The sequence below is a fragment of the Solanum stenotomum genome, chromosome 9 (genome assembly GCF_019186545.1).
Source record: "Solanum stenotomum isolate F172 chromosome 9, ASM1918654v1, whole genome shotgun sequence".
Classification (NCBI taxonomy): domain Eukaryota; kingdom Viridiplantae; phylum Streptophyta; class Magnoliopsida; order Solanales; family Solanaceae; genus Solanum; species Solanum stenotomum.
In genome coordinates, this window is record NC_064290.1 from 28,260,688 (window position 1) to 28,319,974 (window position 59,287).

At 36.8% G+C, this 59,287-nt stretch overlaps 2 protein-coding genes and 3 pseudogenes across 3 annotated transcripts; 2 read left to right on the forward strand and 3 right to left on the reverse strand.

Annotated features, from left to right (window-relative positions):
- Positions 1-10,055: 10,055 nt before the first annotated feature.
- Positions 10,056-10,530, reverse strand: LOC125875552 (uncharacterized; annotated as a pseudogene).
- A 9,165-nt stretch (positions 10,531-19,695) lies between these two features.
- Positions 19,696-25,044, forward strand: LOC125875909 (pentatricopeptide repeat-containing protein At2g18940, chloroplastic). Of its 2 annotated transcripts, XR_007447467.1 has the most exons (4): positions 19,696-20,827; positions 21,124-22,197; positions 24,354-24,543; positions 24,807-25,044. XR_007447467.1 is itself a non-coding variant. In XM_049556974.1 (3 exons), the coding sequence occupies exons 1-2, from the start codon at positions 19,754-19,756 to the stop codon at positions 22,174-22,176; spliced, it is 2,127 nt and encodes a 708-aa protein (XP_049412931.1). In that variant the 5' UTR covers positions 19,696-19,753; the 3' UTR covers positions 22,177-22,197; positions 24,807-25,044. The 2 variants fall into 2 exon arrangements, 1 of the variants encoding a protein (XP_049412931.1); XM_049556974.1 differs by lacking the exon at positions 24,354-24,543.
- On the reverse strand, positions 22,808-24,528 carry LOC125877424 (pentatricopeptide repeat-containing protein At2g25580-like; annotated as a pseudogene).
- A 4,597-nt stretch (positions 25,045-29,641) lies between the features above and the next one.
- On the forward strand, positions 29,642-31,346 carry LOC125877425 (cell wall protein DAN4-like). The gene has a single exon (XM_049558721.1). The coding sequence runs from the start codon at positions 29,642-29,644 to the stop codon at positions 31,121-31,123; it is 1,482 nt and encodes a 493-aa protein (XP_049414678.1). The 3' UTR covers positions 31,124-31,346.
- Positions 31,347-44,299: 12,953 nt separating this feature from the next.
- On the reverse strand, positions 44,300-45,606 carry LOC125877427 (uncharacterized; annotated as a pseudogene).
- Between the last annotated feature and the right edge of the window lie 13,681 nt (positions 45,607-59,287).

Here is a 59,287-nt window from a genome sequence, read left to right on the forward strand (position 1 = left end):
ATGAAATATATGCCATTAGAGTATCTCCCTCACACTGGAGTATATACCCTCTAGGCCCTCAATGGATAGAAGTTTCTCCTCTAAAATTGTCTGCAACCCATCGGCTTTCAATCTATTAAGCAGTCGGGGAGGAGGAACCACAAGTGGTACTAGAGCCACATGAGGTGATGGAGTTGGCATTGTATCTGCTGGAGAGGAGGCTACAAGGGCTCTAGCTGAGTCAGGATGAGATCTAGTACGGATCTCTGCTCTCCGGGACTGTAATGGCTAGTCATCCTCCGGCTCAGATACTACAGTTTGGGAGTTAAAGGCCTCTCCCTCGCTGCCAGAGTTGTTCACCGAAACCTCAGATGCTAGCCTCTTGCCTTTTCCCTTGCCTCTCTTTGAAGGCTCTGTTCTTCCCTTTTTAGGAGGGTTGGATCCTCTTTCTTTTATAACCACTCCCCGTGTTCGTTTACGATGTGGAATGTCAAGGTTGGTTCTAGCCGTATCTACAAAAATATCAAAAAGAGTTAGAAATGGTTCAAATAATTTTGCAGAAACTAGTTGCAGACAAACTCACCGAACCGGTCGGCGAGTCGTCGAATCACTTTGGCGAGTCAGATCGGGTTGGCCGAAAGGATTGGCTCAAAAACTTCCAACAAAACTAGCATGTCAGCAATGGGATGGGCCTTTCGGCAAATCGCTGACCGCATTCGGCGAGCAAGGACTGGCCCGCCGAAAGTTACAGTGCATTTTAGGGGTTAGGGGAGCAGAAAGAGAGATCAAGAAGGACTTTTGGCGAGTCGGCGTGTGCACTCGGCAAACTTAGGCTTCTTGCCAAAACATACAAAACCAAAACTCACATTTAGCATGAAAATAAAGGCGATAAAGGGGGATTCGACGAACCGCCGAGTGGTTCGACGAGCTCGACCCAACTAGCCAAACGACCCACCGTGCCTACTTTCAACCCAACTTCCAAAATTCAACCTCGCAGCCCCCGAAAACAAAATCAAAAAATGCAGTCCTTCAATTTGTACTTCTCCCGATTTGGCCAAATTTGGACATTTGACGACTTTTGCCCTTAAGAATGACGTCAACCGCTCCATGATTGGTAAAATTACGTCATTTGGCACAAATGCAGGTTACTTAGACTTCACCCGACTAGACCCAACAACAAATTAGCACAACCCAACAATTTTAATCAATTTTAAGGCACAAAATATTGAGAAATCAACAATATAGACAATATAGGCAAAATATTCGAATTAAAACAGGAAGTCAAGCATACAATTACGATCAGAGAGGCCCACCACACATCACTAAGATAAGAACAACTGTAAATGAGTAAAAATTACTAATTACAAGTTCAGGGTTCGGAAAACCAACCTTTAATACCAAATAGAAAAGTTGTAAAGCTAGGCGGCAACGATATCCAACTCCAAACACACAATCGACGACTAATACACGATAAAAACACAAAAATATTGGAAAAACTATTTCGGGTGTGAGTTTGGAAAATTGAAAAGTGAGGGACTGTGAAAGATTTTGAACTTTTGAATTTTTGGCCTTTAAAAATCGTCCAGTTCTCGCCCATTCGATGACATTAGTCTTGATTACCGACCCACTCGGTGACACGCCGAGTGGGTACTTACCTCGCTGAGTTTTACAGGACCTCCAGTTAAATTGGGGTCCAAACGGCGGACAAAGTCGTGATCGCCAATCTGTTCGGTGACACGCCAATTTGCTCCTGGGCTCGCCGAGTTTTACAGACTCCAACCCTAGAATTTCTAGAGTCCAACGGTGGTCCAAGTCAGGCTCACAAACCTACTCGGTGAGTCGTGGACTCGACATTTAACTCGCCAATCTGCACTTTTCAAACACATCCTACACTTCAACCTGAAAAATCAACACACGCTTATTTCTAAAACAAAACAAAAGCAATAAAACTTGGGTTGCCTCCCAAGAAGTGCCTTAGTTAACATCGTGGCACGACACAATTCCACACTCAATCTTGATTTGTGGGGTAGAGACGAGATAAAACATAACCCATTTGGGTCTCCAGCAACTCAATAGATATTGAATGGGAAGCAGTCATCTGATTTAGCAGTGATAGATTCTCTTTTATCTCATTGAACATTTTGTCGTGTTCTTCAACTTTGTGGAGAATGAGTGAGAGTGTATCTTCTATTTGTCCACCCTCGTGCTCTTTGGACTTCATCCGCTCGTGAGGGGGAATGTACCAGTCTTTCTTTTTGTCCGGTACTTCCAATTTCATAATCTTTTTGTCTACGAGATTCAGCTGAGTTAGTAGTGTGGCCAAAATTTGGTCCTTCTTAGTCTCTTTGTTGGTCTTAACCATATGACCAAGGAGTTGGGCTGTTATTGCATAGGGCAGTCGTGTGAGACCACCTAGAGAAATTTGGTTTGCCACTTTTCTGTTCACCTGACCAAGACCTCTATAGAAGCAGTTCAGTAGCATGTTATATGAGATTCCATGAGTTAGGAATTGTAGCAATAGTGACTTAAATCTCATCCACAACTATGGATTGACTCACCCTCCATTTGCCTGAAACTTAGGATATTATCCCTATGAATCATCATTTTCAAAGGAGAGTGGTCCATTTGGTCACCATTGCTACAAGACATGCTCTTTTATTCTTCTCTAAACAAGCAACATGAAAACCAAAATTGAAAGTAAGTAGATTCAACTATAACTAACGAGAACAAAATTCTACTTAACCAAAGAACCTTAACCAACACCACTCCCCGACAGCGGCGCCATTTTGATCGAATAACGCTATCAAAGACACTTAATACAGTTTTAAGAGTCAACGATCGTTAGTCAGTATATCACCCAACTAAATGAGTTGAGGTCGAATCCCACAGGGAGTGGTACATGTTTAAGTTTCAATAGAAAAGTATGAATATGCTCAAGTCAATCATAGGAATAGACATTTACGAATAAAAGCATAATACAAATTAAGGGGGTGACATGAATGTCAAATAAGAGGGTTTTGGTTTTAACTTACAGCTACAACAACAACAAAACAATATGAATAAGACAATAATGAGACGGGTTTTTGGGATGTTATTGTATTACATGCTAAGGTAGACAAATAGGTAATTGTAACTATTAGTAAATAGCTGTAAATTAGTTATAAGCTAGACTTTAGAGGGGATAAACTTTCTCTCAAACAATTTACCCCGAATCAAGTTGGTTTCTCTCGAACACCAACAAACATGCAAATAAGAACATCCTATGCTTTAGTCCATTCACTCTCTCAAGCTAAATGTGAAAAAGGGTTTAGGATTAACTCTCTCGAGCTGAACCCATGACAACCCAATACCCATAGACTATCAATTCAGTAATCTTGGTTTTAAAACCTCTATTTCAAGCAAGCCAAAAACACAAAGGTAGAACTGCATTTGCAACTACAATTCTTTAAATTGAACCACAATTACTGATTGAAATCACTTCTAAACAACATTTAAACTAACAATTAGCAATACACATAAGCTAAATCAGCCCATAATCACACCCCAAGAATTGGGGTTTTAGCTAGACATCATAAAAAGATAAAAATCGTTACCAAATTGTGTTTCCATCAATTGGGTAAGATTAATTTCGTCTTTACAAATGTCCAAATTGAAGAATCTCAAAGACCCACTTCCAATTTCTCAAAAATAGAAATCTTCAAAGCTAAGGAAAAATGTCTCCACAACTCAGAGTTCAAAAATAAGATACTTGATAATGATAAAAACTGAGAAAAAGATACTGAAAGATAGATACTAAACTTAATGTTCAAAATCGTATCTATAGTTGCCAAAAATATGTTGCGAAGGACCATTCGGCGCAGTAAGTCGGGCTCGGCAATCCACACTTTGACCCACTTCATCGTCTTCTTGCTTTGGTCTTCAGTATCCTCAAGGTTTGAAACTTTGGTCGATCTAACACTGCATCGCGGAACCTCTCGGGGATCCGCCGACTACTTCTTTCTCTCGCCAACTTGATTTTCTCCTTTAGGGCTTGGCACACTGGTATTTTAGGCGAGGTAATGGCCATTCGGTGACTCGCCAAATGGACTTGGCAATCACCAAGCTCTCTTTTCTTCTAACAAAGCTCGCTTCATTCCTTTTTACAAGTTAGTGTCCATGCTTTGTTCCTCAATCCAAATACCTGGAAATCAAGTGTTTTACATTAGTTATTGGCACAAAATAAGCATTTGAGGACACTAAACCTATCCAAATAAAGCCCTAAATGAGTCCAAATCTTGGACTCATCAAAAATACTTCAAGTTATTGGTTTAGTACAAAGACGTTTTTGCTTGGTCGTACAGAGAAATGTCGGGCATTAGTCCCAGGATAGCTATTCATTATTTAGGGATAAAAAATGGAACACGTCCTATAAAGCAGTCACAACGAGTGTTTCGTCCTGAGTTGGTAACACAAATTGAAGTGGAGGTCAACAAGCTCATCGAAGCTGGATTTATTCGAGAAGTGAGGTACCCATTATGGATCTCAAATATTGTACCTGTTAAAAAGAAAAATGGTCAAATACATGTCTGCGTTGATTTTCAAGTATTGAACAAGGCATGTCAAAAAGATGACTTCCCTTTGCCAATCATTGAGCTCATGGTTGATGCTACAACTGGGAATGAAGCTATGTCATTTATGGATTTGTCTTCTGGATTTAATCAAATCATAATGTCTCTAAAAGATGAAGAATACACTGTCTTCTGAACTCCAAAAAGGATTTATTGTTACAAAATGATGCCCTTTGGTATAAATAATGTCGGTGCCACCTATCAACGTGCAATATAAAACATATTTAATGACATGCTTCATAAGAGGATGGACTGTTACGTTGATGACTTAGTGGTAAAGATGAAGCAAAGGGAACACCATCTTGAAGACCTTCGATTTGTTTTTTAAAGGTTAAGGAAATTTGATGTATCCACTCAAATGTGCATTTGGGGTTACCTCAAGAAAGTTTTTTGGCTTCATTGTGCGTCACCGTGGAGTTGAAGTTTATCCCGCAAAGATTGATGTCATTCAAAAAATGCCTAGTCAAAGAACTTGAGAGACCTTCGTAGTCTACAAGGAAATTTGCCAGTCATTCGGAGATTCATTTCTAACCTGGCTAAACGATGTCAACCCTTTAACCATTTAATGAAGAAAGATGCTCCTTTTCGGTGGGACCAATCATGTCAAGATGATTTTGAAAGCATCAAAAGATACTTCTTGAATTCACCTGTATTAGGGGCACCAACTCCTGGAAAGCCATTGATACTATACATTGCATCACAATAGCGATCACTTGGGGAACTTCTTGCTCAAAAGAATAAAGCGAAGAAGGAACAAGCACTGTACTATCTGAGTTGGACCTTGATCGGAGCTGAGTTGAATTATACGCCCATTGAGAAGATGTGCTTAGCATTGCTTTATGCGATAAAAAAATTGAGGCATTATTTTGAAGTGTACACTATCAAGCTAATTTCTCGGGTTGATCTCATGTAGTTTGTAATGACTCAACCAGTTTTCTCAGGACGTCTAGCAAAATGGTCGATATTGTTTAATCAATATGAAATCATATACACACCTCAAAAGGTTGTGAAGGGGCAAGCACTTGTTAATGTCCTTGTTGATCACCCTCTTCTAGGAAAATGGGAAACTTCAGATGAGTTTCTTGATGAAGATGCATGTTTACTGAAGAAATGTCAGCATGGACAATATTGTTTGATGGATCTGCACGTCGAGATGGTGTAGGGGCAGGAGTCGTGTCGATATCTCCGGAACGACTAATCTTACCATTTTCATTTGTTCTAGGTGAAACATGTTCCAACAACGCCGTACAGTACCAAACTTTGATTGTGGGACTTGAAATGGCATCAGATATGAAGATCTCTCAATTGGATATCTACAGTGACTCTCAATTGATCATCAATCACCTCTTGGGGAATTAAGAGGTAAAGAAGGAAGATCTTTTTTCATATAACCAATATGCTACTTTCTTACTTGAAATGTTTGATCAAGTGTTCTTGAATCACGTCCCAAGAGAAGAAAATCGCATGGCGGATGTTTTGGCTAACTTGGCCACAACAATGGCACTCAGATAAAATGAGACAACAAAGATGCGCATATGTCATTGATGGGTTATTCCTGGTTGTCTCGATCTTCAAATCAATGAAAGCCACCATATAACTGTTTGAGTGGTTGAAAAAGAAGATTGGAGAAAATCACTGATTGAGTATCTTGAACATGGAAGGTTGCCTGAGGATCCACGAGTAAGAGCAGACATTAAGAGAAGGGCACCACGATTCATCTTTCACGGGGGAATACTATTTTGTCGTTCTTATGAGGGACTATTCTTGCAGTGTCTTGACAAAGAAGTAGCTCAACAAACAATGGAGGAGGCACATTCTGGCACATGTGAAGCACATCAATCAGGGCCTAAACTTCATTTTCTCATCAAGAGGATGTGCTACTATTGGCCAACAATGGTAATGGATTGCTTAGAGCATGCCAAAAGTGTCAAGCATGTCAATTCCATGCTAATTACATTCATCAATCTCCAAAGGCTCTGAATCCAACTATAGCCTCATGGCCTTTCAATTCATGGGGACTTGATGTTGTTGGACCTCTTCCAAAGTCGTCAAAAGGACAAATGTATATATTGGCTGCCTTTGACTATTTCTCTAGATGGGCGGAAGTTGTGCCATTAAAAGAGGTGAAGAAGGAAAATGTTGTTGATTTTATCAATCAAACATAATTTTTAGATATGGCATACCAAGATGTATAGTTACTGATAATGGAATACCCTTCAACAATAAACTCATGAGTAGTTTGTGCGAGAAGTTCAGTTTTAAGCAACATAATTCTTCAATGTACAATGCGCTTGCCAATGGTCTTGCTAAAGCTTTTAACAAGACACTTGGTAACCTATTGAAGAAAGTAGTTTCAAAGAATAAAAGGGACTGGCATGAGAGAATTGGTGAAGCTTTGTGGGCATATCATACAACCTGTATAACGGCTACGCAAGAGACTCCGTTTTCATTGGTGTATGGTGTGGAAGCAATCCTTCCATTGGAGAAGAAAATTCCATCATTGCGAATAGCAATCCAAGAGGGACTTACAACTGAAAGTAATGCTCAACTTCGTCTAACAGAGTTGGAAGCATTGGATGAGAAGAGATTGGAAGCACAACAAAGTTTGGAGTGTTATCAAGCTCGACTTGCGAGAGCATTTAACAAGAAGGTCGACCTCGATCATTTCAAGTGGGAGACTTTATCTTAGCAGTTCGGAGACCCATAATCCTCAACAAACACATCGGTGACAAGTTTACATCAAAATGGGATAAGTCGTATGTTGTGAAGGAAGCATCTTTAAGTGGCGCTTATAAAATTATAGACCAAGACGGTGTAAGAATTGGTCTAATCAATGCCAAGTTTCTGAAGCAATACTTCCCATGAAGGTTGCCTATGCTCTTTAAGGTATGAGCATAAACAACATGTTACTCCTGGCCCGTAAAAGTATAAATTGTGTACGGCCCAAAAATATAATAATAAAACTCATCATCTTGAACTACGCTATGACTTGATCCTCTTCACCGAGGTACGTAGGTTCTTGGAGTAATCACTCTAAGCTCAATTACATGAGTAAAAAAAGGGAGGGTTTGGTGGCATTGTGTGATCATCACACTAGCTCTTTAAAATTATGTAGCTAGCACGTGAATTCAAATGCGTATGAGCAAAGAAGAAGTTAAGCAAGGCATCTTAGCTGACTCAAATATGCATTTGTGAAAATTTGCAAAGATTTTGACCATGATTTTCACATATATTGCAGTTCTTGGAGTCTACTTCGCAACGGAAAACTAGAGTCGTGATTTAGAGGTTTCTATGCTAAGTTAAGAATTTTCTGTCACGGCCTCTCAAAGATAAAAAAAATCATCATATTTTGGAGTTGATCTGAGCATTTCAAAGGCCTATTTGCGAAAATTCATAAAGATATTGATCATCATTGTTACACACATTGAAGTTCTTGGATCCCTCTCCGCAACAAAAGAAGAAGCTCGTAATAATGAGACTCATACATCGAGCTGATGAATTACATTGGTATTGGATCAAGTGACTTGCGATTCAACTTGAGTTTTTTGTTTGCGGTAGAGATAATTTTTTGTAATTCACTGATGCTTCAGTAAGTTACTCAAAATTAGGGGCATCTTTACCTACAACATCAAATCGGAATACCCTTCTGATCAAAGCCCTACTTATGTTGGAATGGTGTACCCGCAAAGATCATGATGTGAACACTACAAGCGCAAGAGACAAGTTACTTTTGTCAAAAGCGCACAAAGTTGAGGAATTGGCATTCTGGGCGTATGGTCAACTTGAAAATTTTATTCTCATCAATTTGGAATGAATTTAATTGTAACTTCTACAAATAGTATTGTTCTTAATGCACTCATCACAATGAAATAATAAGCTCATAGTTTCATCACTCTTATGTCGAATTTTGGATTTCACACCAAAGACGCGCTCCTCACAATGAAACAAGAATCTCATAGTTTCATGATTTTGAACTAACTTTGAAAATATATATGTACTAATTTGGAAAGCTTTTAGCCGTGATTTTTTAAAATGTTGTAAGTCTATGAGTTATTATTCCAATGGAACAAGAATCGTATCATTTTGAGGCTCCTACGTCGAGTTATTGGTTTTCTCCCACATTTGCTCAAAGCTGAAGAGTTGAGTGAGGCAGAATTTGAGCTAACTGTGAAAATATATTTGTACTAATCTGGAAAGATTTTGGCCGTGATTTTACATATCTTGTACGTATGTGAGTTATGCTTCCAATGGAGCAAGAATTGCATCATTTTGAGGCTCATACGCCGAGTTATTGATTTTTTCCCAAAGTTGCTCAAAGCTGAAGGGTCGATCAAGGCAGCATTCGAGCTAACTTTGGAATAATAGTCGTAGTAACCTGGAAATCTTTCGTTCATGAGTTTCACATATATTGTATTTGTGTGAGTTATCTTCCCAATAAAATGACACACTCGTTATTTGAATGTTCCTACTACGAGTTACTGAATTTCAAACATAAGAGCTCAGAGCTGAAATCTTGGGAAAAGTTGTTCGGCATGTAGAGTAAGTTACAAATTACACGACAAGCATTTGAAATAGAGAATTAAAAGAAAATATTTGAGAAGAAGATAAACCAACACTTTTATTCATTCAAGAAGGATTGTCACTACATCAGAACAATGTTCCAGAAAAAAAAAGACAAAAAAGACACAATAGAACAAGAAAATTAAAGAGAATGTCCTTATGCATGATAAAAAAACTAAGAAAAAAGCTTATGGCTAAGGATTTGGTGACGACTTTTCTCAACATTCTTCTTTAGCTTAACTAGTCCTTTTATTTCCTTTTTCGACAAGGGAATGATTTTCTCGATGGCATGAACTTCATCTTCACGATTAGTGATAGTCTCTTGATTTTCAGAAAGCCTTTTTTGATGATCCTCAATAAGTGAGATGGTTTTCTTCTTCTTTGAAGTCCACACTTTTAGCTCTTTTTCAGGTCTTGTAAGGACTTTTTGAAGCTCTTCCAACTATTTTTCCATATTGATTCTCTCCTCATTTGTGGTATCAAGACATTGTTGTGCAGCATAAAGCTACTCTTGATGAGAATCCCGTGTTATATTTTTAGAAGTGGACAGCCTCACGACATCGTAATCTTTATGTTTCTTAAAAAAAATCTTCAAGCAGAACCTCCAAAGGAGAAAGGTTGATGATGTTAACTTTTCGAAGCCCTTTAAGAATCAAGGCAACAGCTGCCTCAAACTATTTGAGGTTTTCCAAAGATTCAACAGAGAATCGAGTAATACACTCACATAAGGTACACCACATTCCAGAAATGTAAGATAATTTGAAGTTTGAAATAGTCTTTTGTGGTTCAAAATTCGAGGCAATCCCCGGCAAAGGGCGGATCATATCCTTGATGACATCTGAACATCTAATTTGATGTGCTCCAACCCCTATATTAGTAGTTATAATATTTTGAGAAGTTTCAACCTTTTCAGAAAAAAGGGACCGTTAACTTTGTTTGTTGAATCTCATTTGCAACTTGACTATTAACTTCAGCAAGTGGGAGGTGAGAACTTTTCACCACATTGAGGGAGTTCAAACTTGTGATACAATTTTCAAATACATCTACATCACTAGGGATGTCCCCAAGACCCTACTGGATAATTAAAAAATAGAATTAATATCCAATGAGAAAAAAAGAGGTAAGTTTAGAGAAATATTTGGGAGGTGACTTTTACCTGATGTGCCAATTCTGTCAAGGGCATTGTAAAACAAACAGCACCGTCTTCAAAGATTGCAGTATCAATACTAATGGAATCCAATTCAGTGAACTCGCATTGTTGATTCCTCAAATTCTTAGGCTTTTTCTTCAAACGCTTCCAATGTAGCTCTTGGCAAACATTGCTCTCATTGGAGCTAGAGGCTGCACTAGTACTGATGCCAATCTCATGGAGTGAAATAGACATTTTTGACGTGTTGCTACAAGATGGTACAATGCCAAGTGACTTTTCAACACTTTTGTTCGATGAGCTGGAAGGTTTCTTCCTCTTGAGAGTTAAGTCGATCACCTCATTATCAGTGATGTTGGCTGCCTTGGGAGTCTGTAAAGGACTCTTAACTCCATTATTCCCTTCGAATTTATAGACTTGGAAACAACTTTGACAGATTACGGAGGGATATTCGATGTCACCTTGGACTTGAAAGAGTGAGGAAGCTTTTCTTGAAGTTGTTCTCCTTTGGTTGGTAAAGAAGCATCATCCCTTTTTCAGACCTCTCAAAATTATATGGGTACTTCGTCTCAGCAGAATCTCTCACTTGGATGGCCACCAATCTGAATACTCACGAGTCATTAAAGACCCCTTATTGGATGGACGCATTGGTATGATGATCTTCGAAGAGCTTCCAAGGTGAACACATGAATCCCATAGTTGCACCAAAGCTTGCAGCGAACCATCATAATGGTGCTCTACGGGTGCACCAGGAACATCTTGACAATACCCAAATTGTCGACTAAATCAATGAGGACTATAAGGTTCCACAATCAGTTCATCATCCAGCCTCAGAGTTACAAAACTTGAACGAAGGCCTATAAGGAAATTGCTCCAGGAAGTGGAAAATTTTCCACTATCATCAATATGCAGCTCTTTTCCTTGTAGCATGGCCAGATTGTGGAGGTTATGCACATTTCACTTGCTGATATAACTTGCGAGCGTCAACGAGGTTAAAATATTTTGCCATCTTTATCCAGAAATCACCCACATTCGCACACCTCGTTGGGGTGGGTAGCACGGTAGTAGGTCTCAAAATACTCACATATCCATCCATATACAAAATATATGGGAAGTAGTATGTCGAAAGCACCCAAGTTTGAAGAAGTGGATATTGTCACGCCCCGAGCTACCCCCGAGACGCGGACACGGGAGCTAGGACCACAATTGATCCCAAGCTAACCTTGTTGGCATGATCATGAGCATACTAAAGATAATAAACTGATGCGGAAGCTAAATGATAAATAAAATGAAAAGATGGGGAATACCCATATACTATAACTGAGATAAATGAAAACTGATGAGTTTAATACAAAGAAGATATTAACTCAATACTAAGCTGAATCTAACTATGTCTGAACTAAGCCTCTAAACTGACTAGAAGTGCTGGGACATTCCCCAACCAGGTCTAGCAAAACTAAAACTAAAGACTAAAAGCGATAAAGATAAACATGTCACTAGTCCTCGAATAATGAGGACTCACCACTGATGCTACTGAACTGAAGATCGGGAATCGATCTAAGCGTGATCTGGATGCTAAGAACCTGAACCTACATCACGAGAAGATGTAGCGCACGTATGCATCAGTACTTGAAAGGTACTAAGCATGCAGGATAGAGTAAAGTTGAAATAACACATAATTGAACAAAGCAATAAAGCAATGAAATAATCTAAACATGATATCGATACTGAAAATGTTGAATATTGAGCTAACTGATGCAATGACCAAATTTATAACATGCTGAGACTGAATACTGACTGTACTGAAATATGGTCAATGCAATAGAGTCTGACTGAACTGTGGGAGCTACTAATAACCGACATAAAACCACATGAGCTAAATGTGGAGTCCGATGTATACGCCCCATCGAGAGAACCCAATATACCCTGCCAGAGGTATAGAGGCATGCTGGCGTGATCACTAAACTGATGTTGCCCACGGAGGGGACTTACACCTACGTGGCTCGTAGTTCTGGGACTATATGGGTAAGCTGAACCCTAGTCCAACTCAGTATTATGCTACTCCCAACGAATTAAGTAGTTAACTGGTAATGATTGAATTTCTGTAAATACTGGATAGCTCGAACTGAACATGCAAACTGAGAATGCAACAATTAAACTGATAATGATGCATTCATAAACTGAGGCATGTATAACTGAATACTGAAATATCTGACCTAGCATGTGTAATTCAAGAACTAAAGAAATACATAGCTAGGGTTCTGGAATTCATGCAATAAACTAAGAAATAACATGATAATCTGATTTGGAACATTTAAATAACTAATTCATGATGATCTTTTGAAATTATAGAAACCCTAGGTCTGTTCATAATCATGTAATCAAGAATCTGACTGAATTCTAGGGACCTAATGGGCGAAAAGAACCACTAATGAAATCCCACATACCTGGTGACGAATTCCACAGAGAAATCTTTCGATTTTGGGGTTGGAACTGATGGAACCTTGCTGCGTTCTTGAACTAGGGTTCTTGACTTCTCTTCTCTTGTTACGCTCTAATTTTCTATGTTTTGATTAATGATTTTTACTAAGGTAAGTTCTAGTTATGTTTCTAGGCTTAAACTGACTAAAACCTCATGATTTAGGGTTTAAACGACGTATCTTAGGGGTCCAACGAAATAGGAAAAGACCAAAAGACCCCTGACTTAACTGCTGTTGGAGTGACTGACGGACGGGACTAACGGGCCGTAGGTAAATCGACAATCCGTTGATTGGAGTCGTCGATCGAGTCTGCCCGACAGGGCATCACTAAAATGAGCATAACTTTTTACTCGGAAGTCGGATTTTAGCAAACTTGGTGGCATTGGAAAGAGGATTCAATTATCTATCATATTATAGGTCATGGGACACATAATTCCTTTTATGCTAAAAGTTATGACCATCTGAAGTTGATCCATCAACAATTTTCAGCTAACTGGTTGTTGACCCTCATCTACGGTCAGACCTACGGACCGTGCATCGAATAACGGTCTGTGCTAGTCGACCGTAGTTTGTGTCAGAGGCTGGGTAAGGGAAGTCTCGATCCACGAACACAGACCACGGACCGTGGTCTGATCTACGAACCGTGGGTCTGTCCGTGAGTCGGGACTTAGCCAATTTTCTGAGCTGGTTTGGGGAGGGGTTGCAGTGGTGAACCATGGACCACTAGCACGGGTCATGGTTTGACCTACGGTCCGTGGGTTGCACTTGCAACTTCTCAAAATTTGCATTTTTAGTCTGTTTTGGATTCAGGGTGTTACAGATATATCCCTGAGGCCGCGATAGATTCTTGCAAGGACCGTAACCGCCAAAGAAAATATTTCCTCATAAGCCATCAAGTCTGTAACTTTGAAGACACTAGCACGAATACAATCAACTTTCTTGTTAGGAAGCACAAACTTGCAAATCCAACATGCAAGAAAAGTCCCCAGAATTCACGACCCAGGGGTACACCCTAGATGTAACATGGCGTACAAGACCCTGAGAGGCCTCATACAGGCCACTTAGCTTTCATAACATCAGATAATAAAAAAATGGTACGGAAATTTAAAACATTTTTCCATTACAATCAAAGTTCATAAAACAAAAACGAAAGTCTTTAACATTGTCTCAAACCATCTAATACAAAAAAGTCTTAGGACACAGCCCATACAATAGCTCTAAACAATAAAAGAAAACATAAAGTAAAGGTGGTCAAATCCTCGATGCTATGAGGACTCACCAAATCTTCACTTGCTTGCTCTACGAAGATCCTAGCCTCGAGGATGGAAGTCAATATCGCCGGACCCTACATTTGATAAGAATGTAGACAAGAGTATGTGTTAGTACAATAATGTACTAAATATAATGGCTAGCATCAATCATCAACATATAAGCAAAAAGTAGGCATTAGTGAACATAAGACATATACCAATATCATAAGAAATACAACATAAGACATAGGATACAAGAATAATAGATAACAACATAGTCATAGGCATAATCAATGCATCTAGATTATCACAACCTAAGAAGAACACTTCATGAGTAACCTCAAAGCATACTTGTGCAATGCATGTATAAGACCCCATAAACCTCACCCATACTAAGTAAACCACTTGAGGCCATCATTAATATTCATCATCTTTTGATCTCATCCTTAGCTTATTTCTCATAGACAATGGAACATTCACCTTTAGTCAAACTTATCAAGGAAGGTAACTATAGCAACAATCCAAGCTAAGCATACATCATATAAGCAAATCTCATATTAGAACATACTTACAATACTTTCTTAAAGTAATCTTATTTCATCATAAACATGCTACTTGATTAGGGACTTGTCCCTCATATTCATACCAATCATGGAAGAGTATTTCTCTACTAGTCCATAACGCATCATTACTCATGAATGGTTAATCAAGGCTATAAAGGAAAAGCACCTTACCCTGCTAGACCAAGCTATCATGGAAAACATACTCTCATGCAAGTCCAAGCTACTCAAGGAAGGGTACTATAGCTCAATCCAAGCTATCATGAAATGATGTTGCCTCACCAAGTCAAGCTCTCATGCAACCATCTTCTCATGCTAGTTCAAGCTACATTGGAAGGGTACGATTTCTCAATCCAAGACTATTCATGAGTTCTACTATCTCAAGCTACCATGCATGGTCTTGTCTTACAAATCAAGCTATTCATGAAGGGATATCGCATCTCTACTTCAAGCTAACATAGTTCATACATGCTTTGATTAATTTTAGGTGAGAAAACCTTTCAACCTAGAATCATTCTATGTGAGAAAATCTTTCACATCATGTCCATCATGTGTTCATGAGAATAACCTTTCAAGCAACACAACATTAATATAAATTAAGATAATTCTATAGATATGGAGATTGTTGCTAGAAACCCAGACTCAACTAGTGTAAAAGGTCTCCATCTCATGAGATATACTTGGGAACCCGGACTCAACTATTGTAAAAGGATCCCATTTGGAAGCAGGACTCAACTTACGTAAAAGCTTCCATCTCATATTCAATATCATAATCATGGACACTTTACTCTCAAAGTGTTCTTAAAGCATTTACATAGATTCTATGAGAACATTCATAATTTCATACATTCATAATATAGGTCATGTGGGTAAAGTCCTTCCACAACAACTCTATCTATAATTCATCACTCATATAAGCTTCATTCTCAAAGCCTTAACATTCATAGTTCATCATATTAGTTTCACCCTCAAAGCCCTAGAAATCAACATTCATAACTACAAGCCTTACTCTCAAAGCAATACATCTCATGATCATCATATATGCCTAATTCTCAAGACATTCTAACCACATGTTTCATTCTTAAGCAATTCTAGTCATATATCATCACATAGCTCAATCTCAACCACTACTATTCATGATTCATCATATAAGCCTTAATCTAATCAATTCATGTCTATATGATTTACGTCTTAGCAATTCACATCTAACTACTTCAATCTCAAGCAATCTGTCATGTAATTCATCAATCCTAGAAGGTCACATCTAAGCCCTCAATTTCCCCTTTCATGGAAGAAAACTCAACTATATCAAATTCACTTTAAAATCTTAGGTTAATCATGAATACATGTATAATCATACTAAAAACATGCAATTCCATCATAAACAAAGATAATCAATCATAATCCACTTTATTGGATCATAACCCATAACATTAGAACAAACCCTAGATTTGACTTAGGGGATTCTTCTTCTAAATTGAGGAAAATCTGGGAGCTTCATGGATGAAAGGGATCCATGAATAAATAAACCAGCATACCTTGATTATAATGCCCACAAAGCTTGGAATAATGTAGACTTGACTTGAACTAGCTTGATCTTCTTCTTCTTCTTCTTCTTCACTTTCTAGAGAGCAAATATTTGAGAGGGAATTGGGTTTCTTTTGGGGTCTTGAAATAATGACGTAGAATTACTTAATTTAGGGGTCTAAAGTCTTTATATAGGTGGTCTAGATTAGAGTAAAACGACACCACTTAATCCTAATTAAAACTGGAAAGTTCCATTAAGTCCTCACTAACCACCTCACTGCCCTATCCATGTGACCCCGACCACGGGGCGTAGGTTGACCTACAGACCATACTAGTTGGGCGTGGTTTGGGGTCTGAGACACTGGAAATTGGCCCTTGACCTACGGAGCCCACCTATGGGACGTGGACCCATCCATGAGGTGTGGGTCATGCCGTAGGTCACTACCTCGGGGAGTTTTCTCTTGGTGTCCACCCACACTGCCCACCTACAGAGGATGGGTCCAACCACATGGTGTGGGTGGCCTTGTGGGTGATACTTGGAACCTCAAAACATGATAAACTTCCCTCTTAAGGCTACAGGGTGTTACAATATCTCCTCCTTGGGATCATTCGTCCTCAAATGACGTTCTAGGCACTTCTTAAAGTCACGACTCTAGCCTATCAACCCATCATGCATGCAACTTGTCTAAATTGTAACGACCCGAGAGCACCTCCTAGTCGTTACCGGCGTATTCGACCTCGAAGAGGTCTTATACAAGCCTTTAGCATTCATCATAGCATGTATCATAGAATAAAAACACAGAAAAATTTAAAACTTTTACTTTGGAAGTTCAACTTCACTTCATATATAGTATCATAGTTTTTCCAAAATTAATGAACTGTTTGGAGGCGATTCTTTTCACTGGAATTCAAATAGACTATTTTCATATATTTTTATCTGTTATCATCAAAGTTCAGAAATACTTTTGAGGAAGATGGTTGGTAAGAAAGGGATGTACTAAGCTCAGATAAGTTCACTATCAGCAAATTCTTCAGCTAAAAAGAGCTTACCAGAAGGTTGATTGGACAAGGCTGATTTGCAACAAAATAGGCCCTCTTAAATGGTCAACTTATCTTAGATCTCACTGTTTGTAGCAGGTTGTTACAAATAGGGGTGTGCACTATTCGGATTAAACCGAATAACCAAATCAAATCAAACCGAAATTTTATTTGGATTGATTTTTTGGTTTTTCGGATTGGTTTTGGATTAATAAATTACTTTGTTTGGTTTTTTGGTTTGGTTTTGGATTTTAAAAGATAAAAACCAAAAAATCGAAAAAAACCGAATTATATATATATATACTGCGTGGAGTCGCGTGGTGTGCCACATAAGTCAAAAGGTGTACAAAATTACAAAAAAAAATGAGTGCAAGGGGGTAATAGGACCTTAATTTAGTTAAGGTGTGTCTCTGGGATTTCGGTCATAGTCTAGGGGGTACTTGTGTCTTCTCCCTTTTATGTTTGAATTACATCTACAATAGGTATACTTATAAGTATTGTGTACTTATGATTTATATTAGAAAGTATATTTATGGTATTAAATATTATTACTTTGGTTATACATGTTATTAATTATTGACATAACCGAATAACCAAATCAAAAAAAGCCAAACCGGATAGGAAAAAACCAAACCAAACCAAATTTATTTTGGATCGGATTGGGTTACACTTTTACAAAACCAAAAACCGAAAATCCAAACCGAATAGTGTAAAATCAAACCAAAAAATCGAATGCACACCCCTAGTTACGAAGGAAAGGTTAGCCAAATGATGACGTTTGGAGGATGAGAAGTGTGCACTATGCAGCAAAGATAATGAGTATGTTGCACATCTCTTCTTTATGTCCCCTTATTTAGCACAAATCTGGAATACCATACTAATATAGATGCAGATTCATAGACAAGCTCAAGGATGGATCTGGGATGAATTAGGCAATTATAAACTTCAAAGATCGAAGTTTACATGCTGAAGTTTTTAGAATGACATTAGCTGCGGGAGTTCATATTGCGAAAAAGGAATTAGAGGATCTTCCAAACAGAGAACAGAAGGCCAGAAGTCCTCATTATGTTGTTAATTCAAGATCCTCATACTAGAGGAGTTAGTGAAAGCAACATTATTTAGAATGTTATTGGTTATTTGGTCATGTTTCATTGTTAAATTTGAAAAAAAAAAAAAAAATTTGATTTCAAAGTGAAAAATGATATATGAAAATTGGAATTGTGTTTGATCATGAATATAAATTGGAGTTTATTCATAAATTAAAGTTATTTTTGACTTTTTGTGAGTAATTGGAGCGCAAGTATATAGACAAGTTTAGCATAAAAATTGATCCATTTTCATCTCTTTTTATCTGTGACCTTCAATGATCGAAAGTGAAGTGAAAAAAATTTAATGGTTGGATGACAGATCTAAATGCTATTATAGCTCCAATAGATATCAGTTATACAAGAATCGCAGTGATCACAACTGTTGAGGAGGAAGACTTCTGTGGAGCTTATTCACATCAAGACTAGAAAATCATTCATATGAATACTCATGTCAGATATTTACATAGTTACTGCAACTTCTTTCTCATTTTGAGGGAACAACGGAGTTACTATGCCATTACAATCTCTAATAACACGCTTGAGTCCTGGAGTACGGTTAATATTACTTAAATAATATTGGACCCGTGCGTGCACGTGACAAATTATCTAGTTATATATAAAAAACAAATTATAATTGACATATGTATCAACTAAATATTAGAACTTTCTTATACTTTTACTAAATCTTTTACCTTTTGACTGGAATTTCTAACGATTCTTCCATATGGACTAAAAATTTAACTTTTTTTATTTCTACTAAAATTATTTTATCTTCTCAATTAGAATTTTTAAGTTTCTTTTACTTCTACATTTTTTTTTAATTTTGATTTTGATTAAGTCGTCTTCAAGCATTTATTATAATCATTATTTCTGTCTTTCTTTATTTTCTTTATTTAAGTTAATAGCTTGAAAGATCTATAGACTACATACATATAAATGAAAATACATAAATAAGGTGATGCAACACTTGTTTATATCCCATTTGCATTTTTATTTTATTTTTGATATTTCTCTCTCCATTTCACTATATGATAATAACACAATAATTTACTTTAAAATATTTTTTATTTTTATCTAAAAAGTGATTAACATAACTCACAACATGCTTCGTATTAATAAAATCTTGTGATTTTTGGGTTGTAAAAAGGAGTAATTATTCAATTACTTTTCTGTTTGTTTCTATATATACCCCTAACCATTAATTCCGACTAGTATTTAATTTTAGGGGAAATAGAAATTTGAAAGAGGACATGATGGTGAACAGAGAACATGAGTTAACTAGTAGCTCTCTCCATTTTTCTATCTCTTATTATTTTAGTAAATTATTTTTAATATCAATATTCACATTTATCTTTTCCTCTGTATATTTAATTATGGGATATGTATATGTATTTCCCATCCACCCTGCTCCAAAAAGAAAAAAGAAAAAAAAAGGTTTTATATTATACTCTATATATTAAAGAGAAGTTGTCCAACTCTCCTGCAATTTGATAAACCCTAATTTCTTTGATCTGAATATGAAGCAGCTAATCAGCAAACGAACAATCGACAAATTGTCAAAACTCAAAGCTACGCAAATTCTATCTCATTTTCACTCAAAATCCTCAATCCCAACATCCTCTCTTCCTCCGTCCACCAGTTGGACCAAATGCCCATTTTTCCAAATTCACAACACACCAGTTCCAAAATTTGTATCTTGGAGTGGTAAAAGATTCATTCACACAGATACAGCTACTGATACAGCTGAAGAAATGGTAAGTGAGACTGAGGATGATGCTACAATGAATGACTTCTTGTCAAGATTTGTTTGGATAATGCGTGGAAAACTCATGGAAGTATATCCAGATTTTGAGAAAAAAACAATTGATGAGATGCTTTTGGTTATTGTTGCCAAGGTTGTTTCTGAGCTGGAAAAGGGTGGTTTTGATCAGATAGTTGGAGGTAAGTCGTCCTCACCTTCTCAGGATGATGATTTTAGTCACGATTTGTGGAAGACTGTGTGGGAGGTGAGTAATGTAGTTTTGGAAGATATGGAGAAAGCAAAAAGGAAGGATAAAATGAAGAACTTTCTTCAAGCTGAGCAAGTTAAGGAGATGTGTAGGTTTGCTGGTGAAGTAGGTATACGTGGAGATATGCTTAGGGAGTATAGGTTCAAATGGGCACGTGAGAAGATGGAGGAGAGTGAGTTTTATCACAGTCTTGAACGTTTTAAGGAAGAGGAACAGCAAGGGACCGAATATGGTATTGGTGTCGTGGAGCACCAAAGTCGTGCTGAGGACCCTAAACTTGTCGCTCTTCCAAAAAGGCGTGGCAAAATTAACTATAAGATTTATGGACTTGATTTATCCGATTCAAAATGGTCACAAGTGGCTGATAAGATTCATGAGGCTGAGAAAATCATATGCCCTCAAGAACCAAAAAAAATAGATGGAAAGTGCAAAATTATTACTGAAAAATTACTTTCTTCACAGGAACAAGATGATTATTCTCCACTTATAGCAGAATGGGTACAACTTCTCCAGCCTAGCAGGGTAGACTGGATAAATTTACTTGATAGATTGAATAACCGAAATCCTAGTCTATATTTGAAGGTAATTCCTTCTCCAATTTAAGTGTTTTCTTATTAGCATGACTTCAATTTTCATTTTTATTTTTAACTTTCATTCGTCCCATTGTCAACTGCAAAAACTGGGAGACTTTAAGTTAATATTCTTAATATCACTTGTTTTGAATGCTCCTTCTTCGTACTGCTAATTTGTATTAGTATAAGAATCTATAAAGCAAATGTTATCACAAATCTGAATTTAAGTTTCTGGCTATAAAAGAAAATCTGAATTTAAGTTGTTGTTAAGTGTTAGCTAATTCTGACTTTTTGTAAACATGTTAGATTGCAGAACATGTGCTTGGTGAAGAGTCCTTCCAAACAAACATACGTGACTACTCAAAACTCGTTGACGCCCATGCTAGAGATAACCAGCGAGAAGATGCCGAGAGAATTATCAGAAAAATGAGTGAAAATGGAATTGTACCTGATATTCTCACATCAACAATCATGGTTCACATGTACAGCAAAGCAGGTGATCTGGATCGAGCAAAAGCCGCATTTGAGAGCTTGAGAACTCAAGGATTCCTACCAGACATGGGGGTTTACAATTCCATGATCCTAGCCTATGTAAATGCTGGCGACCCAAAGAAAGGTGAATCATTGATGAAGGAAATGGAGGTAAGAGACATCAAACCCTCTAAGAAGATCTATATGGCCCTTCTAAGGTCATTTTCTCAGCATGGTGATGCTAATGGAGCCCATAGAATAGCAACTACAATGCAATTTTCAGGATTTCAGCCCACTTTAGAGTCATGTATGTTACTTGTTGAGGCATTTGGAAAAGCTGGTGACCCTGATCAGGCAAGGCAGAATTTCGATTACATGATTAAACTTGGACACAAGCCAGATGATAGATGCACTGCTACCATGATAGCAGCATATGAGAAGAATAACCTGCTGGATAAAGCCTTAAATCTTTTAATAGAGCTTGAGAAAGATGGCTTTGAGCCTGGGGTGGCTACTTATTCGGTTTTGGTGGATTGGTTGAGTAAAATGCAACTAATTGATGAAGCTGAACAACTCTTAGATAAAATTGCTGAACAGGGTGAGGCTCCTCCATTCAAGGTTCATATTAGCCTATGTGACATGTATGCAAGAGCTAATGTTGAGAAAAAGGCTCTTCAAGCTCTTGGAGTTTTGGAGGCAAAACAAGAGCAGTTGGAACCAGAAGATTTCGAGAGGATTATATGGTCACTTATAGCTGGTGGATTTGTACAAGATGCTCAAAAGTTCCAAGGATTGATGGAAGCTCGGGGATTTACAGTGTCTGAGCAACTTCAAGTAACACTCATGGCGTCTCAAACTTTTCTTCGCAGGAGACCATCTGTAAGATAATGTTGATCACTTGCGTACAAGGTAAGTTAGTGCTATCTATCTTGGTAGTTGGCTCATGAAAGTGTGTTTTAGTGTTCTGAAGCCTACAAGAATCAATGGCCTCATTGTGATTCAGGAATCACCATGAATTGTCTCCATTAATTTAAAGCAGCAAGATGATTACTGTTCCTGTCTTCCTGAGCATTTTACGACGTTGCAGCCCATTCCTTCTGACTTGTAGTTGTTCTTCGACACAGAATAACTAATAAGTTTTGACTTATAAATGTCTTCTCCTTTGTTAGATGCATCAATTGTGGTTATTATGATGCTTGCAGATCTTTCATTTTTTGAACCCTTTTTTGCATATCCTTGTTACTACTGGGAGTTGAGTTGCCACATGATTTGGATTTACTTTGAAATGAACATTAAAAGGACTTATAAACTGATTTGCTTGTCCAACAAAACTGCTTTTGGTTTTAGTAGAAATATATTTCTCTTAAGCTACAATACTAAGTGGTGCTTTAGCTTTTCATGGTGTGATCTAACCACCTGCTCAGGAACTTGCATCTTGTTGCTGTAGATCTTTTTGCGGGGTGAGATGTGGTCATTAGGGGGCAGGTGACTTGCTATCACTGATTCCTAGATTATTGTAAGGCACATTATATATTAATGTAATGCTGTAAATAATAAATCATTGAGTATAGCTGATACGATGATCCAGATGATTAGCTGCTTTACTGGTAGTAATGGATGTTTCATTGCCGTGTCTGTAAGAAATGGTTTAGGTATTTTCACATGGTATAGTAAAATGAAAATTTCTTTGGTGCTTAGTACTATTTGTGCTGCAGAGAATGTTTATAAATCGCATATGTGTGAAAGTAGTTTCAACTGTGAAGTGCAAAAGCACTGGTTGTTTCTGGTCTCTGCTGATGAAACATTATGGACTGATTGGCCATGAGAATTTTTCAGTTTTTTCTAGAAAAGTTTTACTTTATTTGAATATCTGCATTTGACCTACATGTAACACAAACTTAGTCTCTGGTATGTAACCGTCCTTCTCTGTTAGCTGCTTTTAACCCCTTAGAAATGCATATATCTTCTGATGATCGGGATGTGACCTATCTCCCTCACTATATTCATGAACTTTGCTTCGAGGCTCAAGAAAACTTTGAGAAGATTTCATTTTCTCTTTCTCCTTGGCTATTCTGATGCTTTTACAGCCAAAAAACCTGCCTTTGACTGTTCATCCAAACGAGATGGGTCTAGGAGCTCAACAATCTCAGCAAGCTCTGAATTCCCATGAATTGTACACAGATTCATCATGGTTTCCCATACTTCAATACTTGGCTGTATAGGCATCCTTTCAATGAACTTCATAGCTTCATCAAGATATCCTGTACTTACCACATATGGCTCCATAGAGAGAACAATATCATAATCCTTACTCATTGATTCAAAGTGCAACATGCCCTCAACTATATCACCAACAACACTACAAGCATGGAAGACACTCAAACTTTTGGCCATCAGGTTTCATCCCAGTTTTCTTGAATTACCCAAACAACTCTATTGCATCTTCTCTAAGACCATTCTTACCAAGCCATGTAATCATTGTGTCCCAAGAAGTCAGATTACGTTGAGGCATTTTTCGAAACACCAAGAAGGCATCATTCATGGAGCCACATTTTCCATACATTTCAAGAATCTTATTGTACATTTTGATGTCAAGATGAGGATGAGATCTAAAAAGGTGCTCATGAATTGATCTAGCATCCTCAAGGGATTTATCCTCATTACACACATCCATCAACATAATATATTGAGATAAATCAACTGTGACATTACTGCTCCAAGAAATGCAAAACTTCTACTGCCTCCTTTACGTTGCCTTGTTTACAGAAGTCATCGAGCTCATCAACTGAGCCTTTTTTACTGCTGCTATCAGCAGAATCAATCGACTGTTCAACATGTGTTGAACTTGTCATTTCTTGATGGTCTACTATTCCATTCCGAGATTGATAAGAAGTTTGATGTGATGTACAGCACTAGAAGGGTTAAAGCGGCTTAAGTTTTGATGAAATTGCCCCATTATCTCCCTTGAGCCACTTGACTTCATATGCTTTTCCATGTTTACACCCACTTGCATTTTTGTGGATACATTTCAGAATTTTTAGATTGAACATTCCTTACATTTCCAGGGTCATAACTGGGAAGGTTTTGCTGAGGCACTCCTACATTTCTCCTGTAATTGCCACTGAATTTCTACTGTGACATTTCACTGTTTCCACCATTTAAATTCTGTTGATACTGCCCATACACTCCATTTTGACTCGGCTGACCTTCTAAACCTCCCTCAAACCTGGATCTATGCATGAAATTTGAAAAATGGTAACCACTATCATTTCTGTATTTTTTCACCAAACCTTATTTTCACTTTTTCACTCAGTATATTTTATTTTTCAAATTTGCCCTAACTTTTTAGTTTTATAAAATGACTATTTGAATTATATTTCATGTTTAAATCACATTTAATTTTTTAAAGGAAAAGTACAACTAAAAAATATCATTTAAATAAATTATTGCGTGGTTAGCATTTGATGTAAACCAAGTGTCCTACATTTCTGATGTTAGCTCTGTTACTTTTGATGCAGACAGTTATGAAGTCCAGTGGTGGACAAAATGAAAGGGAGCTTTTGCAAGAAAACATAAAACAGTTGGAGGATTTCCCAAACAGACTTGTTAATTGATAGTTATTGTAGCGATGACATTCGTTTATAGTTTTTCTTTTGTCATAAGATGTCAGGAAAAGGGAAGTGATTTTCTTTGCTGTTGTGTGACATTTGTGGTGGTAGTTAGAGTTTTGTTAGAATTGGATGCTTTTTGATGCTAGGTTTTGTTGGTCTCTTCATCTTTCACATTGCAGTGAAGTGATTCTTAGAGGTGGAGAAAGGAAATATCAGGGTTTCTCCCTTGCATGATATAATTTGTTCCAAGCTGCTAAGCTAATCTCACTTAAATCAGTTTTGAAGTTTTGCCTTAAAGAGACGCCTGTAAAAGCCAAATGAGGTATGAATCTACATTATGAGTTCTTTTTTCTCCCATTATTAACCGACTTGTAGAGTCCTAAATATCCTCATTTCCCAGTACGTAGTGAATCTCTGCCCCCTTGGTATGAGTATGACGCTTTGATAACGCTGAAATGTCAATCGTCGTCGTCGTCAATAGGGGTGTTCACGGTTTGGATAAAAATCATCCAAATCTAAAAACTGAACCAAATCGATTAAATAAACTGATTTTTATTTGGGTTAGGTGTGGTTTGGTTTTAAATTTTTAAAATCTGATAGTATATGGGTTGGTTATGGTTTTGTTCGAAAAAATTGAAGAAATTATCAAACCGAACCGACAAGTTATATACATATCTTTTATTGTTGTACATACATAATATATTATTTTTATTAACAACTTTAAAGATCTTATATGTGTTTTCATCAAAATTTATTTATAATTTACTTATGAAAGAAAAAATGCCCAAAGTGAGAATATTTATCTTATTGGTTTTATGTATATGAGTGTGTCTGTGACAATTCTTTATAAGATTGAAAATATCAATGTCTCTTTCTTCTAAGCCAAAATAATGAAATTGGAAGCTTTATTCATCGTAAATTCAATGATGGAAAGTTATGTAATGTCAGTCATTTTAACTATTTTCGTTTTAAATAAATTGTTGTCATTTTTATAATGCTTTGAATGAATTGTTTTTTTATTTTTGTCTATGGTTAATATAACCGAACCAAATCGAACCAAAACCGATAAATATATACTATTTGGTTTGGTTTGGTTTTGATAATTTTAAAACCGATTTAGTTGATTTGGTTTTGATTTTGACCAATAACCGAATCAAACCGACCCGTGAACACCTCTAGTCGTCAATAAAGAGTCGGAGTCGAATCCCACAGGGACTGGTGTATTGTTAAGAATTTATTTAATTAGAGAATTGACTAGCAATTTATTTCAATGAAGTTGAAATAGCAAAGGGGTCGAGAAGCCCACCAATTTTAACAACACTGATTTAAACTCCCTATTGACAAAATTACAATAGTTGATGATTCAAAAAACTAATTAACTTAGGGGCATGGAGATTGAATTTTGATTTCGTTTGGGTTATTGTAGAATTGCTCATTACAATTAATTAATCACAAATAAACTGGGTCGTCATCATTAATGCTAATCTTCTTTCGATCTCAAAGCATCCTTGCATAGAATCTTCTTTCGATCTCATCAACATGTCATTTTAATCAACCCAAAACTTTAGAATTGCAATCAAGTGTACTAAATTGTAGCTATTGATTAGATAACCCACTTATATTGGTCTTTTTTGAGCATCAATGCAAGATCAAAACTAAAATTAAGTTAGCCACCATAATTCATGAATTAATCACTTGGCAATCAGTCAAATTTGTGATTAACAGTCATAAAATAGAGCAATTCAACAAACCCACTAAATTATATCAATGCGCAATCACATTATCACACTCCAAGAGTTTGAAGTTTTAGCCACACATTGCAAAGTGTAAAGAAATTATGCCTTCCATGCAATAAACCATGGGTAACATGAAATTGAACACTTAACAGCAAACCAACTTCAAATCTGGCTTCAATTCACCCAATTCAAGTTTACAACTCTAAGAAATTCGAAACTAAAAGTGTTCTCCCTTAATGTAAAAAATGTTTCTCTCTAAAATGTTCAGACTATTCTTCTCAATTTCTGCATACCCTCTTTCTCTCTCCTCTGGGCTATGTATAGTTTTCTAAAATTTTGCCCAAAAAGTAACTATGTGTCTCATTCGGCGAAGTTAGTTGAGTTCGACATCTACATTCAGTGAATCACCCATCTATCTTCAATTCACCTTTTTCTTCTTTCAGGCTTTAGGTGTTTACCCCTCATTCGGTGATCCCGTTCGAGTTTGCGTTTGTCAATACGAAGGATCGCCGATTTTCACCTCATATCGCCCTTTGGACCATCATTTTATCTGCAAGTACTGTCATATTGGGTGATATCTACTCACTTCACCTTTTCTCTTTCTGTGGGTCACCGTTCTTGTCTCACTTCACCAATTAATCTTTGAGAGTTGACTTAGTGCACTGTCACCTTAGGCGGTCTCAGGTTCTTTTGACGATTCACCCTTCCTGTTAGGTGATTAACAATGCGTATAATACACTTTTTTTTCTACATTTTTTGTCATTCTTTAAAACTGCAATCCTTGTCTTGTTCAATTGCCTTGATAATTGCAATTCATGAATCGTTTACTGGAATAAGATAAAATTAAACATTTAAGTCACTAATTATTGAGCTAAATGAACGTTGAATGAGCGCAAGTGTCACGTATCCCCGACAATAACATCTTCCTTTGCTAACCCCCATAGAAGGTTGTGTCTCCCGTTAATGGATGTTTTATTGGCGGTGTTTGTAAGAAATGGTGACATGGTATTTGTTTGGTGCTTAGACCATCTCCAACCAAACACCAAATTTTACACCAAAAATTTTTTGGTGTAAAATTTGGTGTTTTGGAACTCCAACCCGAACATCAAATTTTACACCATTTTGGTGTGTGAATAGTGTTACATCAAATTAGGTGTAACACTATTCATCACACCAATTCACTTTATTGAATATTTTAATATTATTTCATTATACAAATTTTCTAATTAAACATTATATAAATTGTATATTTTAATTAAATCTCTTATATATTTAATTATTTTTATAATATTAATTTTAGATATAAAAGTTAGTTTTTTTTATAAATTAATTTTTATATATGACTTTTTTAAAAAAAATTAAAAAATTATGTTATAAAATATGGTATAAAATAATTTTATATTAAACGACTATAAAAGAAAATAATATGAATTATATATGGTGAATGTTTTAGAAAGAATTTGTTTTATGATTTAAGAAAATATAAATGAAATAAGAAATAATAATATAATAATGAAGAGAGAAAAATATTCCTTTTTGGTGTAAAATTTGGTACATGGGTTGGAGTTGATTTATACTAAAATAGTACTGACACCAAATTTGGTGTAAATTTTGGTGTTTGGGTTGGCGATGCCCTTAGTAGTATTATATTTACACCAAATTTGGTGTCTGAGTTGAACTTGCGATTTACACAATAAATCCAATACAGTATTTTGGTATATAGAAATATTGGAGATATTTATTCCCTTAACAGAATAATCATCATGGACCAGAACATTATAAAATTGACCAAAGAAGATATCATATCTGGAATCAGTTTGATAACACCTGCAAGAATAACGGAGCCTGGCCATCGGAGATGCCCTTAGTAGTATTATATTTGTGGTGCAAAGAATGTTTATAAATGGCATGTGTGAAAGCAGTTTCAGTTGATGTGCTGATGAAACATTATGGACCGATTGAGAAGACGGGTTTTCTTTGTTTGGTCTTCTTCTGGGGTATACAAGGAGAAACTTGGTTGATCGTCCCTTACCATCTTTACAACTGGAGTATCTTTTATGTCCCTTTGCTTATTATATTATCAAACCTTTTGAACTTTTTCAAATCTCTCAAATACACAAAATATCATATATTTGTGGAGGATTTATCGAAAATAATCTCTATAAAGTATAAAATAAGGGGTAAGAATGTGGGCATGCCATTCTTCCTAAATTTTATTTATGAAATCACACTACATATATTACTTTATTCTTTCAAAACATTTTTTTTCTTGTGAAAAGGAGATTATTATAAATACTAAAACAGCTGATGTGTGTGTGCATATGGAGTATATCAGCGAAAGAAAACAGTAACTATTGCTTATAAATCTGTCGTATTTTCTTGGTGTAATGCTTTGGTCGTTTTAAATTTTCCACTTTAAAATACTAAATTTATTATTATAAATATTAGTTAAGTTAATCACATGAAAAATAAAATTAATTTTCTACTTAGAAGGTAGTAAATTTACTATTATAAATCCTTAGTACTAAGTTATTTTCTTAAAATTTTATTTATATGTGGACTCCATGTTTACTTGACATAATAAAAAAAATATTTTTCCATATAAAAAAGAATAATGATAAATTTGGTTGAGTGATTTTTTATTATTTATACAAATGTTTAAGTTGAGTGATTTTATTTATACAAAAGTTTAAGTTTAGTGATTTTATTGATACAAAATAAAATTCAACAAGTTTAGTAGATAATTTTTCAAAGTTGAGTGATGTTTAGGGATAAATATGGTAGGGCGTATTGTAGAATACATGTGTCTTGCTTGAAGGATTAACTTTAGAAATAGGAGTTGGATATGAATTATGATGGGGAAAAGGTTACTCTTAAAGAAAGCAACTTCCATGATGGGGAAAAGAAGCTAAATAATGTCACAAATGTTGCAAGGTATCAAAAGGCAACCTATTTATATTAGTATCTTGCCTCATTCATTTTGTACAAAAACAACATTCTTGTCAAATGGCAACACGGAGATCATCCTTAAGACTTTCTTGGTCTCAAGATGAATCACCAACCCAATCATCTACTCGACCCAACGCTACAACCACAACCACAACCACAAGCACGACCCTGACTGGTGAAACCCAAATCCCTTTTCAACCCTCTAATATTAACTCTACTGCCACAAATTCTCTGTCTCAAACTACTACCAGACCAAAGATTGGTCAGAGGCCACCATTTATGCCAGCTCCTTCTCCCAAAAATCGGGCATCCAGGAACAAGTCTCAATCTTCATCACCACCTCAAGCAACTAATAAGTCCCGCATAGCTTCACCATCAACTAAGTCCTGGTTGTCTCAATCTCCATCTTCATCTCGCTTATCTCCTCAATCATCCTCCCCAGCACGCAAGACTCCCCAGGTCCTTTCAACTAAAGCAAGCCAAGAGTCTGTTGTAAAAACTCAAATGCAAGAAAAGAATCAGGCACTGCAACACGTCTCTTCCATATCTACAAAGGCACAGACACCCATTCTGGATAAGAAAGAACCAACGGAACAAATGGAGCTCCAAACTAAGAAACTAACCATGTCAGATGCTGTCTCTGAAGCAAAAGTAAGTTTCACAGACAAGACAATGCAACCTTTGGAAGTATCAGTGTTAAAATCCACCAGTAATACTGGTGAATCGTCTAAGTTGCTCAAAGAGTTGACTAGCAACATTCAGGAAATCAAGGAAGTGGTGCACGAGGCAATAGGTAAAGAGTATGGTGCTGGAGAACAAGTTCAACAAAAACAAGCATATATGGTGAAGCAAGAAGAGGCTACTAAAGATCAAAATTTGGTGAACCCTGCTTCTGAGGGAAGACAAACAAGAGCGAGTGCATCTCAGAACAAAACTATATCCACTGGTTCTAGTCAGAAAACTGCAGCATCCAGTGAGCCACATATTCCCCTACACAAAGAGATCAAAGATAACATCTCAAATGTTCTTAATAATGTAGCAGTTGGAGGCGGCAACCAAGAAACTGCAGGAAAAACACCAATGAATGTGATCACTCTTGCAGGTGACAATCGAGGAGCATCTATGCAACTTGAGTCCGACTCATCCACAAAAGGAGGGCGAATCCACATTCATAGAGGATACAAAATCAACCCTGATGCAACCACAGATGGGGAGGGAACAAAATCAAAAGGTGCACATGCTATCGAGGATCAAACAATAGCTGCATTCGTAAATTGCAATGTACAGGGCATCAATAATTCTATTTCATATAACAGTTCCATTACAGAAAGAAATCCAGGTGTACATATGTCGATCCCACGTGTGCCTTCAGAACCTGTACATTCAACAAGACTATTTGAGGCAGAATGCAGCGTTACACCTGCAAGAACAATCAAAAGAAGATGTCTCAGAGGCCTTTTCCTTGAATCAAGTGATTCTGATCCAGATAAACCTCGCCGACATGGTTGTCGCGTTGGATGCAATGATAAGAAAAAATAACAAGATAAATGTTCTACTATAGTTGTTCTTGGCAAGGTAGAAGGAAAAGAGTTCCTTGCATACATATTTAATAAAAAAAATAGTCTGTGGGGTCAAGCAAAATGCAATAATATGTGAGTGATCCATGAAATATGCCTGTTTTAGCAGATTTTGTCACAAAGACAAGAGCAAAAGAATATACTCTCTGTAATTTAAAGGGCAATCATATTTCTTTCAAGTTGAGTAATTAAACATCTATCCAAAGAATATACTCTGTAAATTAAAGACAAAAACCCAGATAAGTATTACTACTTCATTTATCTCTATTTATTTCTCTCACTTTTCTTTTTAGTCTGGTTTAGAAAAAAATATCTTTCCTTTTTTTTGGCAATTTTTTAATTCTACTTTTCACATATTAGCATGTTCAATACCAGAAGATTAAAAGACATTTTGATACATTCTACATATTTTGATTTTAGGACGGCACGATTCAAAAGACTACTATTTACTTTCTTAAACTTCGTGTCAAATAAAACACCAAACAAATAAATTAAAACGAAGGAACTAGGAAGTAATATACAATCTTGCCTCATTCCCAAAATTAAACCCCTTCTTACTCAAGGGATGATTCTGTTGTGGTTTCTAAAAAGAGAAACCACTAAAGATGGATCAACTGTTAAACTAATACTGAAATTCACCTTTTTTGTTATGGTAGAAAAAAGAAAAAAGAAAAAAGAAGAAACAAATTTTAATTGGATGGCTGAGAAAGTATTTACGATTACTGTTAATTCCTTTCTCTTGTTTCTTCATATACTAGATGGGTGATGCCCGTGCATAGCAACAATTTCAAATTTCAAGGACCATTTCAACCTTCACTATAAGATGTAAGATATCTCTTTACTGCAAGCTTTAGTAGATCATCTTTGAACCTGCCTAATATAAAAATCTTTGTAAAGAAAGATGACAAAATCAATAGTGAAAATGTAAGCCTTCAGCAACACATAGTTACTGAAGGTTTACAAAGTTGTTTGTAGAAAAATAGAAGATTAATCTTTCATAGATTTGAGAAGAAAAAGTTATCTTCAATAAAGCTGTATCACAACTATTTATACATGTACTTCTCATTCTATTCTTAGATCTAGAATGTAACTAACTAACAACTTTATAACAAATTTAACTAACTCCTAATTTTAAACTGGAATAGTAGTTACAAACTTTTATTTCTGTCAACACTCCCCCTCAAGCTTGGAGGAGCAAATATGTTTAGAACTCCTAGCTTGGACAATAAGAGCTCATGTTGTACTCTATTTAGTCCTTTGGTTAGAACATCAGCTGGCAGACTTTGAGTTGGTATATAACTGATGTTGATTAACCCTTGTTGCAGCTTCTCTCTAATGAAATGACAATCGATTTCAATATGTTTGGTACGTTCATGATAGACTGGATTGGCTGCTAACTGAATTGCAGATTTGCTATCACTATATATATTTACTGGAAGAGTTATTTCAGCATCCAAACTCCTTAGCAGCCCTACTAACCATACTAACTCAACTACAGTAGATGCCAAACTTCTGTACTCAGCTTCAGCTGAACTCCTTGATATTGTTGTTTGCTTCTTAGCCTTCCAAGACACCATAGACTCTCCTAGCTTGATCACAAATCCAGTCACAAACCTCCTTGTAGTAGGACATGCTACCCAGTCTGCATCACAGTAGGCTGTGATTTCAGTGCCTGAACTGCTGGATAACAACACACCCTGGCCTGGTTGTTTCTTGATGTACTTGACTACTCGTAGGGCAGCATCCATATGGGATTTTTTAGGTTGCTGTAAGAACTGACTTAATGTTTGCACACTAAATGAAATATCAGGTCTAGTCATGTTCAAATATAGAAGCTTTCCAATCAACTTTTGATAGGCACTTGGATCTACAAGCTTGTCTCCTTGATTTTCCTTTGTTTGATCATCATATTGTTTTGATGTTAGCTTGACATTCACATCCATAGGAGTGCCTGATGGCTTAGCACCAGATAATTCAACTTTAGCAATCAGTTGGAGTGCATATTTCCTTTGATGCATAACCATTCCAGCCTCACACCTTGCAAACTCTATTCCAAGAAAAAATCTTAATTCTCCCAAATCCTTCATCTTGAACACTTGTTGTAAGGCTTCTTTTGTTTCCTTAATCAACTCAAGACTACTTCATGTAACCAAGATATCATCAACATATACTAAAATTATTGTAGTTCCTTCAGAGATTTTTCTTGTAAACAGAGAATGATCATGCTGACTTTGATTGAAACTGAGTTTTTGTAATGCCTCTTTAAGCTTTTGATTCCACTGTCTAGGTGCTTGTTTAAGACTATATAGAGACTTTACCAGTCTGCATACTTTCTTCTCCCCCTGACTGGTAAATCCTTATGGCAAGGTCATGTATATTTCATCCTGTAGATCACCATTTAGAAAGGCATTGTACACATCCATTTGATAAATGTGCCATTTCCTTGCCACAACTAAAGCTAGGATAGTTCTTAAGTCACCATCTTTACCACAGGTGAAAAAGTTTCTTTGTAATCTATCCTCTCTTTCTGATTGAATCCTTTTGCCACTAACCTTGCCTTATACCTCTCTACTTCACCAGTAGACTTGTATTTTATTTTGTAGATCCACCTACAACCAATTGCAGTCTTTCCTTTAGGCAATTCAGACAATTCCCAAGTATTGTTACTTTGCAAAGCATGTATTTCAGCCTTCATTGCTTCTATCCACTTTGGATCTTTACTAGCTTCTGCATATGTTGCTGGTTCTTGCAGCATAGATGTTGAAGCTATAAAAGTTTGATAAGGCTTAGACAAATGAGTGTAAGCCACACAATCAGAAATGGGAAACTGTACTTCCTTGTTAATGTTTAATGATACAAAATCCTTCATCCATATAGGTGGATGAACTCCTCTGGCTCTACATTTTCTTGACTTTCATTATCCTCAGGATCAGGTCCTTCTATCATCTTATCTAACACTGGATCATGCTCAGATTCTTCTGGCATATGTCTTTCTTCTTCATACTCAGACCTTATGTTGACATCTCTTGTGACACTGTCACTCCAGTTGACGTTCAGCATTTCCAGACTCACGTCATTTACAAAAGGACCAGCATCATCTGTTGACAATCTGGATATAAATGGAAACACAGACTCTTGAAACCTTACATTTCTACTTACAAAGAAACTCTTGGAAGCCAAATCAAGCAATATATACCCTTTTTGAGTCTCTGAATAACCCATAAGAACTGAGGCTTTGGACCTCGATGCTAATTTGTCACTTTCTGATAAGACCTTAGCATAGCACAAACATCCTAGTACCCTTAGATGTGTTAGCATTGGCTTATTTCCATAGAGCTTCTCATATGGAGATTGTCCTCCTAGTACCTTACTAGGCATCTTATTTATCAAATATGTTGCTGCAAGCACACACTGCCCCCAATATATTAAAGGAATGTTGCCTTCAAACCTTACTGCCCTAGTAACCTCTAACACATGTCTATGCTTCCTTTCTGCCACTCCATTTTGTTGTGGAGTATAAGGACAAGACCTTTGATGTATTATTCCTCTATCTTTGAACATCTTTGTACACACAGAATTTACAAACTCTGACCCATTATCAGATCTTACCTTCTTTACTACTTTACCAAACTGAGTTCTAACAAACTGCAGAAAATATGACAAAGTAACACATACATCTGACTTATTTTTCAACAGAAACAGCCAAGTCATTCTTGAGTAATCATCAATCACTGTAAGAAAGAATCTATTACCATCAAAAGTAGATTGTTTGTATGGACCCCATACGTCCAAATGAATCAAGTCAAAACAATCAGTACTCTTAATACTACTACTTGGAAATACAACTCTTGTTTGTTTTGCACAAGGACACACATTACATTTATTCAAAGCTTTGTTCACAACCTCTGGACTAACAGAAAATAATCTGCTCAATGCATGAGATGACATGTGTCCCAATCTTTTGTGCCATACATTCAATTCTTCTTCTGATAACTGCTTTGCTTCTTTTCCTTTTCCTTCTGCCAAACAGGACTGAAATTGCACCTGACCCTGTGTAAGATTCTTCAACAGCAAATACAACCCAACCTCTTCCTTACCAATCTCCCTTACCTTGCCAGTGTAGAGTTCCTGAAACACACAGAAATGTGGAAAGAAAGTGACTGAGCATCCTAACTCCTTTGTCATCTGACTAACTGACAACAAATTGTATTTGAACTCTGAAATGTGAAATACATTTGTGATTACACTTCTCGGGGAAATTGAGCAGCATCCAGTGTGAGTTACATAGGCTACTTCACCATTAGGCAAGCTTACATGTTTTAGATTCTTGACATTCACTATAGACTCCTTAGTTAACATACCAATATTAGAGCTCATATGGTTGGTGGCAACTATGTCTATAATCCATATCTCATTATGTTCAGAAACCAATAGAGCTTTACTTGCTGAATTAGCCTGAACTCCATGAGATGCAATCCCTGATATGTTTCCACAACCTTGATTCTGGTTAAGCATCTTTAGAATTTGACTGTATTGGTCTTTGGTGAAAGTACAGCCTTGCAGATGATTCTCAATTTCACCCACTGCACTAGTGTTAGCTTGTGATCTTTGACCCTTATCATGAGTGGCATTCCCATAGTTGAATAAAGGATCATTTGACATCCTATCATATGCATCTTTTCTTGTAGTATGAAATTCACTTCCAGTCATGTAAGCATTATGACCTGCTCCATTATTCACTTTTCTCTTCGACTTAAAATCAGGAGGGTATCCTATCAACTTGTAGCATTGTTCTTTAGAATGCCCTTTGTATATGAATAATTCACATATCAACCCCAAGTTCTTCTTGAACCTGTTATGTCCTTGGCTGTTAGACTGACCTCCAGTTCTTGAATACATTGCTAAGGGATCAACCCCAGTAGAACAGATGGAGTTCAGTCCTATATTAACACCACTGGAAGTCAATTTCTGACACTCATCATTCACCACCATAGCATAGGCCTGATTGACTCCAGGAACTGGATTCATCAACAAAATTTGACTTCTTGCCTGTCCAAATGACTTATTCAATCCCATCAGGAATTGATAGAGCTTTTGTCTATTTAGATGTTCAATAAAACCTCTCGACCTCTCACAGTCACATCCAGGAGATGGCATCAAAGTTTCAAATTCATCCCACAATCCTTTAAGCTTTGTAAAATAGACAGACAAAAATTTTGTACCTTGTTGAAGTGTAGCAATTTCTTTATGCAAACTGAAAGTTCTTGACCCATCCAGCTGATCGAATCTTTCTTTCAACTCACTCCAAACCCCTTGGGCAGATGCTGCAAATGTCACTCCTGCTAACGGACTTTTGGACACAGAATTTAGAAGCCAAGAGAGAACTATCGCATTTACTCTTTCTCACTGACCTCCTAACTTTGCACTCACATCATTCTTCCTACAGGTTACATCCACCAGTCCAATTTTGTTTCTTCCAAGCAATGCCAAACGAATAGATCGACTCCACACAACATAGTTTTTGATCCCAAGGAGTTGAAAAGAGATGAGATTAACCCCACTAACATCAACAGAACTTAAGTACAGAGGATGATTATAATCCACTACTTGATTTGCAGGAATCATTGGTGTGGTATTTCCATGACCAGGAACTCCACCATTACCGATCTCAGTATCTTGGCCACCATTGTTTGCCATTGATCTTGCTATTTTTCTTGATTTGTATCGCGGAAGCTTGATGATTCTTTCAGACTCTGATCTTCATAAATCTGATGAATTTTCCAGACTCTGATCTTCAGAAATCTGATGTTATGCACCTGATCTACTCAGACTTTGATCAAGGCTCTGATACCATGAAGGTTTACTGAGTTGTTTATAGAAAAACAGAAGATTAATCTTTCATAGATTTGAGAAGAAAAAGTTATCTTCAATAAAGCTGTATCACAGCTATTTATACATGTACTTCTCATTCTATTCTTAGATCTAGAATGTAACTAACTAACAACTTTATAACAAATTAACTAACTCCTAATTTTAAACTTGAAGAGTAGTTACAGACTTTTATTTCTGTCAACAGTTACCAACATCACATATTCACATTTTCATTAACAGAACTACAGAAAATGAATGTTATCGAGAAAATGATCAAAATAGTCCTTCTGTATAGGGTTTGAATTATTTTGGTCCTTTATCTATGTCATCTTATCTAAATGTTTCAGTTAAAGGCACCATAGCTACCGATTCCCTTCTGTTTATTTTCCTTCCTTTTCATGGAGGGGAAGGGGTTCTTGATAACTTTTCAAGGAACCTAATTACAATCAATCACAAATTATCGCTTTCATTGCCAAATCTGAGAGGATTTTGGGAGCAGAAATCGTAGAAGAAATGGCAAGAAAAAAGAACATGAAGGAGAAGCAATGGCGAAGAAAGAGGGAGGAAGAAGAGTGTGGGACCCACAGTTAAGCTTAACAGTTTTTTTTTATGTTTTCAGTTAGTTTTTAAGGCTAGGACCAAAATGATACTTTTTATGTATATATTAAGGACTATTTAGATAAGATGATATAGATAAATGACCAAAATAATTCAAACCCTATACATGAAAGAATATTTTGATCATTTTCTCATTATCCCTCTATAGCAGATGTTCGGTACTTTTCACTTTCTTTTTTCCACTGTCTATCATAGTAGACACTTTAATAGTCGGTAATGTGTATCATATGGACACAAAAATCATATATACTTCAACTTATTATTATCCTTTTAACTAATATTGTAAGGTTGGAATTGTACAAGTATTAGCCTAGTATCTTTTTCAAAACTGTTGAAGGTTTCATTTTTTTCTGTTACTTATTTTTTTCTCTGTAACTAGTAGTTACTGTGGTTTGTTTGATAATATCATGGATGTAATTTTCAAATACTTTGTACCACTGCTAAGTGTAAAATGCATGCATCATGGTGCATCCGTTGAGCTTATTGACTTATCAATTATTAGGAGCGAGGTCATCGATCTTATTCTACTATAGCTCTTCGTCTTGCCGGCCATATCATGACATGATATAAGAACGCTGATGATTGTAAATGTTGGAATGTATGCGTCCATTAATGAGCACAGGACCAGGTCCTTTAGTACAGTTTGAAAAATACAATAACACTCCGTGTGTATATAAAAATACAATATAACACTGTGGGAATTTCTCTAACTGACACGCTGCCAGAACTATCCTATACTTTGCCAAGGTATAAGACCTCTCAACTAAGTGGATCCACTAGTATGTGATAAAAAGTACTAAGGAATCATTTAACAAGTACGACCCTTTTTACCTACGTCGGCTACATGATTTATGGAGACTTGAGTTATCTGAACTCGTCCCTTATCGGTGCTCAATACTACTCCCAAAATATACTCAGCTCATATGTTTTAAAAACATAACCCTTGAGGTTATTACTCAAAATCTTTCTCTAAAACAAGATGTTACGCAACTGCTCAAAACTCTTTTGGAAATCTCAGTTTCCTCCTCTTTTAAATGTGAAAACATTTACTCTTGGGAATACTTAGTTCCCATATATCATTTTAAGGAAAATGAACTCGACTCTACTCTTTCTCAACTCAAGTGCACAAGTTTTAAAACAAGTTTAGAAAAAGTTGTAAAAGACTTCTCAAAATAGGGTTCATGCCGAATGATGGATGTGAACGACTCCATTCAAGGTTTTCAATAACCATACAAAGAACTCGATACTCGGAACTCAACGACTCAGAACTCAAAAAATTCAATGATACTACTCATTTCAAAAATGCTCAACTCATAAGGTTCATGCAGAATTATGGGCATGAAAAACTCAACTCAAGGACTCAATGATACTCCTCATCTCATGATTTCTCGACTCATATGGTTCATGTGGAATTATGGGCATGAACTACTCAACTTAAGGTCTTCATGGGCAACATGTAATAGTTCCATGATTAGGAATATATTTGTTGCTCCCAATTATACATGCAAGTGTACGTGGTCGCGCAAGTAATGTAGATTCTTAAAGAAACGAGTTATCGTTCCCAAGGGACTTATGATCAATTTATTTTAAACGCTCAATTCTACAAATAAAAGTAATAGTAACCTTTTCAAGAGTTAATGATTGATTGTTAACTACTACAACTTTCGCAATAAATAAAACTAACCAAGATTAAACGACTTAAAGATGATGTTTCAAGCAAGTAAAAGACAATTCCAGGGCTGCAACATGTATTGAATCTCATGTATCATATTATCGGCTTAGAACTAATTTCAGTTGTCAAGTTACTGGTTTATACGGTTAATTGTATGAGTCGGGCTACACACCTCTAGTCGCCTACTCCAATTAGCTATCTAACTACATCGTTGAGCGGGAATAAATAGACTAACTGGCGAGCATTTATATTTCATTCTATTTCGTAACCAAGCAAGTTGTTCATCTGGGTGTCACTCCTAAACACAAATCACCTCAATCAAATGGGTCGATCGAGCTCTCTATATTCTCTGGTCTATCTAATCCCTCCTCTCTCGATTTTAAAATTAGACAATGTATTTATCTTATGGTGATCAAGTATAAAATACTAAAACAAAAATATAGAAGTAACTGATAATGACAACCAAGAATTAATTCATAAAGCCTTTAGTAATCAACAATCCATTCGTAGCTACAGCCCCAGAACTAGGGCGTTTAGCCACTCATACTATTAGAATACCACAAAATACAATTGTTCATGCAATTTCTGGAAAATAGAAGAGTTAGAAGATCAAAACCTATTGCAAATGTAGATACTTGCTCTTCCACACCAATAAAAAGTCGAACCCAAACAATGGAGCCCTAAGGGTCTATTTATAATAGTTAGGAACAATAGAGTCGAATTCTACTTCAACTAGGAGTTCTTTTTAAATCAACTTTCGCCAAAACTTTGCACAATACTGGGGCATCGCGCCCAATTCGCGCCTGGCAGGCTGGTGCACTGCACTGCCAGTGCGCCCAAAAGTGGCCTCACTCAACTGGAGCTTGGCGCGTCGCGCCCTTGCTGCTCTAGTGGTGCTGGGGTGCCGCGCCTGATGTTTGCTCCTGGCGTCGCTTTTCATCTTTAACTCCCTTTTCTTCCTTGACTCAATCACTTCCCTTGGAACCCTGGAAAATTGCTAATCATGTATGTTAAAATGCAATCATCGCAATCTTAAGCGAAAATATGCTAGTTAGATTAGTGAATGTCCTAAAACTTACGTTAAAGATGGGTAATTTGTAGTAATGGGACATATAAATATTCCCAAGATCACTACCCCACACTTAAACATTTGTTAGTCCTCGAACAAACTCTATCTTATCAAATCACATTCTTAAACCTTGGACTCCTCACCTCGCTTTACAATCGGCCAAACACATTTAATCACGATCTTGTGGCACACACTACATGCAATAATTTCAACTCTTTCTTATAGTCTACCAATCAACAATTCACAACCTTGATGAATGAATCTTCTCAACTAATTCTGGGCTAATGCAATATCATAGAAACAAGACAAATAAGATTAAGCACCAAATATATTTCGTGAATGCCCTCACCACTTTAAGTATAGCCTTTCTTTCATACCAACAACAATGCATTTCAATCATAAGGCTATTTTTTTTATAAAATTCACTCTCACACTCACAAATGAAGTTTTTACATATCCTAACATGCCATAAGCTTGCCCTTGGTGTACTTTAATTTTCACAAACTGTTACTTATAGAATCAAGAGGACTTTCATTCGGTTGTAATGTTGGCTTTAGGTAAGGGAGGATACATTTGGGTAAAATTAGTGACTCATCATCCCTAATGCACATGTTTTGTTTTCCTTGCTAACATTCACAACTCTTTCTTCCCCTTTGATTTCCCCATTAGATGTTTTCCAATTGAATTTAACACCTTGCCTTCATTTTCACTTGAGCCTTCTTTTTGCACACACCCCTTTTTCTCTCCTCTTATTTATATAAAAAAAAATTTCACACTTAACAAGAGCCACCCAAAACCTATCGATTTTACTCGAATTAAGGTGCATGTTGTCCTTGTAAGGACAAGGGCCATTATTAAGGTATTTTTTTCCGGATTAGCCACCTTTGACTTAGGCTTTTTAGCCTTGGTCGAAGTGCACAATGTCCCAAGGGACCATGGCCAATCACAAACTTTTAGGACTTATGGGGTATCAATTGTCTACCTATCTCTTTCTTCTCCACAAAACCAAGCATTTCCACATTATCCATTTTAACCAAAGTTATCATTTTCTTCAACTCAACATAGTGCATTAAGGATTACTTTGGATCAAACTAATGGTATCAATAAAAAGGGATTCGGCTCAATTCAGTGGGTTAGAACAAAATCAAGGCTACACGGCTGAATGAGGCTAAGCTAGGGATATTTTATTTGGAGGCACATAAGGAAATTCAAACTTGGCTATTCAAAGAAACACCTCAATCTTATTCTATAATTCACACAAGTTACTCCTTAGGCACACCTGGGGCAAGTTCTAAATGTTATTCAATACAAAAACTAAGCAAATATTCTCCACACATGGCATCACAACACACATAAGGACCCAATACTTGTAGCATGCTCACATAAATTGCATTACGGTGTTTCCACACAATTAGCCCATATTCTTTATTTTCCATTTAGAGTCAAGACAAAGAGATTATGTTTGTTTTCAAGGTCACCATTTAAATATTCCAAACAAAGTGCTACCACCCATGACGTCTAGCCAACTATCAAGATAAGATTTCAAAGTGCCAAGGAGGTCGATTTCAACTTTTCTACTCCTAGTGACTAATTTTCCCTTAAGACGGTCGTCATCCATCCATCATTGGGAATTGTCACTCCTACAATGACTTTAAGACGCAACAAAACTAAACAAACTATTCCTAGTCGGTTCAATGGGACTATCCTCGGGAAAAGAACCAAAAACAAAATGCAAGGAACCCTTCTAAAAATTAAAAAGACTCGATAAAGCAGTAAACTATGTACAATGAAGTTCAACTTCCACCCCACACTTAAACAAAACACTGTCCTCAGTGTGCAAAATAAAACAAAGTGCAAAGGTAAAAGAGAACTCCCTGTTGGCCTCTAGGCTACGTGCTTCAAATCAGCGGGTTGCCACATTAGTGGAAAAATCCATAGCCATCGAGGCTGCATTACCATCTCCATCACCCGCATCAGTATCATCATCTCTGGGGCTAGTATCATCTGACTCATCCTCCTCCAAGCCATCCTCCTCATCAGCAGTGGCATCCTCATTAGCAGTGGCATCATCATCATCAATGGATTCTTGGAAAGCCGACCCTATTTGACACATGTACATCGCGCTATCCGTCAAAGGGTAACGCTCCGCTAGTGTCTCCATTTCATCATCAGTCACCGGACGACCACCTATCCACAGTTGTAACTCAGCCATTCCAAACATACGACCCATCCAACTATCATCACGAGCTTGCCTATCAATAACAGTCAACACGGGCCCGTGGGATGGATCGTGCGCTTTAGTGTGTGTGACATCAACCAAGTAGCACACTAGATGAGGGGCGAGGGGGGGGGGGAACACATCATGAACCTCCTCCTCAATCAGTAATGCCTGTAGGTACCCAGTAATGATGCTCCCATAATAGAAACGCCATCTCTTATTGGTCCTAAACTTAAGCATGTTTTGCTTCAAAATAGCTCCAACATTCACCGGCAAACCCTTCATTAAACGGTATATTAGCACCACTCTCTCCCTAATGACATCAGTCGTATGCTTACACGAGACTAAGGTGCTACACATAATTTTTAACCAATTGCGAGCCTCCAAATTGAAGTGACCATAGTGAAGAGCCAAATGACGTCCCGTGTCTCTAACCCTATCCCACCGCGCAACAGAATTCACCCCACACAAAGTATGCCTAATATTACGATAAGGTGGTCTTTCAGTCATAACCAGAAAATCAACATTGTCACAATTTGGAGTACCCAAAAATTCATTTAGTGCTTCGACATAAAATCTCACCTAACTATCCCTAATGAACCCTTTATTTATCACAACACAATGTGTATTCCAATTCACATAAAATTCATGAACTAATCTTAAATTGTACTCACCTTGATCCATAAAGATATATTGGAGTTCCAAAGCATTGATTTTGGCGAGAATGTTGGGAAATTCCTGTCGCAATAGCCCCTCATCTACATACTTATCACCTAAGTACTTGGATTCTTGTTGACATTTGTACCAATCCTTTCCATAGTGCATTACAGCTTACCCGCCGAATTTTTGGGGCAGCAAATTATTGGGTTCCCGACTAGAACTTTTGGCAACCGCTCATTTCCTACTCCTCTTAGTACCCGAACCACTAGCAACATTCTTACCCTTGGAATTAATGGAGGAATTTGGGATTTTGGGGAAGAAAAGAAGTGGAGAAGAAGAAGAACTTTTGGGTTTAGAGAGAGAGAATTTAGAAAAGTAGGTTTATTTGGGTAGGTGGAGGAGTTAAAAGGTTGGATTTTTAGTGGGTCCCACGAATTTCCCAAGAATTTTCTGAAAATTTTACTCACCAGAGTCGGGGGCGGCGCGTCCAAATCGCGCCTGGAAGGCAGGGGCGACACGCTGCCAGTATGCCCAAAATGGGTCGCAGTCGCTTGCCCTTGGCGCGGTGCGCCCATTATGCACCTGCCATCGACGTTCTATGGGGGGACTAGCACGATGGTGGAGCGTTGCGCTGCCAGTTCGCCAAAAAGAGGCCCCAGTAAGTTTGCCTTGGCGTGGCGCGCCCTAATTGGTCCCAAACTGCATTTTTCAACATATTTCCTCTATTTTCGGGTGATTCCTCCTCCTATGACCTGCACATAAACCAAACAATGTGACATTATAATGGTGGGTTGCCTCCCACCCATCGCCTTAGTTTTGATCGTGGCAAGACTCATCTTTTTGTATTTTTCTTTATAATTTCTAAAGTCCTATCTAAATAACAAACTAAGAAAATAAAAACTCTACACCTAGAAATTTGAAACTAAGCTAAAATTTCAAAATTAAGCAAAACTACTACCTATTACATATCATTCACGGGTTTCCTCCCGTGTAGCGCTTGATTTAACGTCGCGGCACGATGCAACTTAGATCATTCATCATTTAGCTCAAGAGCCTCCCGATCACGCTCCGAGTCTACACCAAAGTAGTGTTTCACTCTTTGCCCATTTACCAAGAACGTAGGGCCAGTCTCACCTTTAAGTTCAACAGCTCTATGTTGTGTCATTCTTACCACTTTGAAAAGACCACTACATTTAGACCTTAGTTTTCCGGGGAATAGCCTCAATCTAGAGTTAAAGAGTAGTACCTTTTCTCCCGGAGTGAAAGTTCGAGAAACTATGTGTTTGTCATGCCACCTCTTCGTCTTTTCTTTGTAAAGCTTGGCATTCTCATACGCGTGGAGCCTAAACTCTTCAAGTTCATGCAACTAATTCACTCTTTTTCTACCGGCCAGCTCGAGGTCCAAATTTAACCTCTTAATTGCCCAATAAGCTTGGTGTTCTAATTCCACCGGAAGATGACATGCTTTCCCAAATACCATGTGATAGGGAGAAGTCCCTATGGGTGTGTTATACGCAGCCCGATATGCCCACAACGCATCATCCAACTTCTCAGACCAATCTTTCCTCTATGCATTCACCATTTTCTGCAAAATTTGTTTCACTTCTCTGTTCGAAACCTCCACTTGGCCACTCATTTGAGGATGGTAAGTTGTAGCAACCTTGTGACGACTTCCATACTTAGCAAGAAGCTTCTTAACTAGATGGTTAATGAAATGCTTACCTCCATCACTTATGATTCCCCTTGGAGTGCCAAAGCGAGTGAAGATGTACTTCTTGATGATCTTTATCACCACCCTTGAATCATTCGAAGGAAGAACGACAACCTCAACCCATTTACTCACATAATCAATAGCCACAAAAATGTATTGGTTTCACTAGATGGAGAGAATGGACCCATGAAGTCAATACCACACATATCAAAGATTTCCACCTCCAAAATGTTACTTAGCGGCATCTTATGTCTTCTTGAAATAGTACCCAACCTTTGGAATTTATCACAACCCTTCACAAAAGTAATAGAATCTTTAAATAACGAGGGCCAAAAGAAACTAGATTGTAGTACCTTATGAGCAGTGCACTTTCCTCCATGGTGACCTCCATATGGGCTAGCATGACAACTTTCGAGCACTTTGTGAACCTCATACTCCAGAATGCATCTTCTCACCACCTGGTCCACACCTTGCTTGAACAAGAACGATTCATCCCATATATAGAACTTTGCATCATGATGGAGCTTTTTCTTTTGTTGGGTGGTTGCACCCGGAGGATAATCTCCACTTACCATTAAATTTACAATGTCTGTATACCATGGCACTTGAGAGATATCTAATGCCATCAATTGTTCATCCGGAAACTCTTCCTGAATTTGCTTACCTTCATTCACATGGGAAAAATCTTCCAACTTGGACAAGTGATCCGCTATTTGATTTTCAGTACCTTTCCTATCTTTGATCTCGCAAGGTCAAATTCTTGGAGAAGCAATATCCATCAAATCAGCCGTGGTTTAGTATCCTTCTTGTTGAATAGGTACCTAATAATTGCATGGTCAGTAAAAAAAATCACTTTAGTACCTACCAAATACGATCTGAACTTGTCGAAGGCGAACACTAGAGCTAGCATCTCCTTTTCAGTCACTGTGTAATTAGCTTGTGTAGAGTCAAGGGTCTTGCTTGCATAATAGATAGAGTGGAACACTTTATTCTTTCTTTGTCCCAACACTGCACCTATTGCTACGTCGCTTGCATCACACATGAGTTCAAATGGTAATCCCCAATCAGGAGCAATTAAGATGGGAGCTTCAATTAAGTTCCTCTTCAACATCGCAAAAACTTTCAAGCACATCTCATCAAAATCAAACTTCACCTCCTTCTCCAAGAGACTGCACATAGGTCTTGCAATCTTGGAAAAATCCTTGATGAATCGCCTGTAAAATCTTGTATGACCAAGAAAACTACGCACCACTTTTTACAGAAATGGGAGGGGGAAATTTTTCAATAACTTCTACCTTGGCCTTATCAACCTCTAAACCAGACATAGACACCTTGTGTCCTAGCACTATCCCTTCTCTAACCAAAAAATGACACTTTTCCCAATTTAGAACTAAGTTAGTGTCCTCACATCTAGCAAGTACTTTATCAAGATTCCAGAGACATACCTCAAAAGACTTCCCAAAGACGGAGAAATAATCCATGAAAACCTCTACAAAGTCTTCCACCATATCATGAAAAATGGCCATCATACACCTTTGAAAAGTCGCCGGTGCATTGCAAAGTTCGAATGGCATGCGTTTGAAAGCATATGTACCATAAGGACAAGTGAACGTGGTCTTTTCCTAATCCTCGAGGGCAATTAAGATCTGGTTGTAACTGGAATACCCATCTAAGAAGCAATAGTACTCTTGCCCTGATAGTCAGTCAAGCATCTGATAAATAAAGGGAACGGGGTAGTGATCTTTTCGGGTAGCATTATTTAGTTTTCGGTAATCAATACAAATTCTCCACCCGGTCACTGTTCTAGTAGGAATCAACTCATTCTTTTTGTTCCTTACCACAATCATACCTCCCTTCTTAGGAACACATTGCACCAGACTTACCCATTTACTATCAGAGATCGGGTAAACAATTCCAGCATCTAGCCACTTTATTACTTCCTTTCTCACCACTTCTTTCATAAAAGGATTTAGTCGACGTTGATGTTGTGCACTTGGTTTATGATCCTCTTCCATGTAGATTCTGTGCATACATAACGCCGGACTAATCCCATGAATATCAACCATCTGCCATCCAATTGCCTTCATTCTCCACTTTAGGATCCTCAATGCCGCATCAACCTGTATTTCAGACAACTATGCAGAAAGTATAACATGCAAAGTTTCATTAGTACCCAAAAATTCATACCTGATGTTGGCCGGCAGTGTTTTCAGTTCTAGCTTGGCGGCTTCTTTGATGGAGGGTTTGGGTGGTGGCCCTAACTCACGATCTAATGGCTCCACTTTATGCTTGTGAGCCTCTATGATTGCCAGATTCAAACATGTCTCTATCTCTTGGGCCTCGCTATATCCATCTACTCCACAACCTACTAACACTTTCTCTAAGGGATCTTCGGGCACCACTACTTGTGATTCTACTATTCGATCAACCACAGTAATAACATACAATTCTTCATAAATAGAAGACAATTTTAAAGCGCGATAAACATCAAATACCTCTACCTTATCATGTACCCTCATAGTCAATTGACCAGCTGCTACATCAATCAATGCCCTACCCATGGCCAAGAACGGACGTCCCAAAATGAATGGAACTTCAGAATTGGGTTCAAAATCTAAGACCACAAAATCCACAGGAAAAATCAAAGAACGTACTTGAACTAACACATCTTCTACCACCCCCTCTGGCCTAGCAATTGATCTATCAGCAAGTTGGAGAATAACAATGGTTCATTTTGGACTACCCAACCCATGCTTTTGATACAATGACAAGGGCATCAGATTTATACTTGCCCCTAAATTACACAATCCGCGAGCATGAACACTTTTCCCAATAGTAATCTGCACAGTAAAACTACTTGGCTCTTTTAACCTTTTGGGTAGTCTATTTTGGATCCTAGAGCTGCACTCCTCAGTAAGTGCTACAGTTTCATACTCCGTGAGCCTCCTCTTGCTAGTCACAATGTCCTTCACATATTTAGCATACTTCGGGATACCCTGCAAAATGTCAACCAAAGGCAGATTAATGTGAACCTGTTTAAGGAGAGAGAGAAACTTACCGAAGCATTCTTCTTTTTGAGCCTTTGTGGAACAGATGTGGTAATTTCTTTTGAGGAACGGGTACCTCAACATTGGAGCATTTTACTACCTCTTCCACTTTCTTTTCTTTGGTACTTACCTCAGTATCTCTCTTCTTTGGAGCTAGTTCCTCTAATTGTAACCCACTCCTAGTACTTACCGCATGCAATTGCTTTGGGTTGGGTTCAGTATCACCGGGCAGCCCACCTTGGGGACGCAAGTTCTGAGAATTAGCTACTTGTGCAACTTGTTTCTCTAAACTCATTTGGGACATTTGGATGTTTTTGATGTTCTCATCTTGCTTATCTATTCTAGCATTTAATTTGGTCCCTATTTCAGTCATGAGCTTTTGGAGTAGCTCTTCATTGGTCATCCCCATTTTTGGTGCACTATGATTTGTGCCTTGGTCAGGATTTTGGTATTGTTGCCCAGCCCCTTGAGAACGGTATTGGTTAGCCCCTTGCGCCTGATTTTGGTTTTGGTTCCCACCCTATGAGAAGTTAGGATGGTTCCTCCAACTAGGGTTGCAAGTGTTACCATAATTTTGCTGAACTCCACCCCTTTGCGCATTTCCCACATAATTTACGAAATTCGGGTTTGCCTCACATTTCTCAGTTTCACGAGTTCCACTACCACATACCTCACACCAATTGGCTGCCTGTTGTATAACGTTTACCGGTGCCTGATTTAGAGCCATCTGTTTAAAATGTAGGGCCATGTTATGTTGCATTGCATCTAATTTGACATTTATGGCAGTAACTTGGTCTACATCTAAAATCCCTGCAGCCTTTTGGGTTGTGGTTCTAGACATTTCCCCTTCATACCCTTGGTTCCCTTCAGAAAGTTTATAGAGTAAGTCGAAGAACTCTTCACTTGTTCTAGATAAGGCCTGTCCACCTGCTGCACTATTAAGAAGTGCACGAGAATTATAATCTAAACCCTCAAAGAAAGTATGAGTAAGTACCTCATTAGTTTGCATGTGGCGTGGGCAAGAATTTAACATTTGTTTGAAACGCGCCCATGCTTGGTACATGCCCTCCCCTTGCTTTTGAATAAAGGTTATTATCTCACCCCTCAGCTTAGCAGTTTTCTTGGATGGGAAGAATCGACTCAAGAACTTCTTTGCTAGACAATCCCAAGTAGTGATGGAGTTTGGTGGTTCAAAATCTAACCAACGCCTTGCGGCTCTTAATAATGAGTATGGGAACAACATCAGCCTCACATAGTCCGATGAGACTTCAATTGGGATGTATGTATCAATAATATCTACGAAGTTCCTAAGATGGATTTGAGGATCCTCATGGGGGAGACCAGTGAATTGCCCATTAGAATGGAGGATTTGTACCATGTTTTGCTTTAGTTCAAATCTACCCCCCGGTGGAGGTTTCCTAATACTAGATGCCAAATTGGTTGTGAGTGGGACTGCCACATCATGGACTGGTCTTGCGGGTATGATAGGGGGTATGGCTTGGTTATTCACGTTCCCTCCGTTATTCGGGTTTCCTTGATTGTTCACATTTTTCAGGTTATTCACGTTGTCTTGATTATTATCATCAACGTTTCCCAGCGGACCTAACCCTAATTCTCCAGGTCGTCTTTGATTCGTCATTTTCCTGCGCTGGCGTAAAACTCTTTCAAGTTTGTTGTAAGGTTCGACAAGATCTCCTTTTCCAGCCAAACATGAAAATCAAGTGCATGCAATAAACAAGCTAAGATCAAGTAATTAATATCTAAATAATCTAATTGTAGACTTAAGAAGATTGAATATAAATCAATTTCTAAGTCCCCGGCAACGGCGCCAAAAACTTGTTGCTCCCAATTATACACGCAAGTGTATGTGGTCGCGCAAGTAATATATATTCTTAAAGAAACGAGTTATCGTTCCCAAGGGACTTATGATCAATTTATATTAAACACTCAATTCTACAAATATAAGTAACAGTAACCTTTTCAAGAGTTAGTGATTGATTGTTAACTACTACTACTTTCGCAATAAATAAAAGTAACCAAGATTGAACGACTTAAAGATGATGTTTCAAGCAAGTAAAAGACAATTCCAGGGCTGCAGCATGTATTGAATCTCATGTATCATATTATCGGCTTAGAGCTAATTTCAGTTGTCAAGTTACTGGTTTATACGGTTAATTGTATGAGTCGGGCTACACACCTCTAGTTGCCTACTCCAATTGGCTATCTAACCACATCGTTGAGCGGGGATAAATAGACTAACTGGTGAGCATTTATATTTCATCCTATTTCGTAACCAAGCAAGTTGTTTGTCTAGGCGTCACTCCTAAACACAAATCACCTCAATCAAATGGGTCGATCGAGCTCTCTATATTCTCTGGTCTATCTAATCCCTCCTCTCTCGATTTTAAGATTAGACAATGTATTTATCTTATGGTGATCAAGCAAAAAATACTAAAACAAGATTATAGAAGTAACTTATAATGACAACCAAGAATTAATTCATAAAGACTTTAATAATCAACAATCCATTTGTAGCTACAACCCCAGAACTATGGCGTTTAGCCACTCATACTATTAGAAAACCACAAAATACAATTGTTTATGCGATTTCCGGAAAATAGAAGAGTTAGAAGATCAAAACCTATTATGAACGTAGATACTTGCTCTTGCACACTAATAAAAAGTCGAACCCTAACAATGGAGCCCTAAGGGTCTATTTATAATAGTTAGGAACAATAGAGTCAAATTCTACTTCAACTAGGAGACCTTTTTAAATCAAATTTCGCCAAAACTTCGCACAAGACTGGGGCATCACGCCCAATTCGCACCTGGCAGGCTGGCGCGCCGCGCTGCCAATGCGCCCAAAAGTGGCCTCAATCAACTGGAGCTTGGCGCATCGCGCCCTTGCTGCGCTAGTGGTGCTGGGGCGCCGCGCCTGATGTTTGCTCCTGGCATCGCTTTTCATCTTTAACTCCTTTTTCTTCCTTGACTCAATCACTTCCCTTAGGAACCCTGCAAAATTGCTAATCATGTATGTTAGAATGCAATCATCGCAATCTTAAGCCAAAATATGCTAGTTAGATTAGTGAATGTCCTAAAACTTACGTTAAAGATGGGGAATTTGTAGTAATTGAGCATATAAATATGCCCAAGATCAATAATCTCAGAAGAGTTAGGAACTCAATACTCTAGACTTAGAACTTGAATATACTACTCCTCTCAAAAGTACTCAATTTATGAAGTTATGCGGAATTTATGGGCATGAACGACTCGACTCGAGGGTCTACATAACCATATGGAACTCATGTATCCGACTACTACAAAAATAGGGTTTAGCGACATTTATTTTGCAGCAATAACCTAATTGCCGCTAATGTATTCACTCGAGGCAAAATATCAACAGCTAATGTATAATGGCCAGCAATAAGTACACTTTTACTAGCAAATTAAAAGAATAGCCGGAAAACATATTTTATTCTAAAAATGAAAAACTCCCGCTGCACAAATCCTTTTCCTTTTTTAATTAAAAAACCTCTCGCCTTCTGCAAACAAAAGTTCGCGTAATATGGAAAAATCACTAACCTAGAAGTCCAGTGACCTAATTATCAAAGCAGCGACATCAAGAAACCTATTCCGTCATAATACTATGTCCTAAATCACAGTATTCAGGTGTGTAGAATGTTCTTCTCCAAAATCTGGGCGATAAATGTTGCCTCCTCTGTTTCTGTCTCTATAGGTCTGTATCTGATTCCTTTTCTGTGTATTGCTGTTTCTCTATTGATCTCCTTTCAGATTTTAGCACTCTATTTTTTGTATTATCATGTTCATTAATCTCGGTTTGCAAAGTTGTGATGGTGATCGCTGAATTCTATTAATTTAATTGCAACTTATTAAATCTATTCCTCTATTTTCCCTATTGTTTTTATAAAGCTCTTTGATTTTACTGTTGTATAAGGCGGCTGGTTTTATATTTGTAATTCATGATGATTCAGAAGTTCCATTGTGAGTACGAGAATCAGTACAAGAGAACTATTATTTCGTTTTGACAATGACATCGTTTCTAACAAAAAATTCAAGTTTTGCGATTATATAGAATCTCCTATCTTCAAGCGCTGCCCTCTCTGTAGCTTCGATGTTCTGCTATCTATCGATAAGTTCCTTTGAACTTGCAATTTCTATTGACATTTGTTGGAAAGATTGTGAGTTCATTCTCTTTTACAGATGGCTGGACAAACTTCTCAATTAAAAAGGATACTAAGTGAGTTGAATTTTTTTTCTTGAGATGGTAACAAGTTTTTATTGATTGACTATTTAATGGTTATCCAATCTTTTTCCTCTTATGCCTCTTATTAATTGGTTATCCAATATTTTTCCTCAACAAAGCAGTCTACCATCATCAAAATAGTCACCTATAGCACATCTATTTTCAGCAATTAGTTTCAGCCTAGTTACATTGACTAAAGCTCGAGCTAGAGTTGTAATGATTGGTGGTTTCAACACTACTGCTCCATGCCTTTGTTCTCTCCAAACCTTTTTGATCTTGCAATTCCTTTGGGTAGGTTGCTGGAAAGATTTCTTTGGACAAGTTATTGATCTTGCAATTTCTTTTCAACGCTTGCTACAATTCCTTCTCACCTTCTTAGATTATTAATAAATTCAATGTGAAATATACAACTTTAGAGCTCTAGTTATTGTTTTGACTATTAAGAGTCATTAGCTTTTATACTATAGAGTTATTGAGAATTTCGACAATAAAATAGGATCAGTATATACTTAGGAATCACGGCATATCAGATTCAGATGGACCTGCACATACTTAAGAGTCTGTGCATATTAGGAATCTATCCATCTAGATTAGCCAAAGACCTCATAGATCTGTTGAATTTTGTCTAACTTTATCATGACTTAAATGTTTGATATTAAGCCACTAAAAAGATTGTATTACTCAAGTCGCTAACCTGAGTTCATAAGCATCATATCTCTATGTTTCAGATAGACCAATACCAAGATATAACGCCAACAGGAGTATTAAGTGACTTGAGTTTATGATTTCAGAGCATCTTTCAGGTGTTTAACTGCATATTTTTTCTTGCATTTGATGATTTTCGGATCTTTCTTCATTCTAGGTAAGTTAGAAATAAGAAAGCCTTGTGGTCGTACATTACTAAAAGATATTAAGACACTTCCTCGTGCTCCTTCTATTTTGGCTTTTACAAGGTGTGTGGTTGTATAATCAACTTATTCTGTTGGAGAATATACATGAAATACAATTTAGTTAATTTAATTATAAATCATACAGTTGAGGAGCTCTTATTATTGGTTGTTTAATGTGCGAGCAGTAGCTCTTCTACTTTCAGCAATTGTTAACTAACATGTTAATATTTATCAGCTTCTCAACACCAACAATGGCCAAGAACAAGTACCACAATCATCAAGAATACCAAATAGTGCTGAAATTACTTCAAGTCACGGTACTACTCATCTTTATCCTTTAACTCTACTTTTTGATTTTTCCTGCTTCATAAAGTTTTGTGGGTCGATGAATCAAATTTCTTATGTTGTACTTCTTACTTCCTTGATTTAGTGAATTCTCTTACTTTGTGTTAATGAATAGATTTCCATATATAGTAAATATTGTGATGAGCTACAAAATTACAAGATACAAAATAAAACAATCAGGAGAGTATGTTCTCTTAGTAGCTTTGGATCTAAGTATAGTTCACACTGATAGATATTCAATCAATCTTAAAGTCTGAACAATTATATGGATCAGCTCATACACGAGCAATTAGTTCTTACCCAAATACATCGATTAAAACTTGAGAAAGAGCTGTAACGATCGCTGGTTTCAGCACTACTATTCCATGCCTATGTTCTGTGCAAATCTGTCAGGAAATTAAACTCACAATTCCCTTGGATAGGTTGATGATCAGGTTTCTACTTCATTTTCTTTGAAACATACAGTCGAGGAACTCTAATTATTGATTGTTTATTGCGCGAGCTTTAGCACCTCTACTTTCAACAATTACTTGTTACCTTAGAATTCCGAAGTGAAATTTCTAGTTGAAGAATATTAGAAAAATTACCTGTAGCATCTCTACTTTTAGCAATTAATTGTTGCCCAATTACATACGAAATCGAGCTTGAAAGTGGCTTCATTTTTTTCATGTTCTACTTGGTAACTTTCTATCAGTTAATAGAGAAAACAAAGTTTATAAGTGTGCTCATTTTCTCTATAGTTCCATAGAACAATATGTTGACCCATTTCCATAGAAGAGAGAAATAGAACTTCAGGACTTCAAGCACATAAGCAACGTGGGAAGTTTTTATTATATTGTTGTTAAGTTTCTCAATATGGTCATGGTTAGGTCGACAACAAACATAGAGCTAAAGGAAAGAAATCACAACTTAAGGAAATAGCTAAAATTCTATCAATGGGCTTGGGTTTGGCTATTGTGTCGATTGTGTCACTATATGGATGTGTTCTCTTCTTTTATCCCTCCTTTTAGCTTTCTTCTAGGTGTGTGATTATATAATCTGCTTTCTCTTCTTTTCCTTTTTATCCCATTGGCTATGAATACTACCTTAGTACATAGGCTTCTAATGTGTCATCATATCGTCAATCATAATAAACCTATAGGGTGGTCATTGAAATACTCACACTTCATGTACTATCTTAAGAAAACAACCTGCTCAACATGCTTGAAGCACCATAAGTATTTTTGGTATTGTCTATTCGAAGCAGATAACAAATAACATCTTGTTTTACTAGGTTTCACTACTGCTAGAGCTCCATTGACAAAACTAACATAAAGTATTTAGAAATGGATTTAACCTTGGTCCTAACTTTTTAGTTGAAAGGTCAATCTTTTTGTAGTTTATCAGTTTTAACTTCTCCAAAGAAGGTAAGAAGTATACAACTTCTCTTGGATAGGATAAAAGGTTGTTAGTTTATCTTCATAATAATGAGTGGGAAACTGAACATGTTCTTTAGAAATGCCAATAAATGTTTGGACCTAAGTAAAATGTCCTTAGTAATGCCCAAGTGCTGCTATTTGACTATGTGCCTTCCAGTAGTAGTCACCATGTACAGAAGTGCTGCATAAATGTAGGGATAAAAGCTGCCCTTCCAAAGTGTAATTACAAATTAACAAATATAACTACTAAACCTGGATGTCTTCTAGATCAAGAGATGTAACAATTGTTGATTCCATTACTAATGTTCCACACCTCTATTTTCAACGAAGATGTCTTGCAATTGAACTTGCAATTCCTTTTGATATGTTCCTGGACAGATTGAGAATTCATTCTCTTTGACAGATGTCTGGACTGATTTGAGAGTTAAAAAGGACCCTTTGTGAGTTGTAAATCCCCTTTTAATGAGATTGTAATAGATTTTTGTTGACTGCTTATTACACGAGCTGAGGATTCTTATTCATTGGCGATCCAATCCTTTTCCTCGTCAAAATAGTCTACTATCATTTGATAGAGAAAACTTGGATTATTAGTGTGCTCATTTTCACCACTAATTCTTGAATATTCTACATTCGATTAGTAGGGGATAATAAGAAGATCATTTTATTCTTGTAGCCAATGACTACACGAAGATACTAGTTCCAACCATTACCGCTCTTATGTTTTTTGGTATTTCACCCTATGCTATGTGGAGTTTCCTCTGTTTGCTTCTTAATGAAAGCAGGTTTTGTTGATCTGTAATAACCATAACGTTCTCTTTTTAGAACTAATCCTCATCTATATATATAAACACTGTCGATGGTACTTGAAGCTGCGCCAACTTGATGTAAATCGATAATAAGACAACTACCACAAACTTTAATTCTATACTTTAGTCTTCTATTTGTGTGGCTGCTATGCTAAATCTCTGTTGCTATGAACAGACTTGAAGTTGTATGGTTGTGAATTGTGATACCAATGTAGTTTCTACTAGAAATCAAGAGAAATTCACCCTTGGTTTTTATTCAGATGCTTCTTGCTAGTAATTTTTCAGATTAGTCAGATTACTTACAATGTTTTTATACTTTACATTTCATCATTTGAAATCTATTTTGTTTATTTCAGGTCAATCAATCTGAAGTTCGGAAATTTCACTTGTGGGAGATTTCAATATGAAGAAGAGTTTCAAAACTTTTTCGAAGATATTTATTCAATAGGATAGATATTAGTACGAACAATATAAGTTTAGTTTTATAAGTTTTGACATTCATATGTTTGATTTGTACTCCTTTTATTTGTTTAGATTTAATGATATATATTCTATTTTATGAATTAATAATAATATATATTTTTAGAATTTTCCAAACTTTGTTGTGACTATGAGGGCATCTTTTGCAACCAGGTTTGTTGGATATCTATATATAAATTTCCGACAAATCTAGCTGTTATTATTAATGGCGTCTAAATAATTGTCGTTAAATGTTATGATAAATGGACGCTAAAAGGGCAAAGTAAGACAAATTTTAGAAGGGATATTGCCGCCATTACTTGCCATGGTACAATTGCCGTTAAAACCATTACCTTTTTATGGCTATTTATTTCTCTTTATCGACTAAAACAATGGACACTAAAAGACTATAGTGAGCCGATATGATTACCTTTAGAAGCCATTATAATTGCACAAACAATTGCCGTTAAAACTACTATCTTTTAATGGCTATTAATTTAGATTTATCGACTAAATCATTGGACGCTAAAAGACAATAGTTAGACAGTATGAATTACCTTTAGTAGCCAACATAATTTCCGCAATTAATTGCTGTAAAAGCTAATGGTTTGCACTGGCAATTCATGCTACCCTTTACCAGCATTTCCCACAATGGCTGCAAAAGCCTTTGCCGACCCCAACATTGCCGGCTAAAGTTCATTGGCCGGTATAGAGTATTGCGGCAAATGTTATTGCCGCTAAAGCTATATTTTATTGCCACTAAAGCTCATTCTTATACTTACTTCTTCAAAACTTAGCTCAAATCGATATTTGATCTCAAAGGATTCACAATTGAACTCAAAAGCTTTCTTGACCTCTACTCTTAACTGTGAATTATGAATTCAAGAGTTATGGTTCATGATATGAAGGATATTGTGATGATAAAGTAGACTCATGATTACATTCTCCTCATTCTCATACTCACTTGCTTGAGTTTTGAAACAAGTTACTAGAAGTTGTAGAAGACTCCACAAAAGGACTCAAAGGGACTTTCTTAGAATGTTCAAAAGAATTCTCAAAACTTAACTCTTAACTCTACCTTGAATTTGAATTATGAATTCAAGGTTATGATCATGTTATGAATGATTTATAGGTGTTTAGAAGTGGCTTATAGTAGTTAGAATCGAAAGAGAGTGAGGTACACTTTAAAAGATCTCAAACGGAGTAACCGATTGCAAACTGGACGGGGTAGGCGACCCTGGCGCACTGAGTGGTGTGGGGCGCCAGCCCCTAAACTTCAGAACATAATTTGGTGTGCACTAGCTGGCGCGGAAAACTCGACAAATTTCTTTGCTCATTTTCTCACCCTGACTCGCCTAGAATCGAACGATTTCTTTCCCAATCACTTGGATTCGATTACTTAACATAAGTACACTCTTATCTACTCAATAAAGCCCTTAAAACACTCACTTCCATCTCAAGAAATCATCAAAACCCAACATAACAAAATTTAGGATGAACTTCAAGAACACTCATCAAGAACTCTAATCTTTCAACTTCAAGAATGAAATTTCCCTGAAAATAACATGATTGGCGTGTGGGTGAACAAACCCAACACTATGGAAGCTTACATACCTCTTAGGGATCAAACCCATGGCGAAAATCTGCGACAAAACTCAAGAACCTCGACGAACACCTTGATCCTCTCCTCTTTTCTCCTCTTCTTTTCTCTTCTCTCAAAACCCTAACTTATTTTTATGAAGCGTAAACTGAATCCAATCAGTTTTGTCCCCAACTTAATTACCAAAAAAGAATTTAATTAATTGGGTAGTGAAAAGACCATAATACCCTTCTAAAATTCGGTTTTGACTTTTCTTATCTTGGTAGCCCAACTTCGAATGTACATATCTCCCTCATACGAACTCGAAACTGAGCAAACTCGGTGGTGTTGGAAAGATAATTCAAAAACATTTCCTACGGTATCTGATAGCACACCTAAATCATCCTGAGCTAGGCTTTATGATCGTTTAAAGTCGACCCAAAACTCATACTTAACTTTGTCAAACTTTTCAAATTTGATTATTTTCCAAAAAGGGTTTCTTTCCAATTCAAGTCTTTCTATTTCTTTCAAAAAGCGTGGTTTTACATACCATCTCTCTGACTTTCGTCGTGGTGCAACAAGACAATTGCGCGAGCCAAGAGGACACATTGCAAAATTTAATTATATGCATTCTTCATGTACAAATACAATAGAGCGCATATTTGGTGTTTGGAAAGCAAGGTGGTTTATTTTGTGAGATATGTCTTATTATAGCGTTGACACTCAAAGGGACATCGTACTTGCTACTATGTCCATTCACAATTATATTTTAGAAAAAAATGCAATGTGAATGATGCATTTCGAATGGCTGAGAATGGGAGATATATTCTATTGGTTAACTCCGAATTTGGCACAAGTTCAAGTGCTAAAAATATAGAAGAAAATATGAAAGAACAAAGTAACACTTATTGAATGGGGCTTCGTGATATGATTGCTAATGAAATTGGTAATGTTTGATGTTTGTATTGTTTGAGTTTTCCACTTTTATATTAGTGAAGTGTTCTCTATCATTTTGATATTTGTATTTGAATCAAACTATTTAATTTTGAAATATGAATTTATATTCCTCTTATAAATAATTTGTGATGATAAAGAAATATGTGAATTATAGGCAATTATTATTATTATTATTATTATTATTTATGGAATGTAATTAAAAATAAATTTTAAATCTTTCATGTGATCTATTCAAATTATATATTTTTAAAATTTAAAATAAGTTGCACATATAAAATCAACTTAAATGATAAATTGATATTCCTCTTATAAATAATTCGTGATGATAAAGAAATATGTGAATGATAGGCAATTATTATTACTTATGGATGTAATTAAAAATAAATCATAAATCTTTCATGTAATCTATTCAAATTATATATTTTTGAAATTTAAAATAAGTTGTGCACATAAAATTAACTTAACTAATAAATTTATATTCCTTTTATGAATAATTTGTGATGATAAAGAAATATGTGAATGATAGGCAAATATTATTACGT

Bases quoted from the DNA above. Each gene is read 5' to 3' on its own strand.
- LOC125875909 (XM_049556974.1), top strand. From the start codon at position 19,754: ATGAAGCAGCTAATCAGCAAACGAACAATCGACAAATTGTCAAAACTC. The intron at 20,828-21,123 runs GTAATTCCTTCT...TAAACATGTTAG, and splicing joins ATCCTAGTCTATATTTGAAG to ATTGCAGAACATGTGCTTGG.
- LOC125877425 (XM_049558721.1), top strand. From the start codon at position 29,642: ATGGCAACACGGAGATCATCCTTAAGACTTTCTTGGTCTCAAGATGAA.